The sequence below is a fragment of the Lolium perenne genome, chromosome 7 (assembly GCF_019359855.2).
Source record: "Lolium perenne isolate Kyuss_39 chromosome 7, Kyuss_2.0, whole genome shotgun sequence".
NCBI lineage: Eukaryota > Viridiplantae > Streptophyta > Magnoliopsida > Poales > Poaceae > Lolium > Lolium perenne.
Window position 1 is genome coordinate 219,462,588 of NC_067250.2, and position 72,089 is coordinate 219,534,676.

General features: G+C 46.6%; 2 long non-coding RNA genes across 8 annotated transcripts; one reads left to right on the forward strand and one right to left on the reverse strand.

Annotated features, from left to right (window-relative positions):
- The first annotated feature begins 17,905 nt into the window (after positions 1–17,905).
- On the forward strand, positions 17,906–32,568 carry LOC127321375 (uncharacterized). The gene is made up of 2 exons (XR_007864002.2): positions 17,906–18,041; positions 32,473–32,568. It is a non-coding gene; the product is annotated as an uncharacterized lncRNA (long non-coding RNA).
- On the reverse strand, positions 32,468–37,352 carry LOC127321373 (uncharacterized). Of its 7 annotated transcripts, none has more exons than XR_011748032.1 (4): positions 36,885–37,037; positions 36,500–36,766; positions 33,128–36,310; positions 32,468–32,604 (listed from the first exon to the last, which is right to left on the reverse strand). It is a non-coding gene; the product is annotated as an uncharacterized lncRNA (long non-coding RNA). The 7 variants fall into 7 exon arrangements; XR_011748031.1 differs by adding an exon at positions 37,101–37,352 and having other exon boundaries at positions 32,474–36,310; positions 36,500–36,744; positions 36,885–36,982; XR_011748029.1 differs by adding an exon at positions 37,101–37,352 and having other exon boundaries at positions 32,474–36,310; positions 36,885–36,982.
- Positions 37,353–72,089: the final 34,737 nt, after the last annotated feature.

The following is a 72,089-nucleotide window of genomic DNA, read 5'->3' on the forward strand; positions in this document are numbered from 1 at the left end:
TCGGCGTAGGGTTAGGGCTAGGGTCTAGGGTTTAGGGGAGCTACTTTTGCACAATTACACCTTGCATCACACTTTGACACATAGCATAGGCCCACATGCAAGATTTGCTGGGGTTCCGGTGCTCCGGCGGTCGTTCTCCCCCTCCTCCCCCCAAAACAGCGGAACGTGTGCCCCGACGGGTCTACCCCCATAGATTTCTCCGCGCGAGGGTGCACCAATGTACATTTTCATTCTTTTAGGTTTGTTTAGTACATATACACATGGAGAACCAAGATTGGGACCCTTTGGCACATACACCCGCAGCTCGTGCCATTATCACACGATCGACGGTGTGCCTTATCAACTGGTTAGGGGGTTCGGCGTAGGGTTAGGGCTAGGGTCTAGGGTTTAGGGTTTAGGGGAGCTACTTTTGCACCATTACACCTTGCATCACACTTTGACACATAGCATAGGCCCACATGCAAGATTTGGTGGGGGTTCCGGTGTTCCAGCGGTCGTTCTCCCCCTCCTCCCCCCAAAACAGCGGAACGCGTGCCCCGGCGGGTCTACCCCCCTAGATTTCTCCGCGCGAGGGTGCACGAATGTACATTTTCATTCTTTTAGGTTTGTTTAGGACATATACACATGGAGAACCAAGATTGGGACCCTTTGGCACATACACCCGCAGCTCGAGCCATTATCACACGATCGAGGGTGTGCCTGATCTACTGGTTAGGGTTCGGCGTAGGGTTAGGGCTAGGGTCTAGGGTTTAGGGGAGCTACTTTTGCACAATTACACCTTGCATCACACTTTGACACATAGCATAGGCCCACATGCAAGATTTGGTGGGGTTCCGGTGCTCTGGCGGTCGTTCTCCCCCTCCTCCCCCAAAACAACGGAACGTGTGCCCCGGCGGGTCTACCCCCCTAGATTTCTCCGCGCGAGGGTGCACCAATGTACCTTTTCATTCTTTTAGGTTTGTTTAGGACATATACACATGGAGAACCAAGATTGGGACCCTTTGGCACATACACCCGCAGCTCGAGCCATTATCACACGATCGAGGTTGTGCCTGATCTACTGGTTAGGGTTCGGCGTAGGGTTAGGGCTAGGGTCTAGGGTTTAGGGGAGCTACTTTTGCACCATTACACCTTGCATCACACTTTGACACATAGCATAGGCCCACATGCAAGATTTGGTGGGGTTCCAGTGTTCCGGCGGTCGTTCTCCCCCTCCTCCCCCCAAAATAGCGGAACGCGTGCCCCGGCGGGTCTACCCCCTAGATTTCTCCGCGCGAGGGTGCACCAATGTACATTTTCATACTTTTAGGTTTGTTTAGGACATATACACATGGAGAACCAAGATTGGGACCCTTTGGCACATACACCCGCAGCTCGAGCCATTATCACACGATCGACGGTGTGACTGATCTACTGGTTAGGGTTCGGCGTAGGGTTAGGGCTAGGGTCTAGGGTTTAGGATCGAGGGTGTGCTTGAATCACATTTTTTTGCATTTCCAGTGAACTCTGAAATCAAATAAATGTTGTTGTACTCCATTTCTTCAAATGGATGAATAGTAGCACCTTGTCTCCATATCCCGTTTTCTGAAATCAAAAGGACAACCGAAAGGCCCTTGACCTTACCCTTGAATTCATACGAGCCAGGTTGGAATAAACATATTTAGTGGCATAAACAAAGTTGAACGTGGTAACTTTTCATTTTGCATTTGTTATTGGGTTTGGCATCGATTGAATTGTGTGCGCTGCATGCAATTTATGACAATCAAAATGGTAAAAAAAGCCTTTGCCGTGCAAGGTCGCACGGCAAAGAGACCTGCCGCACGGCAAAGGGTCCTTTGCGCACGGCAAAGGCCTCACCGCATGGCAAAGGGCCCTTTGCGCACGGCAAAGGCTCCACCGCACGGCAAAGGCCGTTTGCCGCACGGCAAAGAGGGGCGCACGGCGACGTTGCCGATAAGGCAAAACAAGGTCACGCGCGTCCCGACCAGAACGCACATCTCCACCCCCCACCTATCGTCCTCTTCCCACTCGACCGCCGCCGCCGCCGTCCGCTGCGCGCCCCACCCACGCCTCCGCCTCGCGAGCTTCACCGCGCGCGCCCACCACCAGGCCGCCTCCGCTGTCCACCACCAGGCCGCCTCCGTGCCGCGCGCATCCGGCCCCTTCCTCACGCCTGCTGCATCCGGCCCCTCCGCCCATCCACCACCAGGCCGGCCGCCTCCATGCCATTGGCGCCGCGCGCCCGAGCTCGGTAGCCCCTGGTCCCTGCTTCCCCTGTCCCCGTCGAGCTGCCACCACCACCCGGGGCTGCCTCCCCTGCTCGTGCTGCTCGCCCCCGGCCACCACCACCCGCCACCACCCACCTCAGCTCCTACCGCCACCACCCGCTTCAGCTCCATCCGCCACCACATGTAGGTAAGAGATTAGCTAGTGTAGATTGTAATGTAGGATTTAGTGTTGATTTTAGTGTAGTATAGGATTTAGTTAATGTAATGTAGTATAAATTAGAAATAGGATTTTAGTTTAGTATGAATTAGAAATAGGATTTTAGTTTAGTATAAGGTTTTAGTGTTTAGTATAAATTAGAAATAGTAATTTAGTTTTGAAAAAGGTGTTTATGATACAGATATGTTAAAACTAGGCCCATATGGCAAAAACAAGATAATGTGCCGGAAGGAATTTTTTATGGTGAAGTAATACTGTTATACCACTATTGTAAAAAAATCTTGTTCACTTGCATGACTATTTTATTTTCTCGTTATGCAGACGATGCTTCGAGGTGGACACGAGGGGTGGCGTTGCGGGGGTGTTTGACGGGGCATTCAGGATCTTCTTCGGCGATTCTCTCAGAGGGTCGTTGGTCTTCTTCACCGGCAGTCGATCCCGCTTCGAGGGTGAGAAACCGTTCGCCTCTCTTGTACCTAGGGTTTTCTTTGTGTCTAGATCACCAAGTCTGTCGTGATACCTAGGCCTCTCTTCCCGAACGTAAGGGTTACATGGATAAATATGCATTAGTGGTCTCGCATATTATGAACCGTAACTCTTACGGCATTTATCGGGACAGCCGGCGGATGCGTAGTTGGGTACGTTCTCCCTGCTCTACCCCGATCCGAGACAGGATTTCGGTAGCTCCTCCCCGTTGTTCTCCGGATGCACACCCCTCTCGGCTTTTTGCCGAGACGTGTATCGGGAGAGCAGCGGGGAGGTGCTGCCGAAATTCTGTCTCGGATCGGGGTAGAGCTGGGAGAACGTACTCAATCTACGGATCCGGCGGCTGCTAGGAGCCCACCTAGTAGAGTTTCAGGTTGATGCACGCATAAAAAAAAAGATATGATGCATTTATTTCCTATTTGATATATAAATGCTATGTTCGTCTGTTTTGTTGCTGATTAGAGGATGGATAATCGTGGCTGGATGTACGATGGCAGAATCAGTCAGTGGAACTATACTGATGAATGGGGAGAAAACACCAAGCAGTTTGTGAATAGGGCGTTTGCCATCCCTAGCAGACCTATAAGAGTTTGGTGCCCTTGTAGTAAGTGCGCTAACCAAAAGGCACATGACAAGGACACTATGAGTATGCACCTGATCAAGTTTGGGTTCACACCGTCCTACAAGATTTGGACTTACCATGGAGAAAAGGCAAAGAAACGTGCTAGGAAGGAGGTGCAGCAGATTCAACCTAGGGGGAATATGACACTGGTTTTGATAGGTGCTTAGAAAACTTGGCTCATGGTAATGTGCCTGAAAGCTCTCATGTAGAGGTGGGGTGACACCTCAGGATCCGGAGACAAGTGAGGACCCGGAGGAAAACACAAAGGAGTATTATGAGGCTCTGTTTGCTTCGCAGAAACCCCTACATGAAAATACAGAGGTTACCCAACTAGATGCCATCGCTCGCCTTATGGCCTTGAAGTGCCATAGGAACTTGTGCAGAGATGGGTTCGATGAACTTATGGTCATCGTAGGCAGCCTTCTGCCGAAAGGGCACCTCTTGCCGCAAAACTTCTACTATTCGACCAAATTGCTCAGTAACCTTAAGATGTCATCTCAGCAGATACACGCTTGTCCAAATGGATGCATGCTATTCAGAGAGGAGCACGCTGACACAAATTATTGCATCAAATGCAATTCCTCTAGGTACTTTGAGGTAGACCGCAATGGTGATGGTCAGAAGAGGCAGACCACGATTGCCAAGAATATCCTCCGCTATCTTCCAGTTCTACCGAGGATCCAGCGGCTCTTCATGACCGAGGATACTGTCCAGATGAGGTGGGCCGTGGAAGGAAACAGATACACCGACAAGATGATACATCCGTTGGATGGTACTGCATGGAAGAACTTGTCAAGAAATTTCCACTGAAAGCAGGTGACCCGAGGAGCGTACCAGTGGCGATATCAACCGATGGGTTCAATCCATATGGTATGTCGGCTGCAGTATACAGTTGTTGGCCAGTGTTTGTTATTCCCATGAACCTCCCCCCCTGGCGTCTGCATGAGATCAGAGAACATGTTTGTGTCGATGATAATCCCAGGGCCCAAATACCCGGGTAAGAACATGAATGTGTACCTGGAACCGCTGGTGGATGACTTGGTTCGTGGCTGGGAAGGTCGCGGGATCCGAACATATGACGCATCAAAGAAGGAGTACTTAGATATGTATGTGTGGTACCACACGTCCCTGCATGACCTGCCAGCACGTGCTTTGTTCTGCGGGTGGTGTACACATGGGAAGTGGCCTTGCCCACAGTGCAGACAGGCCGTTACTTTCTTCTGGCTAAACAAGGGAGGCAAGTATTCAAGCTTTGATGAAGCTCGACAGTTCCTTGAGCGGAGGCATGCATACATGAGTGATGTAAAGAGTTTCAAGAAAGGTCGTGTTGTCCGTGGCCCGAAGCCAATTCTGAAGACCGGAACGGAAATCAAGGCCGAGTTAGATGCTCTTCAGCCTAGCCCTGATGGGAATGGTTTCTTGGGATATGGGGAGACACACCAATGGACTCACAAGCCGTGCTTATGGAAGCTCCCTTACTTTGAGTTTCTCGAGCTCCCTCATAACATTGATGTAATGCACACCGAGAAGAATATCAGTGAAGCCATTTGGAGCACGATTGTGGACACTGAGAAGACAAAGGATAACATAAAGGCTCGAATTGATCAAGAAATGTGGTGCGATAGGCCGGAGTTGAACATGCAGCCACCTAATGGTGCCAAAAAAAACTTGGACTAAGCCACACGCTCCGTTCTGCCTCACAAAGGCCCAAAAAAGGGAGGTCTTCCAATGGATGAAGGAATCCTTGTTTTTCCCCGATGGGTTCGCAGCCAACTGGATGAGGGGCCTGAACATTGAAACGCTGCGAGTACAAGGACTGAAGAGTCATGACTACCACATATGGCTTGAGCGGATAATGCCGGTGATGATTCGAGGCTATGTCCCTGAGAAGACTTGGCGAGTGCTAGCGAGGTTGAGTTTTTTCTTCCGCCAGATTTGTGCTAGGGAGTTAGACACTAAAGTGATTGAGAAGCTGGATGAAGAGGCACCCGTGTTGCTTTGCGATCTAGAGAAGATCTTTCCTCCAGGGTTCTTTAATCCGATGCAACAGATGATCCTGCACCTCGCGGAGGAGTGCTTAAAGGGGGGCCCGAATTGGGGCCGTTGGCAGTTTGGTCCCGAGAGAGAAACACAAAAGCTTCGTCAAATGACTGGCAATAAATGCAAGATCGAAGCATCCATAGCCGAGGCAGTCCTGAACGTGGAGGTGGAAAACTTCACCACTAAGCACTATGATCCCAACATTCCCACAAAGCACAACCCGGTCCTCCGTTACAATGTCGCCAACAATGAAGAAGTACCCAAGCTTAGCATCTTCGTGGGGCTTGGTTGCAAGTCAAGTGGCTCGAAGCCGTACAGAACGGACCTACATGAGCGGACCTTGATCCACTCGTATGTCTTAAACACCATGGTCGAAGTGAAGCCGTACATCGAGTAAGTGCGAACCATTTAATTATTCACAAACATTCACGGCCTTGATCCACTCGTATGTTCGTGGCTAACTCTTCCTCTTTTCATCGGTATAGGAAATTCAAGGCTATACATTGGAAGAATACCCACAGGGAGCCTACCCCGGAAGAATCCAAGCAAATTTTCGATAAGGGCGGCGGTTTCGGTTTCAGTAGCTGGTTTTGTAATTTGGTACTATTCTATCCAAATTAGCTAGCACTTCCGACATTTATCGGTCATTTCTCGTTCTAAACTTCTCGTGCTAAACTTGTAGGCAAGAACTGACAAAGAGATGAAGTCAGAGCTAAGAAAAATTGCTAGGGGCTTTGACCATTCCGTAGAAGCGTTCAACTCCTATGACGTGAACGGGTATTGCTTCCAGACCCATCAATACACAACAAGCCGGCCCAACGCGAAGACAATAAATAGTGGGGTGGTATGTCAAGGTGATGATGGGCTCCATTACTATGGAAGAGTCAAGGGTATATACGAGCTGAATTACGGGTTTCACAAAGGGCTAAATCCCGTCGTCTTCAAATGCCATTGGTTTAACCCACGTCGGGTGAGACGGGATCCTGAAATTGGGTTGGTCGAAGTTGAAAGGAACTCCATTTATAAGGGAGAGGATGTGTACATCTTGGCTACCCAGGCCTTTCAAGTATTCTATCTCCCGTACGCGTGCAAAAACCCGACAAAACGTCTACATGGATGGGATGTTGTGATGACGGTGCCTTCACGCAATAGGCCGCCCCCGCCAAAAAAGGACGATTACCGCCGCGTAGACCCCTCAGCAAGGAGTGTCGAGTTTTATCAGGAAGAAGGGCTCCCCGGCCATTTCATAATCGGCTTGCCGACTATCGATGACATGGTCGTAGACGATGAACAAGAAGACGCGGGCATGGATGGAGACAATGCAGAAGATGAAGCTGAGGATGTTTGTGCCCCGGAAGACCTGAGTTTGCTCGAGGCGTTCAAAGCAGGGATTGACCTCGATGCAGATGGACCACCTCCAGGTTTCATTGATGATTATTGGTTCGCCGAGCCTGATGACGATGAGGAGACACGCGGTCCAATCACGAATGGCGACATAGGCTACTGATCTATGTAGTAGTAATTGTGAGGCTAGCCTATTTGTAATAACTCTGTGTAACTGTGATTGTCTAGCTAGGTTATTTGTAAGAACTCCGTGCTATGTTTGAGAGAACTCTATGCTAGCTATTTGTTGCTTCCACTAATTAATGTTCATCTATTTGCATTGTTGTTGCTTTCATTAATGTTCGACTACTTATATTTCTGTTGCTTTCACTAATATTTATCTCTTTACAATATTGCGTACTAATAAACCACTCTCTTCATTTGTGTTTGCAGGTGATTGAAGCATGCCGCCAAAAAAAGGGGTGGCGGTCTTACAAAGAAGCTCATGGACTTGGTAGGTGCAGGGACTTCGAGGCGGGGCCGAGCTACTACCCCCCCCTCCTAGCCCCCCTCCCGTCGCTCCCCCAGTGCACGTGCGACCGCGTAGGAAGAATGTGACGCGGGTACTCACTCCTAGTCCCAGCCCCCCTCCCGCAGCCGATGATGATGATGAGGTGGAGGACCAGGAGCACCACGGGGGTGGGGAGGACCAGGAGGAGGAGGGGGTTGGGGAGGACCAGGAGTAGGAGGGGGTGGGGAGGACCAGGAGGAGGAGGGGGACGAGGAGGACCTCTCGGAGGATGAGGGGTTGGGGAACTTACCGTTCGATCCTGATCCAAACCTAGTTTGGAATGCGCCGCCGGATTACGAGTACGTTCCAGCTTTGGAGAGGCTGAGGCCACGTGAGAGGAGGCCATATTGGCGTGGGATAACACAGCTCCCCGCGCTGAAGCACTGGCGCTACAACCATGTTGTTCTAGTGCCCTATGGAAGGAGGTACATGTTAATTTTTGGCATTTCGTTATCGCAATTTTGTCATTATCAAAATTATTATCACATACATATTGATGTTGTCGTTTCATGGTGCAGCTCGTTCACGTATGAAGACCCGTCGCAGAAGCCGCCACGTGGGTACTCGAATATCCTTGGGGGCCTACTTAGAAGGTATTTCCCTGGGATAGTCAATCTCCCTAGTGGTGGCTGCGACGTAGCTTGGAGGTGGTGGCACTACAGCCTCGCGGAAGATGCTCTTGGCCGCGGTACCTTGGCGGACTGCGTTGTTGGCAAATTTTGGGTACGTGACTTTTGACTTCTTACCATTTATACACTCTCCTTGGTTGACAATAATTGCACTAATGCCCCTTGTTTTACCTATGTGCATGGTTGCAGAAATACTTCAAGAAGGCTGAGGGCAAGGAAAATGCGTGCGATGATGTCCTTCACTAGCTTGCAAGGAAGAGGGTGACTGGCATGCACTACGAGGCACGTGTTCAGTGCGTCCGTGACTGGCACGCCGACCGCTTCGTCCACATGACTAAGGAGGACGCTCGCGACACGCTCATGCAGCCGTGGCAGTACATGCAGGTATTTGCATTTGTGTGTTATTGATTTTTTTATCGCCATGTAGTTTATTTTACCATAATGGGTTTATGTTGTGCATGTAGAACCCTCCTCCGTACGTCGGCACAGACGACAGGTGCTTCCTTGCGATGGACATGTGGTGGACATGCCCCCAGTACCTCAAGAAGCACGAGGAGGGCAAGAAGAAGCGGGCAGAGATGCGAGGTGGATCGCATATCCAAGGCAGCATCCCCATCTCTCTTCACCTGCAGAACGAGGTGAGCAAATTAATGGTTCCTTCATTCTTTGAATTCATGTTATATATTTGCTAACTCTGCAAGGGTGTGCCACTTCACTTTATTACATGTTCTCTTTTGCAGGAAGTGATGACAGGAGCGAAGCCTAACGTCTTTGCCGTGCTAAAGAAGATGAAGCAAAGGAAGACGCCGCATCCTGAGACGGGGTCCGTGTGGGTTAACCCGCAATTCGAGACCCAGTGCACGTCGTATGTCTCCAAGTTCAAGCAGAAGTACGGCGAGGACGCCAACCCAGAGGCCGAGGACTTTGACCCTGAGGTTGCGGTGCTTGCGGGAGAAGGCTTGAAGCATGGCCGCCTATGGTTTGGTGACGGGGTTGTCAACCCAGCGATGGTTCCCTCTCTCCGCCAGATCCGTCGTGGTCGTAAGAGCGGCCAGCCTGAGGTAGAGCCCCGGCCACGGGCTTCGGATCTAGCTGTCGAGCGGTTACGGGTATGTTCTTCCTCCGGCCTCTACCTTTCCTTTACATGCACATGCTTTCCATTGAAATGTTAATGACATCGCGGCAACACATCATAGGCGGACATGGCAGAAAAGGAGCAGGCGGCCCAGGAGCACGCACGAAACATGGAGCGGCAGATTCTGGAGTATCAGCAGCAGCAGACACAGATGATGCTGCAGATGCAATGGCAGCAGCAGATGATGCAGCAGCAGCAGGCACAGATGAGCTGGCTGATGAGCCAGATGGCTCTGTCTTCTCCACCGGGGAGTATTCCTGCTCCTCCACCTTACTCCATGCCGTGGATGCCGCCACCGCCCACTCAGAGTCCGGGGACACCTCTCACCATGAACAACTTGAACATCATCCGGAGCATGAACCGCGGTGAGTCCTCTTGTGCCCAACCCGCTACTTGTACTTGTTCAAGTGTTCAATATGCAAATGCAAATGCAAATGTTCATTCCATCAACCTTATAGATTATATGTCACAAGGAAATGACGACGAGGCCGGCGGAAGCGGAGGAGGACAAGGTTGATGTCATGGTCTTCGTGCACTTTGTCGGATTGTATGCTTGTAATGGATTGTAATATTGGACATTGCACTATGGACTCTATGTAACTTGTGTGGATGCACTATGGACTCTATATAATGCATTGTATGCATGAATATGTGTGTTTGATGTATTTGTGGTGTTCCTGTAGTGTTTGGTGATGTTATGTTGAAGATTATATGTTGTATATGCTTTATTGTCAATTGCTATATTTGAAATGCAGGGAATACGCAAAAAACAGCAAAAAAAATGAAAAAAAACAAGGCCCTTTGCCGTGCGTGTGCACACGGCAAAGGAGCCACATGGCGGCAGCCTGTAGACCTGGGAGCTCATGGGGGCGTGCCTGTAGGGGGCTTTGCCGTGCGTGATAGAGCTAGGCCACACGGCAAAGGTGCGCACGGCAGTGAATGGTGGCGCATGGCAACGTCGGGCGCACGGCAAAGATTTGTGGCGCACGGCAGCCCCACTGCCGCACGGCAAAGAGATGGCGCACGGCAGAGTTGGCAGCGCACGGCAGAGATGGCAACGCACGGCAAAGGGCTTTGCCGTGCAGTCCTTGCATGCACACAGCAAAGGTGGCTTTGCCGTCGAAGACGTTGCCGTGCAAACTTTGCCGTGAGTGCACGCACGGCAAAGCCGTTGCCGTGCGTATAGGCCTCTTTGCCGTGCAAAGTGGAGCACGGCAACGTCGGGCTTTCCCGTAGTGTCAACTGTTTTAATATGAGCCAGCCACGGACACTGTACATTTAACAAACAGTTATACCACATATCCCAGCTCCAATTCGGACTCCGACACGAACTCCAGTGTGATGAATTTGCAATGGAAGACTAACCATCGTCAAGAATGCTTATCCCAATAAAGTTCACAATTGAGTCAAATTCTTGATGTTGCAAATCTAGCAAATAACAATGAACCGAATCATCATAATCCGATTTATTTTTTCCAAAAACAACTCTAATTTTGTCATTTTAAAAAACACCGCCACAATTCCGTTTTGTGAAAAACCACCCTCTTTGAGTCATATTTTTCTGAAAACACTGAACGCTCTATTTAGCCATGCTTACGACAATTCTGATAGGTAAGGCCTGCTATATGGGTAACATGGCATGATGAAAATGGTCAAAGGACACATGTTAGACATGTTTTCTATTGTGAGTATTTTTTGAAAAATTTCTTCTCTCTAAAAATAAAATAAAACTCTCACCCCCTTATCTACCGCCACCACCACCGGCAACTCTGCAAGCCGATGGTTGTTGATGCAGGCTGCCCCTCACGAATCCCCACCGCCAGCAAGACTCCCTACATGCACGATAGCTGCTTAGACATACCACCAAACCTATATTTTAAATACTATCTCTATCTAGATAGCAAGATCTAGCTTGTTAATTAAGGGTAATTAATGGAGCGTCCACCTCTCGCTCTCTCACCTCCGCTCCCTCTTCCGACTAACCCACTTGCATTAATCCCCGATGTATCAACTAGCTCTCCTTCATCTTTCCTCTCATCACCACTTGCTCGATCGTCGGCTTGGCGGATCTAGTTGTCTCTAAGTTGAGAATATTGTTCGGTGGAATTTGTGAAAAAAATCCAAATTTTTCTTAAAACTGATGATTGTGTATATGCATGTCTATCTTCTATGGTGCAGGCGATCTTAGCCGATGAGACCTAGTATGTTTTCTCACGAGCTATTTCGCCCGTGTTGTGTTTCATTTTTCAGGGAGGAGTGCCAATGTTTTGGCGGAATATTGATTAATTTCCGCTTCATCAAACTTGTGGCACTCTATATGTTTGTCGTAGGTACATTCCCGAACACTAGGGACGCTGTTACCGTCAATTTGGTTTGGCAAACGACGTGGGAACACTCCTGATCCCGCCGCCTTCTGATCAATACAAAAAGAGACAAGAGCACACAATGTTTTTTTATCCAGGTTCAAGAGCTATCACGATCTAACAACCCTACATCCTGCTACGTGGATAGATTAGCAATGAACCGGATGAACATTGGGCCGAGAAGAATGTACACTCCTTCGTGGGTGGGAACATGCTTCCATGCGCTCCTCTGTTCCTACGATATACCTTTCAACTTTGGTTTTACCCTAGTTGGATCATTCATCGAGAGATATCCGTGGTATTTCCACGTCTATTCTACAAATAAGTTGTCTATTCTACAAATAAGTCATTATTTACGTGTGATTGATCTATTGATTGTGTTTTTGTTCATCATTTGCATGGAAATTATTAATTTTGCAACGAGCTAATTAAATAAAGAACATACAATTTCTTTCCCTTGGCCCCGCTCATGTGTGGGCGCGAGCAGGTCAAACCTGACCGATGCCTCCCCTTCCCCCTCCGACGTAATTAGAGGAAGCCGCCGGGCGTGGCCCGAGCGGTGCGGGTGGAGACACCCTTCTTCTACCACCCCTCCCGGATCGAGCGGTGCTAGCGGCGACACCCTTCTTCTACCACCCCCTCCAGTTTTAGGGAGCTTGCAGGGCTATCTCCGTCGGGTTGTGCGGCTCGGGAGGCGAGGGCGGGGCTTCACGACCGAGGAGCGAAGTCACTATGGTGATGGCTTCCAGCTACGCGGCAGCTGCCCGACATAGATCTGGGCATTCGAGCACCCATCTGGGCCACACCGGGCCATCCTTCCCATGACGGCGTTGCTTCAAGGATATGGTGGTTATGGGAGATCGATGCATGAGACATATGGTGGTGATAGAGGTCGGCCTGTTGCGACATGGCGACGTGCTTTACAAGCTCGATATGGTCCCGGGCAGACCCTCTTGGAATGGTGTGCCTCCCCGGGGGTTTCATAGGTCCAATGGGCCCGGCCGGAGCCAACTGGTACTAATGTGTCCTGATGGTCCGTCCTTTGATTATTGCCTAGGTGGTGGAGGCATTTCCCTCCCGAGCGGCCGCGGTACTGCTGATCCCGATTCAAGCTTCCATTAACCTCTGTGGCGGTAGCTTTGGTGAGACAAAGATAGCGGCTTCATAAACGTAGTGGCACATGCTGGCGGGCGGCGAGTTTGGTGGTGTTGAGACTTCGACCTTGCGAGGCTCTTCAGTAATGGATCGTCCGGGCTTATGGATAGGGTTTTTAGGGAGAAATTCTTGTCGGCTCGCCCGACACCGAGTGGTGCCGCCTTCGGGTGTCACCATGCCTTCCTAGAGGGTGTCGTGGCTACCCTTTGCCCACTTCTCTTTCTGTGGCAGGGGAAACCCTAGCCTCCCTTCTTAAAATTGTTGACTTGGCGTTCCGATGCTAGGAGCGTGCATGGCGGAACTTCTTCGGAAGCGCAGCGATTGGGGTCACCTTCGCTTAGTCGATCTGTCCAGTTGTTTCTTCTTCTTTTCTTTTGGCCTTGTGTTTGTTGCTGCTAGAGCATTTATTTGTTTCGAGACTCGTTGTATCATGTGGTTGCAATATTTATAGAGCGGGACCAAAGCCTGCTTCGAGAAGACAAAGAACAAACCCATACAATTTTCTGTTTATTTTTTTGATACCAACCATGTTTGTGCTTCAATATATAATATAATGTTTCTAGTCTCTCCATAGTTTCTTAATTTGATTAGTTACTTCTTACCATAACCAAGGACCCGTACCAATATAAGTACCCTAATAGTATTTTTTCATGGAAGTTCATTTTATTTGGTTATTATTAAATTCAAAGTTTATTTATGAGATGGTAAAATAAGTTGCCCTTTTACCAGTACAATTGGAAAAATAATTCACCATTTTCCATATTTCTTCTAGCATATTAGAAAAAAAATATCATCATCGGATTAACCACAATTTACACTACTATTTTTCTCATAAATTTTCTATGAATTCATCAATGTACAAACAATTATTACCTCTGTTTCAAAATATAAGCCTTATTAGAAAGCTAATTTAGCTTTTAAAAATGCTTACATTTACAACGTATTGGTAATGGTAGCAAAGTACTTGATAAAGAAATATTTCTTTATGCCCCAGCAAGGCACCGTACTTCGCCGATGATTGTTTTGGAAAAGAAGATTCACGAAAAAGAATTTTCTGGATCTAAATTTGCAAGTCAAACACTAATAACCAAGATAAAAGAAAGGGTCTAATTATTCCTTAGTCGACTATGAACTAACTTTATTCTCACTTAGATAAAGTCATCAAAAATCTTGATTAATCCGAATCACGATGCAAATTAAATAGTGTAAAACTTGGTTGAGCACGAAGCTAGTTGGTCGTCGGTGCGACGAAGCCCCGGTGAACTTAACAAAGGAGAGAAGACAATCAAGAAGATGTTTCATGCTTGTCGTACAATTTTTTTTTGAAACGAGGTAAAAGCTCTGCCTTTCATTGATATAGGAGAAAAGAGTTGGCCCGCTTATGAGGAAAACTGGCCAAAAAACCGTTACAACACGACACCACACGCCAGCCCCGAGGCTGCGCTCCACACGGGTCGACGACTAACCAGGTAAATACCACACCTCAATGCAACATGCGGAGGAGAAATGACCGGAGCCACCACTCGAACTACCACACCGACCCCGAGGCCGCGTCCCACCTGGCCGAAGACGAACCCGCCTCCGCCGAACCGCCAAAACACTCCACAAACCCTTCTGACCAGTGGACGTCCAAAGCGAGGCCCCAAGAGGCAAAGCAACACAAGAGCGTCGCCCACGCCCAATCCCGTGAGGGATCTAGGGTTTCCCCCGGAGAGCCCGGGCGGAGATCAAGAGACACCCGCTTCGACGATGCCCTCAAGAAGGATGCGGCGCCCATGTGCGTCACCGTCGTCGGTCCTGGCCGGCCGCCAAGACAAGGCACCGTACTTCGCCGATGATTGTTTAGGAAAAGCAGATTCACCGAAAAAGAACTTTCCGGATCTAAACTTGCAAGTCAAACACTAATAACCAAGAGAAAAGAAAGGGTCTAATTATTTCTTAGTCGACTATGAACTAGCTTTATTCTCACTTAGATAAAGTCATCTAATCTTGATTAATCCAAATCAGGATGCAAATTAAATGGCGTAAAACTTGGTTAAGCACGAAGCTAATTGGTCGATCGGTGCGACCAGCCCAGGTGAACTTAACAAAGGAGAGAAGACAATCGAGAAGATGCTTCATGCTTCATGCTTCATGGTTGTCGTCGTGGATAAATGAACGAGAAGTAGCATCGATGCTAAAGTGATCACCATGCATTGACGTAAAATTGAACTAGTGTTTACAATACAAATTTGGAGACTTTGGAGATTACACGGCAAATCGCGAGGCATGGATCAACGACCTAGACGGATAGACATGTCCTCGTGGATGCTGCATGAAGCGGCCGGAATCCATGTGGCTGCACGAGCCGCCTGATGCCGCGGCACATCTTGCCCAGGAAGAAGCCGCCGCCGAGCTGTTTGGCCTTGGAGTCGTGGTGGCCGTGGCACGCTCCCACCTGGTAATGAAGCAGCCAATCCTTGCAGTCGACGTCCATGGCGAAGTTGTCGAGGTTGTGCGCGAGCACGCGGTCGCCGTGCCTGAAGAGCACCTCCACCTTGAGGCTCTTGGCGTAGATGGTGGGATCTCTGGGGCAGGTCTCCGCGGCCACCCTGGCGACGGCTCGCGTGCGGTCGGCACCTCCGTTCCAGACCTCGAAGTTGATGAACATACACCAGAAGTTGACGCCGCTGTCGTCCTCGCCGGCGTATATGCGGCTGCCCCACTCGTGGAACAGGCCCCTGGCGGCGTCGATGTTGCCTGCGCGAAGCTCCATGGCGATCCACGCTTTGTAGATGGAGGCGTAGTCGGCGACCTTGCTGCATCCCAGGGCGCTGCGCAGGAGGAGGCGCGCCTCCTTCATGACGTGACTCCGCCTTTTATTTCCCTTTCTCTCTTTTCATTTCAGGTGGAGGATCCCGTGTCCCGTTCCGTGCACTCGTGGTGTTGGTGTCGGACCCGGAAACCAATGGATCGATACAGACGTACTCCAAAGTCCTAACTCGTATTCCTATCTGGCTTTGAGTCTAAAACAAGAGCAGATTGGAGCTGCGATCAAACCGAATTGAGTTCGGCGTATATTCAAGACCCGCGTGCATTATACGCACCAAGTCCTCAACTGTTTTAATATGAGCCAGCCACGGACACTGTACATTTAACAAACAGTTGATTCTAACTCAAAGCGGATGGGACATATCCCAGCTCCAATTCGGACTCCGACACGAACTCCAGTGTGATGAATTTGCAATGGAAGACTAACCATCGTCAAGAATGCTTATCCCAATAAAGTTCACAATTGAGACAAATTCTTGATGTTGCAAATCTAGCAAATAACAATGAACCGAATCATCATAATCCGATTTTTTTTTCAAAAAACAACTCTAATTTTGTCATTTTAAAAAACACCGCCACAATTCCGTTTTGTAAAAAACCACCATCTTTGAGTCATATTTTTCTAAAAACACTGAACACTCTATTTAGCCATGCTTACGACAATTCTGATAGGTAAGGCCTGCAATATGGGTAACATGGCATGATGAAAATGGTCAAAGGACACATGTTAGACATGTTTTCTATTGTGAGTATTTTTTGAAAAATTTCTTCTCTCTAAAAATAAAATAAAACTCTCACCCCCTTATCTACCGCCACCACCACCGGCAACTCTGCAAGCCGATGGTTCTTGATGCAGGCTGCCCCTCACGAATCCCCACCGCCAGCAAGACTCCCTACATGCACGATAGCTGCTTAGACATACCACCCAACCTATATTTTAAATACTATCTCTCTAGATAGCTAGATCTAGCTTATTAATTAAGGGTAATTAATGGAGCGTCCACCTCTCGCTCTCTCACCTCCGCTCCCTCTTCCGACTAACCCCTTGCATTAATCCCCGACGTATCAACTAGCTCTCCTCCATCTTTCCTCTCATCACCACTTGCTCGATCGCCGGCTTGGCGGATCTACTTGTCTCTTAGTTGAGCATATTGTTCGGTGGAATTTGTGAAAAAAATCCAAAATTTTCTTAAAACTGATGATTGTGTATATGCATGTCTATCTTCTATGGTGCCGGCGATCTTAGCCGATGAGACCTAGTGTGTTTTCTCACGGGCTATTTCGCCCGTGTTGTGTTTCATTTTTCAGGGAGGAGTGCCAATGTTTTGGCGAAATATTGATTAATTTCCGCTTCGTCAAACTTGTGGCACTCTATATGTTAGTCGTAGGTACATTCCCGAACACTAGGGACGCTGTTACCGTCCATTTGGTTTGGCAAACGACGTGGGAACACTCCTGATCCCGCCGCCTTCTGATCAACTAGATTTTGATGTGCGCCTTGGCGCACGACCCCGTGAAGGTTGTACCTATGTTTTATTTTGTATATATTTGTAAACAATGAAAATAAGCAAGCATTAAATAAATAGTGAATAAGGGAAGAATTATGAGTTGAGGATGAGGAGCAAAAGAACACAATATCATGCAGATTAAACACAACAACAAATTAGAGAAATACACTAAATATAAGTGTCAAAAGTAAGACAATTATAGTGTACTTCCCTCATTCGTTCAATCTTGAAAGCTTAACTCTTTGCATCTCTTTATCATATATACATTCATCGTCCCATCTCTTTAGCATTTTCCGGCTTCGATGGGATCAGTTCAAAAGGCTCGAATTGCATTGTGTTTCAACTCAAAACTTACTGCGACAGGCAAGAGCAGGAGATAACACTGGGCAAGAAGCACATTCACCTCTACAGGTAAAACAAGTACTATAACTTTAAGACCCTGTTATAGTCTCAAAGTGTCAGCTTGAGTATCTACTAAGCATAAAATTCAAAAATATAAGAGAACAACAATGAGAGAAACAGAAAAGTATTCCTCAAGCCCAGAGTGCTAAAATGGAGCAATTCATTCAGCTTTCAGAAACACCACTGCTCCAAACTTCCAAATGGGATTGATCATCGCATTTGCGTGGGACTCGTAACTTTTGTCATCTATAACTAACAAATTATTGCAGCGGTTCTTCCGCTTGATCATCGAATTCATTCATGTGGTGCAGGAGATACTTTGCAGCCAGCTGCTCGTCCTTCTTGCACGCAAAGAAAACCTCTAGAACCAGGTTGTGATTCAAGCCCCACTTGTTCAAGCTGCATATAAACAACCAAGTACAATGGTATGACAAGGGCGGCTCTGTGCCTAAGTAAGTCATGCGGATCAAATTGGACATAATTTAAAGATTGGGCCGTGTCACGGAGAGAGCCATTGAGGGAGGGAGAAGAGAGAGAACCTGAGGAAATAGGTGACATAGGCATCCCCAATGGGCCTGCCGAAGATAGTACCCGGGGTTTACTGAAGGCCCACTACTCGAAGAATAAGAAGATTCGGAAGCCCAAGATATTGTTAAGGAAAGATAGAGTTGTAATAGGAAGCATTATTTGTAATCTTGCTGGATAAGTTAGAAACCTTCCCGGACTCTGTAACTTGTAACAAAACGAATCCCTCGGCTCCACCTCCTATATAAGGGGGAGTCGAGGGACGAAGAAATCATCGAATCATTGTCTCTCAAACCCTAGTTTTCATAATCGTCGAGTACTTTTCGGCTGAAACCTTCGAGATCTACTTGCCCTCTACTTCCAACTAAACCCTAGTCTACAATCCGTAGGCATTGACAAGTTAATCCCTTGTCAATTGGCGCCGTCTGTGGGGACTAGAGGCGTCAACGATCTGATCTCGATGGCACGTTCAAGATCATCGACTTCATCAACAGCAAGCAACGCGATGGATCGAGGTAAACAGATCGCAACTGGTCCTGTCGATTTTGTTCCTCACCCGCCCTCCCGTTTGGATGCATATGCGTATCTGGAGGAGCCTATGGAGATGACGTTCGGAAGATTTCACTTTCGCGTCGAGAAAGAGGGAGCGTATCGTGTCGAAATTCCGATCTCGTCGGGATTATCGGCGGTCGATTCCGATTTTTCGAACTCTACATCGTCAATCGAGTCAGGAGAGGAAGAAACTTCGTCGTCACGCTTAATCAGCACTAGGGCAAGAGAAAAGCTCGCCAAGATCTTCAGCGACATGTCGCTTGAGTCATCTGCGGACTCCTATATAAGCGATGACTCAAGCAGTGTCGACAGCTTCAACTTCATCGACAAATCCACTACAGTGGGCAAGGTCTTCGCCAATCTTCATGATGGTGTCACCAAACCCAGCATAGATCTGAATACAAAGTATCATCAGATCTATGTCATCGGAGAGCCAAGCCGTGACCAGGAGGAAACATCTGAGGCTTTCGACGATTTGGGAAATCCATATGTCGATCCCTCTGATTTGCGACGAGGCTTAGGCAACAAATATATCGGGTCACAGCCGCAAGATAGAGTTCAACTTCCACAAGCAGCATGGGATAGAGCCGCAAGAGCTATGGATGGCTCAGAACCAATGGCCACCACAGCCACGCCAGAAGAGTTACAAGCATATCAATATAGGCTCGCACGAGCTGCAAGGGAATTGGAAAAACAGACAATTGCTTTAAACAGAAGAAGGGAGGCAGCCTCTGCATCAAGTAGGCGAAGGGCAGAGCTGAGTCGACAATCTAGAACTTCGGGTGATAGCCACAGGAAAGCTCGGAATAGAGCAAGATCAAGGTTACAAAACGTACCTGAGGGAGAAAGAGAGCACTTGGTTCAAAACCTCGACATGTCTTTTATGTCGATAGACACGAGAGGGAACATCATCCCCACACTACAAGGAAAAGGCCTATTGCCGGCGCACCAAAAAAGCCTATTACCGGTGCACTTAGAGCCCGCCGGTGGGAACAGGCCGGTGATAATCGCTTATTGCCGGCGCACCAGTTGGTGCGCCGGTGGTAACTCGTGTTATCCCCGGTGCACCTGTCTTGTTCGCCGGCGGTAGGTTATACAAGAAAACAAAAAAAATCAAATCTAGATCTAGATCTAGATCTAGATCTAGATCTAGATCTAGATCTAGCTAATCAGTGGTTGTCGTCTCTGCGCCGGTGTAGGAGGTACAGGAGGTGCAGGATGATGGCGGAAGCTCCCGAGGTCATCGTGTCGGTGTAGGAGGAGGAGGAGTAGGCCGGAGGTGGAGGAGCCCGGAGTAGGTGGGGGAGCCCGGAGTTGATGGAGGTGGCCGGAGTTGGAGGAGGAGGCCGGAGGTGGTGGAGGAGGCTGGACGTGGTGGCGGAGGCCGGACGTGGTGGAGGAGGCCGGAGGTGTTGGAGGAGGCCGGAGGACGTTGTGGCCGTCGGTGGCCATCGTGGCCGTCGGTGCAGTAAAGGTCGCCGGAGTAGCTCACCGCAGTAGCTCGATGTAGTAGATGAGGAGGAGGAGGAGGAGGAAAAGAGAAGGAAAATGTGAAAGTGAGGAGCACAGGCAGGTGTGGAGTATATATATACCATAGGTTACTGCCGGCGCACCAAGTAGGGTGGTGCGCCGGGGGTATTTTTTTTCTTTTTTTCTCCCAAATCTTAAATCTGAAAAAAGTCCTGTTTCTGTTTTGAATTTGACGAATCCATTTTTTCTCCAAACGGCCGTAGGCGGTTGAATTCGAATGGGAAATTTCGAGTAGATCGATTTTGATATAAAAAAGTTTTTCATCGGAGGTCGTATGCAACCAGAAATCCCGTTTTACCGAAAGATGACGCCATTTTGCATAATACATCGAAATTCAAATTTTCAATTTTTTACTAAAACTAGATCACATATTACATGGGCATTTCAAAGGATTTTATTTTTTGAATTTTCTATCATTTTCTATTATTTTTTCGAAAACTGAAAAGGCGATTCCCGGGGGGGGGGGGGGGGGGGGTGGAGAGAAAAATTAGGCAGCTTAGCCCCGGCGCACCTCTATGGTGGTGCGCTGGTGGTAAATTATCTACCACCGGCGCACCACCATAGAGGTGCGCCGGGGGTAAGCTGCCCATAATTTTTGGTTCCGGCCAGATCTCTTCGAATTTTATCCCCGGCGCACTAATTTTTTTTGTGCGCCGGCAGTATAGGTCCATCGCCGGCGCGGCGCTTATTTGGTGCGCCGGCAACAAGTTCCACCGGCGCATGCCTATGGTGGTGCGCCGGCACCACTTGCCTCCACCTATAGGCCTTTTCCTAGTAGTGCCAAGACACCAAAAGCTGGGTATATGGCGACACAAGCTTTCATCCTTGCATCTAGGCCACCCCCAGGAGATCCAAGGGAGGCATTGTATAACATGGCAATGGCAGGAGTTGGAGCCATGGGAACGGCGTTTGCATCAACACCTCCCGAAGGAGCAGCAAGGCAAAATAGTCCACGACCTGCGACAGCAACAACAGCAGCTCCAGAAGGACCAAGTGGAGCAAGGGACACGGCAGCACAAGCAAGGATCGACAGAGCGCGACAAAGCAGAAGGGAACATCGGCATTCCCCAGAGCTAAACGACGAGGATATGTGCGGTCTGCCATGCTTCACGAGAAGAGTCCGAAAAACTCGAGTCCCTTCGGGATTCAAGTTGCCTGATAACTTCAAGAAATTCGACGGCCTTCAAGATCCAGAGGATTGGCTAGTTGATTATCTCGAGACAGTGAAGCTCACAGGAGGAACCAGAGCAACAGCTATGCAAAGCATCCAGGTGTATTTGAGTGGAGCTGCGCGATCTTGGATAAAGAAACTTCCTCCAGGATCTATCGACAGCTGGGATAGCTTCGAGGACGTGTTCGTCAAGAACTTCCGGTCCACATGCAAAAAACCTGCGTCATTAGAGGAACTGAGGGCGTGCCGACAAAAGCCAGACGAGCCAATGAGAAAGTATATCCAAAGGTGGAATATCATCAAAAACTTGGCAGAAAACATATCTGACGAGAGAGCAATAGATGCGTTTGTCGCAGGAATCAGGCGTGGAGATTTTGTCGAGGACTTGGGGAGGACCAATCCAAAGACAGTATCTGCACTAATGGAAATAGCAAACAGATGGGCAGATGGAGAAGATGCTGTTCACAACAAACGGCATAGGTCGCCAGAGGAAGACCGCGGTCGAAATTATCAACCAAGACGACGATTTCCTCGACAGTACTCGAGCTATGATGCTCCAGGACAAATCTCGGCTGGCTTCCGAGCAAGCGCCGGAGGAAACAACAGAGATGATTACCAGAGAAGCAATGAGCAACGAGGCGACAATAGAGATGACTCTCGAAATAATAGGCAAAATAGCGGGCCAAGGTTCCAGAGGCCTTTCGCGTCTCCCGAAGAGATGATGAACGGGCCGTGTCAAATGCATTTTTTCCTCGATAGCAACGGAAAGAGACAGTCAGGACATCTGCAAAAGGATTGTCGAAATTTCCAGGCAATGCTAAGGTGGGCAGGGCATGCTAATGCTCAAGCAGCACATAAAAATCCTCGAGAACCCAGGAGTGAGATTCACTTGCCACCTCCTCCCGCGATTACGGACGAAAATCGACACCAGCTCAGAATAGCGGCAGCACCTGCACCACCGCCTTATGTTGATCCTAACTCTAACGGAGCGGTCTCGATGATTCAGAAAGGAAGGCCATCCAATAGAGCTCAGAAAGTAATCTCTCGACAGGTGTTCATGGCAGAAAAAATTCCTCCACCAACAGTCGAGTATCTTAATTGGTCCGGGCAAGACATTGGCTTCACCATAGCGGATCATCCACAGCAAGTTCCTCGACCAGGGCAATCAGCATTCATACTACCGGCAGTTATCGCAGGGTTCGACGTATCTCGCGTGTTCATAGATGGCGGCAGCAGCTTAAACCTTATGTACGCAGATACATTAAGGAAGATGAACATATCCCTGGCAAACCTGAAGCCAACAGACACGAGATTCCATGGTATCACACCAGAGAAGCCAAGTTACCCGCTGGGGAAGATTAATCTCGACGTTCAGTTTGGGACCCAAGAAAATTACAGAATCGAGAGGCTGGAGTTTGAAGTCGTAGATTTCCCATCACAGTACCACGCTCTGTTGGGACGACCAGCATATGCTAGGTTTATGGCGGTACCACATTATACGTACCTGTTGTGGAGGATGCCTGGACCTAAGGGACCAATCACAGTCAAAGGAAGCTTTGCCCTAGCCGATAAGTGTGATAAGGATTTCCATCGACTGTCAGAAACTTTCGGGATGCAAGCAGAGTATATGGCGTCAAGGCTTACGACTGACTACGACGTGCTGCCATATGTGGGCAGGCCAAATAAAGAATCAACTTTCAATACTGGGAAAAATTCTAAGGAGGTGCAGATTCACCCGACAGACCCGAAAAAGACGACGTCCATCGCAAACGACATGGACCTCGCATAGGAAAGCGCGCTCGTCGAGTTCCTCCGTGAGAACTGGAAAATCTTCGCATGGTGTCCAGCTGACATGCCAGGAGTACCCAGGGAACTTGCCGAGCACCACCTAAACTTGGATCCATTGGCGAGACCAATCAATCAACCTTTGCGGCGTTTCTCGGAACCAAACCGCAAGGCTATGCTGTCAGAAATTGATCGACTAAGAGAAGCTAGTTTTATTAAGGAGCTGCACACAGAGGCCACATGGGTAGCCAATCCAGTATTGGTACCGAAGAAAAACACTAAAGTCCTTCGCATGTGCGTCGACTTTACGTGTCTCAATAAACATTGTCCAAAGGATCACTTTCCCCTCTCGAGGATCGACCAAATTATCGACTCCACGGCAGGATGTGAACGTCTTTCCTTCCTGTACGCATATTCTGGTTATAACCAGATTAGATTGAAAGAAGAAGATGAAGTCAAAATAGCGTTCATTACACCATACGGCATGTTTTGCTATAGAACAATGCCTTTTGGTCTGAAAAACGCGGGAGCAACATGCCAGAGGATGATGCAGAAGTGTTTGGCGACACAGATTGGAAAAAATGTGCAAGTATACATCGACGATGTCGTCATAACGTCAAAAAAGGGGACGACGCTGATCGAGGATCTCAAGGAAACTTTCGACAACCTCGACAAATTCTGCCTCAAGCTGAACCCGACGAAGTGTTCCTTCGGCATCCCAGCAGGAGAACTTCTTGGGTTTTTAGTTTCAGCAAAAGGGATTGAGGCAAATCCCGACAAAATACAAGCTATCGTAACAACGAGGAAGCCAACAAAGTTGAAAGAAATACAGCAACTAACTGGGCGAGTCGCAGCTTTAAGCAGATTCGTCGCCAGGCTGGGAGAAAAAGCGTTACCGTTCTACGCTTTAATAAAGCAAGGAGAGAAATTTCAGTGGCATGAAGAAGCCGATAGAGCTTTCGAGGATCTGAAACGCACAATCTCGACACCACCAATCTTGGTGGCGCCGAAAGAAAAGGAACCTCTCCTGCTTTACATCGCAGCCACACCCCAGGTGGTTAGCACGGTGCTAGTCGTCGAAAGAGAAGAAGAAGGAAAACTCCATGGAGTGCAAAGGCCGGTATATTTCATCAGTGAAGTTTTATCGCCTTCCAAACAGCGGTACCTGCAGTACCAGAAACTGGCATATGGAGTGATTACAACAGCAAGAAAGTTGCGCCATTATTTTTCGGCACACCCGATAATAGTGGTCAATGAAGCACCTCTTTCAAATATACTGAACAATCCAGAAGCTACAGGGCGTGTCTCCCTTTGGGGCATAGAACTTTCCCCTCGGGACATCACATATGAAAAAAGAAAGGCAATCAAGTCGCAAGTTTTGCCAGATTTCATCGCAGAGTGGATGGAGCTGCAAAATACAGGACCCCCAGATTTATCGAGAACTTGGACCATGAACTTCGATGGATCCAAGAGAGTAGAAGGAGCTGGCGCAGGGGTAATACTCATATCACCCGAAGGCGGCAAATTAAAGTATGTCCTACGGATGACGTTCCCAAACGCATCTAACAATGAAGCAGAATATGAGGCTCTCATACACGGGATGAAGATGGCGAAAGCTTGTGGCGCAACTCGACTAAAAATCTTTGGCGACTCATAGTTGGTAGCTCAGCAGGTTATGAACCAATGTGACGCAGTCAATGATAGCATGATAGCATATAAGGAAGTGTACAATGAGCTTGAGAAGTTATTTGATGGATGCGAAGTAAATCACATCAGTAGGCTGAGCAATGATGAAGCCGACGTTCTCGCAAACATCGGGTCGCAGTGCCTTGCGATACCACCAGGAGTGTTTTGGGAAGAAACAGCTGAGAGATCCACAAAGCCAAAGAAGGCGCAGAAGAAAACGAGGGAGGAGAAAATTTCGGTGCCTCTCAAAGAAGTTCCAGACGAAGAAGAGGACCAGGAGCTGGTGATGATGATAGAAGTTCCATGGATGCAAGCGTACATATCGTATATCCTAAGGAAAGAAATACCCGAAGATCCAGTTGAAGCAAGGCGAGTTATTCGGCGATCCAAAGCCTTCACCGTGGTCAAAGGGGAATTATAAAAGCAAAGTATTTCGGGCGTGCTGCAAAGATGCGTTACACCCGAAGAAGGAAGGAAAATCCTAAAAGACGTACACGAAGGAATATGCGGTCACCACGCAAGCAGTCGAGCTATCGCAGCCAAGGTCTTTCGGGCTGGATTTTACTGGTTGTCAACGATTGAGGACGCAAAAGAGATCGTACGAACCTGCGATGCGTGCCAAAGATTTGCCGCAAAACCCCACTCTCCGGCGGCAGAGCTGATGCCAATACCATTGTCTTGGCCGTTTGCCCAATGGGGACTCGATATGGTGGGAAAATTGCATAAAGTTTCGCCAGGAGGATACGAGTACATGTTAGTTGCTGTCGATAAATTCACCAAGTGGATAGAAGCAAAGCCGATAAATTCACCAGATGGAGAATCAGCAGTCAAATTCGTAAAGGGCATCGTTTTTCGATTTGGAGTACCTCACAGCATCGTCATAGACAATGGTAGTAACTTTACGTCCAAGGAATTCAAGGAATACTGCGCGGAAGTGGGCATCAAATTGCACTTTGCGTCAGTTGGGCACCCGCAAACCAATGGCCAAGTCGAGAAAGCCAATGGTATCATCACCAATGGTATTAAAAAGCGTCTGCTGGGACCACTTGAAAAGGCTCGACATACTTGGCCAGAAGAATTGCCAAGTGTTTTGTGGAGTATCCGAACAACACCAAATACGGCAACACAAGAAACTCCGTTCTTCCTCGTCCACGGAGCTGAGGCAGTACTGCCAATTGAGATAGAGCATGATTCTCCAAGAGTGACAGAGTATGACGAGGAAACTTCAAGAAAGGCTTTGGAGGACGACGTAGATGCACTCGACGAAGCTCGAGATGAAGTACTTTCACGAGTTACCAAGTACCAACAGGACCTCAAAAACTACCACAGTCGACGGTTGAGGCCAAGATCTTTCCAGGTTGGAGATTTGGTCCTACGGCTAAATCAAAAAAGTACTGAAAAGCTCGAGTCGCCATGGCTAGGCCCTTACATCGTCACAGAAGTAATCGAAGGAGGTGCATATAGGATCAAGGACAAGAAGACAGGGGTTCCCGAGAAAAACCCCTGGAACGTGGCGCAGCTCAGGCGTTTCTACGCTTAGAGTCGAAATATAGTCCTCCTCTGTAAAAATACAATGTACTGAAACGCCAGCGAGTTTTCAGACGCACTCTTTTCCTTTTCAGGGCACCGAGTGGGGCTGGAAAGGTTTTTAATGAGGCGGGCTCGCGGTGCTGCAATATAATAAAGATAGTGGAGATATACTTCTTATTCTTCGACACGCTCGGGGGCTAAATGCGTTCAAGTTACAAGATATACACAATATAGATGAACTCGACTTACCGAAATATTTCGCTTTGGTACAAAAATACCTCGCAAAATAGAACATCGGGGGCTAACACCCATAAACATAGTTTACTCATCAAAATTCTATTGCTTTGGTCTGGAAACCTCACAACAAAAACGTCGCCACCAAGACACTCGGGGGCTTGGCGATCAAAAATAGAAACAATATATAGTTGACAGCTTTACAATATAGATCATATTTACAAATAGACAAAGACGAACCAATAAAAAATACAGCAAAGGCAAAACCCTCAGTGGATACCTAACACATGGTCTATGGTTATTCGTTCATTGGAAGCGCGAGTACTATGCTCGGCATAGCTACCCTTCACGAAGAACTCAGCATCCATCCGAAGAAGTTCATCCATCATATCTTCGGCTACAGGAGTCACAAGATCATCAATTTTGCCCATGTTTCTTTTCCTCTTTGACATCTTGGCCAGGCACTTGGAAACAATTTGATTCATGGGCAATTTTGGATAACAAATCTTTATCATCATCATAGCAAATCTTGCGCCGGCAGAGAGTTGAGCTCGCACGAAGCCATGGATTCGAGGAGCATCTCGAAATTTTTCCATCAAATCAGGAAGAGTTTCCGGCATCTTGTTGCGCGGAAACATGGTTCCATAAACTAAAAACAAGGTCTTCGTACAGAAGTCAAGGAAATCACGGACCTGAGCCGCGCGATCTTGGAATCTGACAATTTGGCGGGTACGTTCAGGAGTAACCCAGAAGTTAGAACCATGCTGTGCAGCAAGTCTGAGTAGAACACTGGCTCGAGCTTCTACGCGTTGATCTTCGGCAGCAGTATCCAAAAATGAGCCTGCTCCAGCGGAGAAATTATTAAGGGAATAGCAAGAATTACATCAAGTATGGTTTTGCACAGGAAGCATACCTGTCATGTCCAGGCTGGCGTCATTCATTAGTTGAAGCATATAATTTTCTCGAGAAGAAGCTTCGGTAGCCTCAGCAACCGCGGCATCCTTTGCAGCAATAGCATCCTGAGCTTGTTGAAGAGCGAATTTTTCTCTCTCCGAAGATCTTCGAGACTGTTCCAGTAGCACAAGCATTTGTTTCTTCATAGATTGTAGTTGTTGGCGAAGTTCTTGCAAATCTTGCGACATATGTCTACTCGAAGAACCTTCGATGAGGTTATCATCGACAAGTGTTTTCTTCGAGAAGGAGGAAGCAGGAGAAGTGTCGGCAGGATGAGGATTGGCAGAGTAGTTATCAAATATCAACTGGAAAAGAAAATTTCAATATCAAATGATCGCGCAAAATAGAATTCCATTGACCTTCAGGAAATTTACATGGATATTACAGAAGGAGTTCTTCAAAGGCACTACTAAGATAATTGTCGCCAAAGCTAATATGGTGACAATAGCAAAAGAAACAGAAAAAATAAAGAAAGAAAAAGAAGGGGCATTCAACTAGACCTCCGGCTTCGACGAGCTAGGAGTCGAAGTTGGCTTGATTCCGAGATAGGCCAGGATTTTCTTCGTGTTGGGCTTTGCCGCCCTGATCAGCGTTCGCCACTTTGTGGTCTCCATCTCTTCTGTGTCGCCAACCTTCGTCCAGTCGATAGTTTGCTTGCTGTCAGCAACCAAGGCGACAGTGCTTTCGACAGCAATCTTCATGTTTTCTTGCCGCATCTTCTGTTCAAGATCTTCTGGTGGATTGAAGTCCTTGGCAAGAGCAAGAAAAGTCTTGGGTTCCGTTTTCTTCGGAAAGAAGTAGGGGAACAACCGTGACAATCCTGCGCCAGCCTGTTCAATGCCTTCACGAGTTTCTGTTCCATGAAACTCAAGGACAGAGAGTGCGTCGAGAAGAGGATCGTTGTCGGGATCTTCAAGCTCAAATTCTTGGTTTGTTTTACCTGTCGAAGAAAATATATGTTGGTCGACAAGCAAGTAAAGAAAAGTAAGTCTAAAGAGGACAGAATAGATCGACAAACTTACTGACAAAGCGTCGATTCTGCGAGTTCAAGCGCTTGATGATCGATTTTTCACGAGCAGCCTGTGCGGCCTTATGCTCGTTCAAAGAAGTCTCGGCATCATGAAGTCTTTTCTGCAGAACTTCGACACCAGCAGCTTCTGCCTTGGTCTTCTCAGCCTCTACTTTAGCTTTGCCAGCATCAAGTTCGGCCTTCTTGCGAGCCGCCTCACTTTGCTCTAATTTTTGAGCAAGCGTGTCGGCAAGTTTGTTGGCCTCCGCAAGTTTTTCTGCCAAAATAGATAAAAATAGTCAAAATAGCGATAAAACAGGAGTAAGAAGTCATGAACAAAGGCAAGCAAGGAGTCAATACCTTCGGTTTTGCTGGCATACTCACGGTACCCAATGAATTGGGCACCAATGCAAATAAGCTCTTTGATCATAGGATATCAAAGAAGGATAAAGAAAGAGAACGTCGGTACGGGAAAAATATGATGGCACAAAGAAGCAAACAGAGGAAATATAGACAATGACAGCAAGAAATTAAAGACTTACATCATCCAGAAGAGGACTCGAGGAGCTGCCCAATTGTAGGGCAGGCTCCGTGATTGTTTCAACCCTTGTCCTTTTTGGTGAAGGGACAAGGGGGCTTGAAGGAGGAGTAGGAGCGTCGAGGTTTTGTTGAGGAGGCGAAGATTCTTCTCCTTCAACGTGCACCTCAGAAACAACCAGAGTGTGCGACGTACTCGTTCGAGCAGTCGCATCAAAAGCTGGTACTTCTTCCTCGTCACAACTACGATTAAATGGCGGCAGCATAAAAAGCAAGATAGACAAAACTCTTCGAGTACAAAAATAAGGGGAAGTAAAAGGTGACTTACGAGCTGATGAGGGTCTCAAGGTATGGATCAAAAGCTGCCTTCCGGCGTGAAGGAGCAGCTTCTTCGGCTTTGGAGGTGCCGGAATCTTCGACTTCATTCCTCTTCCTTTTGTTCTTTGGAGAAACAGCAGGAGGAGGAGACTGTGCCGAGGTGGTACCCTCGGATTCCGCTTCCTTTTCAGAGGATCCCGCAGATTTTCGAGAACCTGCGGGATCACTATCAGGGACAGGAGCATCTTGGCTGTCTTCAACGACAACAGCTCGTTCTTCGACTTCTCCATCTTCAGGAAGGGGAGGAAGCGAGACAAGGTCTGGATGGTTCTATATGAAAACAAGGAGAAGGGTTAGCAAAAGAATTGTGCAAAGGATGATAAATGAAAATGGGCAAAGTCGACAAAGGTTACCTCGGGGAGCGCATTTGTGGCGCTGTATGGTTTTACGCGACAAGAAGAAGGGACATGATCTTTTTTGCTGAGGGAGGAGATTTTTCGGACAAGTTTCTCTAAGTCCTTGACCTCTAAATTCACCGACAACCGATCCGCATCCTTGTCGTCAGCATACTTCCAGAGAGGGTATTTGCGAGCCTGAAGGGGCTGCACTCTGATTCTAAGGAAATACGCCGTGATTTGGATACCTGACAGTTCTTTGCCGCGAGTGTTTTGCAACTCGTGGATGCGAGCCATCAGTGCCTCTGTCGATATTTTTTCTTCCTCGGTAGCCTCTGCATCCCAGGAGCGGCGGCGATAGATTTTCTCGGCACCGTCGAAAGGAGGAATGTTGTCTTCAGCACATCCATGATTCTCCTCCTGAATGTACAGCCACTTCTTGCGCCACCCTTGAACTGAGTCAGGGAATTTGACGTCGAAGTAATCGACTTCGGGGCGAACGGAGATAACAACGCCGCCTATATTATAGGCGATATTGGGAGAGCCATTGCGGCGACAAAAGAAAATGCGCTTCCATAGCGCCCAGTTAGGCTGGACGCCAAGGAAGGCCTCGCAGAGGGTGATGAAAATGGAAATGTGGAGGATAGAATTGGGCGTGAGATGGTGAAGTTGCAGACCATAAACGAAAAGCAATCCTCGAAGGAAAGGATGAATGGGGGCAGAAAGGCCGCGGATGAGATGGTCGATAAAACTTACCCGATACCCCATTGGAGGGGTTGGGTAGCTTTCTTCACTAGGGAAGCACAGCGCCTTGGGCTTCTTGCTGATCCCCAGTTTCTTCAAGAGGTTGATGTCCTGGGTGGAGATTTTGGACCTCTCCCACTCTGCGCTTCCCAGATCTACGGCAGCCATCGACGATTCCGGCGTGCTGTGTTTGATCAACCTACGCGGTGGCATTAACAATGGCGCAGGAATGCAGCTTGGAGAAGATGAGCTCAGGGAGTTGTGGGGCGCAGGAGGAAGTTTTGCAGAGGAGAGCAGGAGAACGGTGCGAGCGGAAGTGCCCGAGGAAGAAGAAGAAGGGGATCTTATATAGAGGTGCGGCGAAGCGGCGGACCGTTGGATGGAAAAACTGTGCGGCAGATGATAACCACGTGGAATAGGGGTAAAAAAGTACTTTAACCCTGGAGAAGTTACAGTACGTGCGCCAGGAAAAGCGGAGGACGTGTGTCCCCCACTTGCACGACCTGTCAAGGTAATGGGTAACTTGGGCCCGCAAGGCAGTGGAAGAGGACTTCTCGCGATTTCAGGACTTGCAATCATGGCTATCGTCAGCATTAACGTCACTTTAGCAGAAGAAAAGTTCGACTCATCAGCTTCATAAAATAAGGCGATAGGAAAAAATATTGGAGAGCCTTTGATCAAATACAAGTTTTTGATCAAATGCTTGGGGGCTACTTTGAAAAAAATGAAAAGATCAAGAAAGACAAAATAGAAATGGCGTGAGCCTATGATCAAATACAAATATTTGTTCATAGCCTCGGGGGCTACTCCCATCGGGAGCGCTGTTCGCGCACCCGAGAAATTTTAAAACTTCGAGAGAGAAAGAAAATATAGCAGCATAAGGCGTGGAGCCTACACTCAAGCACAAGTCCTTGGCTGTAGCCTCGGGGGCTACTCCCATCGGGAACGCTGTTCGCGTGCCCGATGAAATTATTAAAAAAAAAAAGAGAAGAAAAGAGAAGAAAGAAAGATGGAGAAAAAGAAGAAGAAAAAAGTGAGCATATTTCGAGTTATATGCATAACTGTACATATACTCCCATCGGGAGAGCAATATAAGTCATCCGTTGACTCAATAAAATGTGCCATTCCAACAGCCGAATAAGCACTCGACAATATATTCTCAGAACGCCAAAGTTGCGATCAATTTCTGAATGCCGCAAATTTGCGAAGGTAAGACCCCAAATCCGTTCTGTGTGGCGTGACGCCGTCTCTGACGTCGGTTTGCTACTTTTATCCGTATCAACAGATACGAAGAAAAATCCTAATGGACGCGTTAGGTACCCGATAAATATGACTGGGACTCGACAGAATGGTAAGACCTTAAGCGGCACCTGTCGAAGTTTACACCAGTATCCCGAGATCATGTCCAGGGACGTGATCTTGAAGTAGGTTTTTGCGGATTGCCACTAGAGCAGTTAACTAGTACCTGATCCGTCAGATGAACTAGCCCCAATTACCATTATCCCTGTACAATATAGAAATTCATAAGAAGAAATATAGAGAAGTTTTAAAGTTGTCGAGTAAAAATAAACAGTGGAGATTTTCCCTGACTCTACGATTCAAGCAAAATCTCGGGGGCTACTGACATAGGCATCCCCAATGGGCCTGCCGAAGATAGTACCCGGGGTTTACTGAAGGCCCACTACTCGAAGAATAAGAAGATTCGGAAGCCCAAGATATTGTTAAGGAAAGATAGAGTTGTAATAGGAAGCATTATTTGTAATCTTGCGGGATAAGTTAGAAACTTTCCCGGACTCTGTAAATTGTAACAAAACGAATCCCTCGGCTCCACCTCCTATATAAGGGGGAGTCTAGGGACGAAGAAATCATCGAATCATTGTCTCTCAAACCCTAGTTTTCATAATCGTCGAGTACTTTTCGGCTGAAACCTTCGAGATCTACTTGCCCTCTACTTCCAACTAAACCCTAGTCTACAATCCGTAGGCATTGACAAGTTAATCCCTTGTCAATAGGTCCAAGGGATTAGCACCGGGTCCTGATGGAGGGAACTACAGCTTACTGTGGAGCCTGAACTGGGTCAGTTTATTGGCCACTTGCAGAAGGTTCATGGGATGCAAAAGGGGCTCTGCTTGCTCTGGAATCCCCTATATCAAAAGAAAAAACGGTATTAGAGTAAATAACAGTGGAACCATTTTGTCTGAAAGTTATACCAGAACAAGAACTGAAGTTTGGCACATATGAACTAAAAAAGAGAGAACCCATGCAATCATTGTTTGGTAAAGTAGTGAACAACAGTATGTTTCATTAAAATAAATAAAACCCCAGAAAGATTGAAGTAATCTTAAATGATCAACAGAAGTTCAGTCAAATTTAGTCACAGAAAAAGAAGGTAAGGGATGTCCGATCATACCATCCCTATACATATTTAGGACAATGTATTGCATATGCACCTCAAGTGTAAGTATTATTATTACACTAATATCTGAGTTTGCAGAGCTGGCCCAAATGAAGTCATCCAACTTCTAGTTTGCATGACATACAACAATACTTGTATAAATTCCATTGATTTAGGCAAGGAAAACTAAGGAATAGCAAGTTGTCCATAAGCGGGAATCAGAGGAGGCGGAGGCTAAATCTGCACTTGATGGTATCAAGATTGCAACCAACCTAGGGCACACAAAAATTGTCCTGGAGCTTGACTGCTCGGCTGCGGCAAAGAATCTTCGCTAGCAAGAACCTGATAGATCAAAACACTCGAACATGTATGAGGAAGCCAAGAAGACCCTGAAGGCCTTCCAGGATCATACGATTTTCCTAGTCAAAAGAGATTCTAATAGATGTGATGATGCTCTTGCAAAGCATGCCAGGTCTTCTGGTGTCTCTTTCCTAGTCAAAAGGGAGCTTGTAACTGAACATAATTTCTCGGGTTTCCCCAGCTATTGTAAGCGCTCTTTCACTCAAAAAAAAGCAAGCTGTCCATAAGCATGCTGATGTAAGCATGCAATTAACTAATGTTATCTACATATCTGAACGAGCCACAATAAATATCTTTCCATGGAGGGTTCGCTGAAAATAAATAGAAATTTGAGAATGTGCACTTTAAACCGAAAGGAAGCTGCAGGATATAGAAAATAACATGTATTATGATAGCCAACATGTTACTTGTATACCCTTTTTTCTCAATTCAGTTCATAATTTTTGTAATGTTGTAGGCATTCCAGAAAAGAGTGAATCCATCAGGATATCCCACTCTGGTCATCAATCATATCAGTGTTTCCTTTCCTGCAAGTCCAATATCAGTAAGCTCCAGCTTCTTATGGTTCGTGGTAACTGTAATAAACAAAATTTGCCAGCACAAGTAATCTAAGATTGTGATAGTACAAAACTATCACTAACGTGACAGAACTTGTGTTACAGAATGCAACTACTACAATTAGGCAACGGAAAGTGTAAAGATTTTGCAACAGAGTTTGAAGGAGATATATTGGGAATAGAAACATGGAAAGGAAATAGAGCACATATTGTGGATATGCCCTGAATATTCAAGAACCAGATGCATTGCATGGTTATAGGGGGGATTTTCAATTGTGAAACAACTGATGGAAGTACTGAGTACATGCAGATTGCTGATTTCAACGACGATATATGCACAAATAGCATTGCAAAAGAGCAGCTCCAAGAAAACGTAGGATTCTAAAAGAAAACTTATATAAGATAAATGAGCTAACGGAATAGGAAGGTGCATAGAAGCAAATCATATTAACCATGTAATTAAGAAATGAGAAACAAAAATTGTCATATTAAGCAATGAGAAACAATAAGGTAGTGTGAAGCAACCTTTTGTCATGACAAACAAAAATTGTATAAATTTCCATGCTAAATTAAACAATGAAGTGCGCAACAGGGGGTATATAGAAACAATTAACTATCTAAAATATGTTGAAAACTATGTCTGAAAAGACCTTGTTTCAGATGCCTTCAGATGATATCAGCAAAGTGGTGTGCATGCAGAGGTGCAAAAGAAGGAATTGACCCTCATGGCAAATGAAATCAATGTACATTTTTTTGTAGAGGGAGAAGATATGGGCATGGACTAAGTTTCAGGCATTGAGGTATAAATTTCCTTATTTTTTTATTGAAATCCTGTTGTTCAAATTCTAGGCTCACCAGTGACTTTCTTCATTGCCAAATTGGAATTAATCAGACTCAGTTGCTAATTATACAAGGGAATCGGAATCCTTATGAAGCACAAAACGTGTTCTTTTATGCACTGGCTACTTTCTGATACTGAAAAGTATTGTCAAGCATATATGTCTCAAGTCAAGTAATTGGTCTTTGATCAAATGTCCGATGTGTAGAATTATGCTGAAGATCTCACAACATAATGGTTCCTCTCTTAATTTCATACTCTAATACAAAGCAAAATAAACAGAAAGGGCGCTTGCTATAGTTATTGGACGCGTTTTCGATGCTATATTTAGGTAATAAACAAAAGAGGCAACCAGCAGATCAATTAATAGGAAGTATATAACTAATTAGCTAAAATTCCAAGGAATAAAATATCTAATTATATGTCCACTAAAACCTTTGCATCATAAACAATTTTTTATCTTCATCTACTATGTACATTGCTGGCTATAATCCTAGAGGAGCTGAAATGTAACATGAATTCGAAACATGAGGGGCTAGAGAATGACCCCAACCACACCCAGAGAAATCATTTCACGGGAACAAAAGCAGGTACTGCGAAAGAAATATCATAGGTAAAGAAGAAAAAAATCAAGGAAGGGAGATACAATAAAGCACATACTTGCTGGCTTGCAGCTTATTTTGAGTCACAGCTGGAGATAGATAAATGTATGCTTTGAAATCATGCTTACACTAAACTACATGTGGACAGTGGACACTGGATACACATATGGTGGATTTCTCTCCTTCTCCGTAACCCTGACAGCAGAACAGAATAGAGCACAGTAAACAATTGAGATGTGAGGAGTAGGAGAACATGGGGTATATTAATTAACAGCAAGTGACGTCGCCCTTAGTTAGATGCTGGTGCAACAGACATGGTTATCCAAGAAAACGAATCTCGGACAAAATATAAAGGATGCACTTTAGTGTTGAAAGAGTAATCAATTTACATTCAAACTTCGACATCAACATAGCGTTTTGTTAGTCAGCATTGAGCATTAAACGACCAAAAAAGGAATGAAGAACTTGTATAGCCACAGTCTAGCGCTTAGTAATAAGAGGGAAAAAAACACTTATGCGGCAGCAAATATTCATGAATTTTGTCCTTAGATACAGACTGCGGGATTTCAGGATTTTCTACACAATATCTCGACTCGTGCAACTAATAATATATTGCCTGCAAAGCCTAGAAAGGAAGGTGCAAATGAGCACCTAACGAAGCATATCAAACTAACAAATGACGCCAAGTGAAAATCTAGTGCACCAGCCTTCACCAATGACCCTACATCAGAGGAGGCTATTAAACTCAGTTAGCAGCAGGTGCACAGTGTACTTGCATTGCCTGATCAACTAATTGCCTGAAATTAATAACAGCAGATCAATTTTAGATCTGAGGCTTCGACTTAGTCCTGTCTCCCTTCTCTCAAGTAGAGTTGACACCAAAATCTTGGCTATTTCTAAAATATATTAAAGGAGCTGACCGTGTAAATGTTAACTGCACAAGTGGACTGATAAAAATAAAAAATGAGAGCATGCATACAAGTAAAGTACTAATAGTAAAACAAATGCAACTGCCACGGCAGCGTCCAACAGATGCTCCTCTTTGAGATCCATGCATCCGCACAGTGTGGGCTTGGGTGGTATGTTCTCCATCCAATGCTAAAAATGAAACAATCATCTATTAGCCACAATAATTACTGTCTATTGTTTAACAAACCATCAAAAATCAGCCGTGTAGTTGACAAAACCCAAATTAGTAAGATGAACAAAACAGATAGCAACATTTAGGAAATCCAATTGCTAGGAAATAGTGACATAATTAACTGACCAGATCCGAATTCAGCTTACCTTGTGACATAAGTCAGACAAAAAAAAATCACTTCAGTAGAATGCATCAGGCCATCCTAAGATCTAATCTCACATCGATCAAGATGAGATGTGGGGTGTCACAGGGCACGTAGTGCAGCACCAATCACATGTTGTAATTAAGTATTGCTTCTTCTTCTCTTGTGATAGCCACCTATCTTCCGCAAAGAAGCTAGCAACAATCACTTCCGGCTCCTTCACGTCTCTGCCTACTCCATTCTCTTCTCCTTAAATAGCACACATAGTAATCTAAGGACAGATCTCAAGGAAAAATCTCAGGATCTTGAAGAAATAAACAATAGTGGAAAAAGACATGAATCACATGGGGAGAAGGAGATGATTCACGGATGGAGCATGAGGAAATTACCTAGGGTTTCGAGTTTTTTGTCACCAACAACATGGAGATGAGGGAATCCCCAACGCCACCCCATCTCTTGACGAGCTCCACCTTTTCCCCTTCCCAAGCTGTTGAGAGAGAGAGAGAGAGAGAGAGCAGCATCAGACTGTGGAGTGGAGATGCGGCAGGGGGTAGCAGCAGTAAGTGGAGGCAATGCTTGATCTAGTCCAACACCCCATTTTTTACCTTGTTTGTGTCGGCCGAACGGGAGCTAGGGCAGCCGCCGGCGAGCGTGGGTGGGTCGCGGCCGAGCGGGAGGTAGGGCAGCCGCCGCGAGCGGCCTAGGTCGATTCCGGCTCTCTCAGGACGATTCCTTCGGCGAGGATGAATCTGACGGCGACGATGTACTTCTCCCACGCTCAGCTGGGCACGGGAAAGGCCGCCTGTCGCCCGCGCCGGCGATTCCAGAGGAACGCGGTGGAGGCGCAGGATTGGGGGAGAGTCACGCGCGGGGATTGGGAGAGACCGTGGCCGGGCCGGGCGGGCTTTTTACCGACCCATGGATAAAAAGTGGGTCTGCGGGAGGGCCTCAGCGTCCTGGACCCGGCCGAGATCGCGCCACGTCAGCTCGATCGAACGGCCCAAAATCTAAGCGCCTGTGAGGCCTCCTATGGGGGCATCATATACAACTTTAGATACAAAAAGAGACAAGAGCACACAATGTTTTTTATCCAGGTTCAAGAGCTATCACGATCTAACAACCCTACATCCTGCTACGTGGATTGATTAGCAATGAACCGGATGAACATTGGGCCGAGAAGAATGTACACTCCTTCGTGGGTGGGAACAGGCTTCCATGCGCTCCTCTGCTCCTACGATATACCTTTCAACTTTGGTTTTACCCTAGTTGGACAATTCATCGAGAGATATCCGTGGTATTTCCACGTCTATTCTACAAATAAGTTGTCTATTCTACAAATAAGTCATTATTTACGTGTGATTGATCTATTGATTGTGTTTTTGTTCATCATTTGCATGGAAATTATTAATTTTGCAACGAGTTAATTAAATAAAGAACATACAATTTCTTTCCCTCGGCTCCGCTCATGTGTGGGCGCGAGCAGGTCAAACCTGACCGATGCCTCCCCTTCCCCCTCCGACGTAATTAGAGGAAGCCGCCGGGCGCGGCCCGAGCGGTGTGGGTGGAGACACCCTTCTTCTACCGCCCCTCCCGGCCCGAGCGGCGCTAGCGGCGACACCCTTCTTCTACCACCCCCTCCAGTTTTAGGGAGCTTGCAGGGCTATCTCCGTCGGGTTGTGCAGCTCGGGAGGCGAGGGCGGGGCTTCACGACCGAGGAGCGAAGTCACTATGGCGATGGCTTCCAGCTACGCGGCAGCTGCCCGACATAGATCTGGGCATTCGAGCGCCCATCTGGGCCACACCGGGCCATCCTTCCCATGACGGCGTTGCTTCAAGGATATGGTGGTTATGGGAGATCGATGCATGAGACATATGGTGGTGATAGAGGTCGGCCTGTTGCGACATGGCGACGGGGTTTACAAGCTCGATATGGTCCCGGGCAGACCCTCTTGGAATGGTGTGCCTCCCCGGGGGTTTCATAGGTCCAATGGGCCCGGCCGGAGCCAACTGGTACTAATGTGTCCTGATGGTCCGTCCTTTGATTACTGCCTAGGTGGTGGAGGCATTTCCCTCCCGAGCGGCCGCGGTACTGCTGATCCCGATTCAAGCTTCCATTAACCTCTGTCATGCTGGCCTTGTGGCGGTAGCTTTGGTGAGACAAAGATAGCGGCTTCATAAACGTAGAGGCACATGCTGGCGGGCGGCGAGTTTGGTGGTGTTGAGACTTCGACCTTGCGGGGCTCTTCAGTAGTGGATCGTCCGGGCTTATGGATAGGGTTTTTAGGGAGAAATTCTTGTCGGCTCGCCCGACACCGAGTGGTGCCGCCTTCGGGTGTCACCATGCCTTCCTAGAGGGTGTCGTGGCTACCCTTTGCCCACTTCTCTTTCTGTGGCAGGGGAAACCCTAGCCTCCCTTCTAAAAATTGTTGACTTGGCGTTCCGATGCTAGGAGCGTGCATGGCGGAACTTCTTCGGAAGCGCAGCGATTGGGGTCACCTTTGCTTAGTCGATCTGTCCAGTTGTTTCTTCTTCTTTTCTTTTGGCCTTGTGTTTGTTGCTGCTAGAGCATTTATTTGTTTCGAGACTCGTTGTATCATGTGGTTGCAATATTTATAGAGCGGGACCAAAGCCTGCTTCGAGAAGATAAAGAACAAACCCATACAATTTTTTGTTTATTTTTTTGATACCAACCATGTTTGTGCTTCAATATATAATATAATGTTTCTAGTCTCTCCATAGTTTCTTAATTTGATTAGTTACTTCTTACCATAACCAAGGACCCGTACCAATATAAGTACCCTAATAGTATTTTTTCATGGAAGTTCATTTTATTTGGTTATTATTAAATTCAAAGTTTATTTATGAGATGGTAAAATAAGTTGCCCTTTTACCAGTACAATTGGAAAAACAATTCACCATTTTCCATATTTCTTCTAGCATATTAGAAAAAAAATATCGTCATCGGATTAACCACAATTTACACTACTATTTTTCTCATAAATTTTCTATGAATTCATCAATGTACAAACAATTATTACCTCTGTTTCAAAATATAAGCCTTATTAGAAAGCTAATTTAGCTTTTAAAAATGCTTACGTTTACAACGTATTGGTAATGGTAGCAAAGTACTTCATAAAGAAATATTTCTTTTTGCCCCAGCAAGGCACCGTACTTCGCCGATGATTGTTTTGGAAAAGAAGATTCACGAAAAAGAATTTTCTGGATCTAAATTTGCAAGTCAAACACTAATTACCAAGATAAAAGAAAGGGTCTAATTATTCCTTAGTCGACTATGAACTAACTTTATTCTCACTTAGATAAAGTCATCAAAAATCTTGACTAATCCGAATCACGATGCAAATTAAATAGTGTAAAACTTGGTTGAGCACGAAGCTAGTTGGTCGTCGGTGCGACGAAGCCCCGGTGAACTTAACAAAGGAGAGAAGACAATCAAGAAGATGTTTCATGCTTGTCGTACAATTTTTTTTTGAAACGAGGTAAAAGCTCTGCCTTTCATTGATATAGGAGAAAAGAGTTGGCCCGTTTATGAGGAAAACTGGCCAAAAAACCGTTACAACACGACACCACACGCCAGCCCCGAGGCTGCGCTCCACACGGGTCGACGACTAACCAGGTAAACACCACACCTCAATGCAACATGCGGAGGCGAAAAGACCGGAGCCACCACTCGAACTACCACACCAACCCCGAGGCCGCGTCCCACCTGGCCGAAGACGAACCCGCCTCCGCCGAACCGCCAAAACACTCCACAAACCCTTCTGACCAGTGGACGTACAAAGCGAGGCCCCAAGAGGCAAAGCAACACAAGAGCGTCGCCCACGCCCAATCCCATGAGGGATCTAGGGTTTCCCCCGGAGAGCCCGGGCGGAGATCAAGAGACACCCGCTTCGACGACGCCTTCAAGAAGGATGCGGCTCCCAAGGGCGTCACCGTCGTCGGTCCTGGTTGACCGCCAAGACAAAGCTTTCGCCTTGCAAAGAGTCCCAAGAAACTCGCGCCCGCCCAAAAAAGGACGGACACAGACCACCACCTGCATCCTGCAAAGTACTTCATAAAGAAATATTTCTTTATGCCCCAGCAAGGCACCGTACTTCGCCGATGATTGTTTAGGAAAAGCAGATTCACCGAAAAAGAACTTTCCGGATCTAAACTTGCAAGTCAAACACTAATAACCAAGAGAAAAGAAAGGGTCTAATTATTTCTTAGTCGACTATGAACTAGCTTTATTCTCACTTAGATAAAGTCATCTAATCTTGATTAATCCAAATCAGGATGCAAATTAAATGGCGTAAAACTTGGTTAAGCACGAAGCTAATTGGTCGATCGGTGCGACCAGCCCAGGTGAACTTAACAAAGGAGAGAAGACAATCGAGAAGATGCTTCATGCTTCATGCTTCATGGTTGTCGTCGTGGATAAATGAACGAGAAGTAGCATCGATGCTAAAGTGATCACCATGCATTGACGTAAAATTGAACTAGTGTTTACAATACAAATTTGGAGACTTTGGAGATTACACGGCAAATCGCGAGGCATGGATCAACGACCTAGACGGATAGACATGTCCTCGTGGATGCTGCATGAAGCGGCCGGAATCCATGTGGCTGCACGAGCCGCCTGATGCCGCGGCACATCTTGCCCAGGAAGAAGCCGCCGCCGAGCTGTTTGGCCTTGGAGTCGTGGTGGCCGTGGCACGCTCCCACCTGGTAATGAAGCAGCCAATCCTTGCAGTCGACGTCCATGGCGAAGTTGTCGAGGTTGTGCGCGAGCACGCGGTCGCCGTGCCTGAAGAGCACCTCCACCTTGAGGCTCTTGGCGTAGATGGTGGGATCTCTGGGGCAGGTCTCCGCGGCCACCCTGGCGACGGCTCGCGTGCGGTCGGCACCTCCGTTCCAGACCTCGAAGTTGATGAACATACACCAGAAGTTGACGCCGCTGTCGTCCTCGCCGGCGTATATGCGGCTGCCCCACTCGTGGAACAGGCCCCTGGCGGCGTCGACGTTGCCTGCGCGAAGCTCCATGGCGATCCACGCTTTGTAGATGGAGGCGTAGTCGGCGACCTTGCTGCATCCCAGGGCGCTGCGCAGGAGGAGGCGCGCCTCCTTCATGTCGCCGTCGGTCCGCGCCTGCTCGCACCAGCGCAGAGCGTAGCCTGGGTCGGCGCAGGCGGAGTCCAGCATGTCGTAGGCGCAGCGCCGGCGATAGGCTGCAGTGATGGCGACGCCTTGCGATGAAGAACTGGGGATGGACTGGAGCAGAGCTAGGGTACAAGAAACTGGAGATGCCGAGATGGTCCTGGTTGCTACTCCCTCCGTTCCTTTTTAATTGACTCGAATTTAGTACTTGTACTAAATCCGAGTCAATTAAAAAAGAACGGGGGAGTACTTATTTGTGGAGGATCCCGTGGCCCGTTCCGTGCACTTGTGGTGTTGGCGTCGGACCCGGAAACCAACACGGATACGGACGTACTCCAAAGTCCTAACTCGTATTCCTGTCTGGCTCTGAGTCTTAAACGGGACCAGATTGGAGCTGCGATGAAACCGAATTGAGTTCGGCGTATATTCAAGACCCGCATGCATTATACGCACCAAGTCCTCAACTGTTTTAATATGAGCCAGCCACGGACAATGTCCATTTAACAAACAGTTACCACATATCCCAGCTCCAATTCGGACTCCGACACGAACTCCAGTGTGATGAATTTGCAATGGAAGACTAACCATCGTCAAGAATGCTTACCCCAATAAAGTTCACAATTGAGACAAATTCTTGATGTTGCAAATCTAGCAAATAACAATGAACCGAATCATCATAATCCGATTTTTTTCAAAAAACCACTCTAATTTTGTCATTTTAAAAAACACCACCTCAATTCCGTTTTGTAAAAAGCCACCCTCTTTGAATCATATTTTTCTAAAAACACTGAACGCTCTGTTTAGTCATGCTAACGACGATTCTTACAGACGAGGCCTGCTATTTGGGTAACATGGCATGTGTTTTATTGTAAGTATTTTTTTGAAAAATTTATTCTCTCTGAAAATAAAATAAAACTCTCACCTCCTTATCTACCGCCACCGGCAACTCTGCAAGCCAATGGTTCTCACTGCTAGCTGCCCCTCACGAATCCCCACCGCCAACAAGACTCCCTACATGCACCATAGCTCCTTAGACATACCGCCCAACTTATGTTTGTGGTAGGTACATTCCTGAACAATAGGGACGCTGTTATCATCCATTTGGTTTGGCAAACGTCACGGGAACGCTCTTGATCCCGCCGCCTTCTGATCAATACAAAAAGAGACAAGAGCACACAAAGTTTTTTTATCCAGGTTCAAGAGCTATCACGATCTAACAACCCTACATCCTGCTACGTGGATTGATTAGCAATGAACCAGATGAACATTGGGCTGAGAAGAATGTACACTCCTTCGTGGGTGGGAACATGCTTCCATGCGCTCCTCTCCTCTGCTCCTACGACATACCTTTCAACTTTGGTTTTACCCTAGTTGGACCATTCATCGAGAGATATCCGCGATATTTCCACGTCTATTTTACAAAAACGTCATCTATTCTACAAATAAGTCATTATTTACGTGTGGTTGATCTATTAATTGTGTTTTTGTTCATGAACTGCATGTAAATTATTAATTTTGAAATGAGCTAATTACATAAAGACCATGCAATTCCTTTCCCTCGACCCCGCTAATGTGTGGGCGAGCAGGCGAACCTGATCGCCACCTCCCCTCCCCCTCCGATGACGCTAGGGGAAGCCGCTCGGCGTGGCCCGAGCGGTGCTGGCGGCGGCGGCCTTATTCTACCACCCCCACCCATTTTAGGGAGCTTGTGGGGCCATCTCGGTGTGCTGCTCAGGATGCAAGGATGGGGTTTCATGGCCGTGGAGCGAAGTCACTATGGCGCTGCCTTTCGGGATTTGGGCCATTCGTGCGTCATCTGGGCCACGTCGGGCCATCCTTCCCGTAACAGCGTTGCTTCAAGGATATGGTGGTGATGGGAGATCAATGCACGAGACGGTGGTGGTGATCGACGTGGCGACGGGCTTTGCGAGCTCGATATGGTCCCGGCCTGACCCTCTGGGACTAGTGTGCCTCTGCGGGGGTTTACAAGTCCGCTGGGCCCGACCGGACTCAACTGGGACTAGTGTGTCCCGATGGAACGTCCTTCTGATTACCTCCTAGGTGGTGGAGGTAGTTCCCTCCCGCGTGGTCATGGCACTGCTTACCCCGATTCAACCATCCATCAACCTCTGTCATGCTGGCCTCGTGGTGGTAGCTTCGACAAGACGAAGATAGCGGCTTCATAAATGTAGTGGCGGGCGGCAAGTTTGGTGGTGTTCAGACTTTGACCTTGCGAGGCTCTTCAACAATGGATCGTCCGGTCTTGTGGATAAGGTTTTTATGGGAGAAATCCTTGTCGGCTCGCCCGACACCGAGTGTCACCATCCCTTCCTAGTGGGTATCGTGGCTATCATTAATCCACTTCTCTTTTTGTGGCGGGGAAACCCTAGCTTCCCTTTTTAAAAGTGTTGTTTGGTACTTGGCGTTCCGTTGCTAGGAGCGTGCATGGTGGAACTTCTTCGGAGAGCGCAGCGTTTGCAGCTCACCTTCGCTTAGTCGATACGTCTTTGTCTCCATTTGTTTCTTCTTCTTTTCTTTTGGCCTTTTGTTTGTTGTTGCTCGAACATTTATTTGTTTCGGGACTCGTTTTATCATGTGGTTGTTATATTTATAGAGCGGGACCAAAACCTGCCTAGAGAAGATAAAGAACAAACGCATACATTCTCTGATTATTGTTTTTTTTGTTACCAACCGTGTTCGGCTTCATTATATAATATAATGTTTCTTTTTTCGTTTTCTTTTTTAACTACATACATGATTCAACATAACATCAAGGTGGTTTGTATATTGCTGATATCATGCTTTCCGCATGATATAATATAATGTTTCTAGTCTCAGCATAATTTCTTACTTTCATTAGTTACTAGCAAAAGTGCCCGTGCGTTGCATCGGGAGGAAAAAACTCAAACGATCTAGTGAATCATCTGTAATGACATATCCACGTGTTGCGAAATGACAAATCGCTCTTAACGAAGCACAAGTACCTTCAAGAATGACAGGTTTTTTTGTGTATGGTGCTCGTAAGCTCGTTCTAAACGCCGATACCATTGGTAATTTGGTATGTCCAAGCCAATAAAGTCTTGCTTCGTACATGTCTTTTGTATATGTATATATCATCGTCAAGAAATCAGGTTGGACATCCACGTAGCGCAATCGTGCGTAGCAGCATACTTCTTTGGTGTAACCAAATTTTGGCTTGGCAAGATCTCGTGTAGAGACGAGGCTTGTTTGGTCTATGCTTGTGGACATCTCTTTTTCCTGCTTATAGAAAACACAAACAATCCTTCTCCTTAACACTCACACTACAACAAAATCGGAGCACTCGTGACATTGGCTTAGAGGCATTAGAAAAACATACCACATAAACTGAGTTTGTGTTTTGCAACATAACATGTGTCACACAGGTCGACAGGTCATCAGGAATGGTAAAAGTTTTAGTGGCATAGAAGATCGATCGCGCATGTAGGAGAGGACCCCCCAGCTACTCCAGCCAGACCGGCCCAAGGCCCAAGTCGTGGGCAAAACCCTAGGCGCGCTAGAGATTCCCTATCCCAGGCGCCGCCACTTTCACGAGAGTCTCTCAATATTCTTCTGCTCCTCTCACGACAGGCTCCGTCGTCTTGGCCGGCGGTCGGCCACAACCAGCTGCTCTTGCCGCCGGGCGTTATCCTACTACGGGCTAGCCGCTCTTGCACACGCTGCCAGCTAGCCGAGGTCTCCACCACCGCATCTGGCCGCCGGCGTTCGCTCCACATCTCGGGATGGCAACATCGGTGGCGCCTCTCGTCTCTGTCGTAGCTGGCTCCTGCCTGTTGTGCTCCTCTCAATCGCTCCCGCTCACATGGGCGAAGTTATTTCCTTTCTCTACTTTCTGTTCTTCTAAGGAGGCTTGTTAATATCCAGAAATCTGAGGTATATAAACTGATGTGAATTCGTATAGAAAAGCGAGGTGGTACTAATATTGCAGGGGGTGGAAGGGGCGAGCACCGTGCCTCACCAGGCCCAATGGCGACGATGCGGATCTGGGGAGCGCCGTGCCTCACCAGGCCCGATGGAGACAATGCGGATCTGGGATGTGTTCCGGATGCGGTGTGGATGGAAACAAGGTTATAACTGAACCGGTATCATGGTGGCAAGTGCAGTATTATGCGGTTTGGTGGGAGGGCAAAACGGTCCAAAAAAAAGCGTTGACGAAACTTTTTGGCAGAAACCTTAGCTCATTTATTATTAGGTATAGACTTCTTACCAAACCCAGGATTCGTACCAATATAAGTACCCTAATAATATTTTTTCATGTAAATTCAGTTTATTTGGTTATTTTTAAATTCAAAGTTCATTTTTAAGATGGTAAAATATGTTGCCCTTTTACCAGTAGAATTTGCACAATATCACCATTTTTCATATTTCTTCTAATCACTAGTGGAAAACTGCTCTTTTGCACCGGTTCAAAAGGGCCATATGCACCGGATGGCCAACCGGTGCAAACCATCCGGTGCAAAAGCCCCCCCCCCCCTTTTGCACCGGTTCTGTTACAAACCGGTGCTAAAGGGGGCACCACGTGGCCGTCTGTGGAGCGTCTGGCGGGGGACCTTTTGCACCGGTTCGTAATACGAACCGGTGCAAAAGGGTTGTGCCGCGGCAGGGTTTTGGTGCCATTCCCTGCCGCGGTAGACTCTGCCGCGGCAGAGAATTGCACTAAAACGCTGTCGCGGCAGACTCTGCCGCGGCAGGAATTTTCACTAAAATGCTGCCACGGCAGACTCTGACTCCATTCGAAGCACGTTATAATGCACACACATATATATAGGAAACCATTATATTACACACGTTCATGCATATATATATGTCTACATCAACTTTGAAAATAATTTCTAGTTATATTGGATGGCGGGCACATAGTGTTCTCCGTCTGGAGCTATGACTTGCTCAAGTAAGAACCCCGCCAGTTCTTCTTGAATTGCTCGTACACGCTCTGTTGCTAGAAGACCGTCCCGCAACCGTTCGATCTAATAATTTGAAGAAGGTACGATGGTCAGTATATGTATATGTGTGTATGTGAATGAAACACAAGGTGATAAAATAAAGCCATGAATGTTGTTTAATTACTTACATCAAGTTGTTCCAAAATGTCCCTCACATGGTGGGTATTCTGGCGGATGAACTCGCAAACGTAGAACCCGCATAAATTATTCCCGTCCTCTTGCCTCAAGCACTTTACGAGAACAAAGTTCAATCAAAATAATATATATATAATCAAGGATGATAATAATTGTATTGAAACTAGAATCAAAGAGATGCGCGGCCTAGCCATTAGTACTTACCGGTACATGTTTTATTCGAAGTTCTTTATTCTTTAAACCCGGAGCTTTGTTGGTGAACCGTTTCCAAGCCTTGTGGAGGATATCAGCCATGTCCCCCCATGCCTCAAGGGGTTTACTCTTCGAGTCCATGACTTCTACTATCCCGGTGTCGGGTTCAATGACTAGCAGGATATAGTGAAACCTGCGGACACACACACACATATATATATATATATATATATATATATATATATATATATATATATATATATAACATATCAATTACACTTAACACATGGAGTAAGCGAAAAAGATTTAATGTGTGAAGAGAGTAACACTCACGCGAAGTTGTAAGGAAATAGTATTGCCCTTTTGTATGAGTTTTTCCTTAAGACATGTACCAAGTTATTCTCCGTGTCCTTGGGAGAGTTGTCGACAGTATACCCATTCACGGTATATGGGTCAACAAACCCAAGATCATAGATTTGCCCCTTGCGGCATTCGCGAATCTTCATTCTGCATAATACAGTGAGAGTATGGTTATATGCATGCAATAATGGACGAGCCGCGGTAGAGACTTAATTACATAAATAATACTTACAGACAGTATGCACTCAGCAGAGATTTGTCGAGGGCGTCTTGGTTGAATAACTGAAATAATTCACAAAATTCGATGTTCATCACGTCAGTTTGCCCGTAGTGCTCATCTCTTATTGCCACCATGATCCAGTTCTGGCCGTCCTTACATGCATCCAAGTACCAATTATGTAGTCTTCGCAGCTGTGTTGATAGATTAGGCAACTCCGCAGCTCTGACAAGAGGTTCCCCGTATGTGTAATGGTATGCTAATTGGATATCGTCCGTGTCCATGAATTCGATGCGGCTTAAGTACTCAGGAATACTCATACCGGCCGCATCTGCCTCATCTTTGTATAGTTTTACCATCGTTGGATCAAGGCACGCTAGGACATCGGGATACACTTGGAGCGGGGGGCACGAGTTTTTTTGGGCTCCAAGCTGGGGAACTGGTTTCCCATCTACCTTACTTTTTCCCACCGCTCTCTTGCTAACACATTTGACTTGCGAATAGACCGGTCATAGTTCGATGAAAGACTTGGCTCAGGTTGATGAAGGTTCTTCAGCAGTTTCAACTTCTTTTCCAGAGATATAGCTGGCTCCGGCTCAAGCTGGGGCTTTTTCAGTTTCAACATTTGTTGCTTGTGCTGTTCAGCTACGATCTTGGCATTTTCCTCAACTGTATAGTCATAAGGTCTCTTGGGAGCAACCTTAGGCACTCTTGGGAGGGGCTCTTGTTTGTGTCTCGGTGATTTGTTACGACTCAGTTGTGTCGTAGCGGTCCGCCTAATTTTCCTCTTATACTTGGGCGGCGGAGAAGGATCACGCGGCGGCGGAGATGGCTCACGCGCCGGCGGGGAAGGCTCACGCGGCAGCGGAGATGGCTCACGCGCCGGCGGGGAAGGCTCACGCGCCAGCGGGGAAGGCTCACGCACTGGAGACGGCTGCATCGGTGGAGAATGCTGGCTCGGTGGAGACCTTGTTGGCGCCTTCCAACCCGGAATCACAATGAATTCCTTTCGCCATAGAACTGTAGTGTTCTTGGCCTCTCCCAGCTCTAGCAAATCCCCTTCACCGGCAGGGTGGTCAAGCCTCAGCGGCCCATACCCATCCATAACTTGATCCACCCCGGCAACAGCGTATCCAGGTGGAACCGGCTTGAAGTGATATCTTTGATCAGGTACTGGCGGTAAGACATAGCCGATCGCCGCCTTGAGCGTTAAGTAGCCCATCGTTTGGAAATGTAGCTCACAAGGTGTCGACTCGTGATAAAGTCCACAGGTAGAGATCGAAGGCATCTGCGGATCCACGGGGAGGGAGGAGCCATCTGCGGATCCACATCCGCATCATCACCGGGCAGCTCCGTGGAAGCCACGCTGCTCTTCCGCCGAGATCCCTGGCCGGTAGCATCGAATGCAACTTCTTCTATCCGCGGATTAGGTTGAGGTTGGGTGACCGTGGATCGAGCCTGACATTATCATCCTCACTTGCTCCTCTAGCTTAGCAACGCGTTCTTGAACCACATCCTTTTGCCTCTGACGGCTTCTATCGGGATATTTCTTTGTCTCTGCAGGAAACCCAATACACCACGGCTTGCCACCTGGTATGGTTCGTGTTCGTCCTGGGTGTTCAGGATTCCCAAGGGCGCGTGTGAGCTGGTCCTTCTCTCTTTCGGGACGGAACTTCCCCTCTTCAACTTCCTTTGCAGCATTTCTAAAGGCTTCGATGGGAAGTGGGTTTTCCCGATGTCTTTGTGTATGTATGCAAAACCCTTGTGCGTCCAACGTGCCCCCATGCGCGTAAAACCAATCCCTTGACCGCTGGTTCCATTTCCGTACCTCTGGCTGGATCCCGTTCTTAATTAGGTCATTCTCCCATTTCTCCCACTTAGGTCTGCCAGCCTTGTAGCCTCCTCGCCCCATGGTATGGAAGTACATCTTATTAGCAGCATTTTTCTTGTTGGTGTCTGACCTTGTCTTTGCCCTCTCCGATGTCTTGTACTTCACAAATGCCTCCCAGTGGTCTTTTATCTTCTCATAGGGGCCCTTGAAATCTGGAGTCTTCTTTTTCTTGACAAAGGAGTTGTCCAATTTCTTCTTGTAGTCGTTGAACTGCGTTGCCATCTTCTTAAGAGCCCACTTCTTGACTCTTCGTTGTATGCTATTCAGCTCGGGATCCTCAGGGTCTGGCCTTTTATTATCACTATCAGAGTCAGCTGGCTCCGGAAATGTGAAATTTACCATGAGTTTCCTAAACATCAGATTTTTGGATCTCGTATCGACGTAAGTAACTCCTTCGTCCGCCTTTGCAGGTTTCTTCCATTCTTGAGTGGTGATCGGGATGGTGTCCCTAACAATAACTCCGCATTGACTTACAAACTTTTTTGTGTGATGCTTGGGAGAAATCGGTTCGCCGTCTATAGCGATTTCCGTGATGATGCACCTTTCATGCTCTTCCATCTTTCTGGCCGCGCCTCGTTTAGTTCTGCCAGTACAGTGTGTTGATTGGGAGGTCTAAAAGAAGAAACAACGTTAATATATGTATATGCACATATCTGTAGGCTTGGTTAATTAATATATATACACCTCGGCGTGGTGAGCTTCTCCCTCGCAGTCGTCACCTTCTCCCTCACCGGAGCCGTCTCCACGGTGGTCTTGCTCATCTTCCTCATTGGAGCCGTCTCCTCAGGTTCTCTCGTCTCCCTCGCCGGATTGGTTTAGGTAAAGAGAGGTGATATCGTCATCATCACGGATAATCTCCTCGACGAGGTATTCTTGTTCTAGGTCTCTTTCCATAGTTTCTGCAAAGACTTAAAAGTTATTCTAATGCTATAAACACAACGAAGCTAGATTCTGCAAAGACTTACAAGTTTCTGCAAAGACTTATAAGTAATTAAGAATAATGCTCAATACATGATCAAAATATTAGAGTTATACATATATATATAGGTACTAATTAAGGATAATGCTCAATACATATATAGTTCTTAACTAAGGATCGATAATAGTGCTGAAAGCAGATAGTGCAGTTACATGCATACATAGATCGATAATACATCAATCACTACTACAACCACTCAACCGCGCAGACCGGGTCCTAGAGGGCGCCGACCGGGTCCTGAGCCGCGCTGGGTGTACCCCCAAAGCCACGGAACAACAACGGGAGCATAGCTAACATGAGATCCCTGCATAACGCTCCATCCGGTCCTATACATGTTGTCTAACGCATACATGTAACGGCGAACGTGCTGGTCCTCTGCTTCAATGCGCTGAGCTACCTCCTCCGGCGGGGCCGGCTCCCTCTGAAACGAACGTGGCCCATAAGACCTCCACCAGAGAATATCCGGGTCGACGACGGGACCCGGATTCCGCACCAAGGTGCGCGCCCCGGAAGATAACACCTCCCAGTGCCACCCCGGCGGAGCCCAGTCCCGGACTTCCCCCATCTGCTGCATCTCCTCTAAAACTGTCCTAGCTCCAGGACGCGGAGGCCGCGGCATCGTATGCAAACTAACCAATATAATATTGAATTTGAATAAAGTGCTTATGAATATGAATCAAAGTAATTAAAAAATTTCTAACACATACTAATATAGTACTGACATATTCCATCTAATTTTTTTCTTAATTTCCTAAACTAACTAAAATTAGCTAAACTAACTAAAATTAGCTAAAATAACTAAAATTAGCTAAACTAACTAAAATTAGCTAAACTAAATAAAATTTTCCTAATTTCCTAAACTAACACATCCAATTTCCTAAACTAACTAAACTAACACATACTAATTTCCTAAACTAACACATACTAACTAAAATTTTCCTAAACTAACACATACTAACTAAAATTTTCCTAATTTTCCTAACACTAAAATTTTCCTAACACTAAAATTTCCTAAAAACTAAAACAAAAAAAATGGAGGCAGGGGGCCGGTGGCGCGCGCGGCGCCTCACCTCGACTCGGCGGCCGGCATGGCGGCGCGGGCGGGGCGTCGGAGAGGAGGAGGCAGCGGGCGGAGGGCACCGGACGGCGGCGGGCGGAGGTGGCCGGGCGCGCGGCGGCGCGGGCTGCGCGCGCGGACGAGGCAGAGGAGGAGGCGCGCGCGGCGCGCGCGGCGGAGGGCGCGGGAGGAGGCGGCGGCGCGGACGGGGTCGGAGGCGAGCGGCGGCGCGGACGGCGGCGGCGCGCGCAGGCGGCGTTGGCGGCGGGGGGAAATTTTGGCAGAGTTTCCCCTGGAAACTGCTCCTCGCGCGATGGAGAAGAAGGTGGGTGTGCGCCCCGGTTTATGCGGGGACCTTTTGCACCGGTTCGTGGCTGGAACCGGTGCAAAAGGGTCTTTTGCACCGGTTCCAGCCACGAACCGGTGCAAAAGGTCCCCAGTTGGACTGAAATTTTTTGAAATTTTTGCTGCTAGTTTGTTTATCTTCCCGCCTTTTTTATATGTTTCGCGCGGGATCAAGTTCCCGCCACGACGCTGCGCGGGTTTCCGCCACGAAGCCGCGCGGGATATGTTCCCGCCACGATGCCGCGCTGGACATTTTCCCGCCACGACGCCGCGCGGGATATGTTCCCGCCACGACGCCGCGTGGGACATTTTCCCGCCACGACGCCGCGCGGGATATTTTCCCGCCACGACGCGCAGCGCGGAGATTTCCCGCCTAAACACCCTTTATAAATAGTACGCCACCGTCTCTCCCATTTCACTCATCACCAAACCCTAGCCCATTGCACAATGCCCCCAAAGCCGCACCCGCCGCTGGTGGAAGTGGACCCGCAGCTCGCGGAGATAGAGGAGTGGGAGGAGCTGCTGCGGCAAGAGGCGGCAACCAGGAGGGCAGCAGCGGATGAGGTGGACCCGCAGCTCGCAGAGATAGAGGAGTGGGAGGAGGCGGCGCTAGCGGCTACCATAGAAGCATTTGAGAGGCAGAGTCTCCAGGAGCTGCATAAGCGGCCGCATGTGACGGATCTGGATAGTGAGGAGATGCATAAGCGTCGTCGTGAGGAGGAGCTGCGGCAGGAGGCGGCAGCCAGGAGGGCAGCAGCGGATGCGCGGAAGAACTAGTAGAAGTTGTTATTTTAGTTTAAATTTAGTTAATGTTCAATTTCAATAAAGCAGTGTTGTCGTTGTTTTAGTTTAAGTTTAGTTAACGTATCTTGGTAAATTTCAATAAAGTCGTTGTCGTTTTATCCCGGTTAATGGCTGGAACCGGTGCTAAAGACGGTTGATTAGTTTATATACCCCTTTTATCCCGGTTACTGGCTGGAACCGGTGATAAAGATGGTGGATTAGTTTATATATCCTTTTATCTCGGTTCCTGGCTGGAACCGGTGCTAAAGATGGGGGGGCTAAATCTGGGGGAGGCTTATCTGTTATTTGCCTTATCTGGGGTGGTTTCATCTGGGGGAGGGGATTATCTGGAGGCACACACCGCTATATATAGCCCCCTCCGGGGAGAGTAGAGAGAACAAAGAGAGAAGATGCAACGACCAAGAAGGAAAGAGCCTCTCCGGCGAAGTTTCTCGAAGATGTCTTAGATGGCTGGCCATCTTAGACATCTTCGGAAACTTCGCCCGAGAACTCTTCCCGCAAGCTGCTAGTATACACCCAACAAACAGTAGCTCAGGGTAAGGAGGGGAGAGCATAGAGAGCTTCCAGGGAGCTGGTATATAACCCGACGACGGCGACCTCGAAGGAAAGAGCCTCTCCGGCGGAGTTTCTCGAAGATGTCTTAGATGGACGGCCGTCTTAGACATCTTCGGAAGCTCCGCCCGAGTAACTCTTCCCGCAAGTCCCGCTCAGAAGCTGCTACTATACACCCAACAACCAGTAGGTGAGGATAAATTTCCAAACATGTGTATCTAGAAAAATAATAAACTTGGATAATTGCATTTAGTTCAAACGACCAATGTTACTGATACATATCACAACAAACGCTTCACAATATGAGCTCAAGGTACGTGATAATAATTAATACATTATGATCGCTTCGACCGTAACCATGGAGTATCTTCAGCATTTAACGCGATGGTTGGATCAATGTTCACTGTGAAGGGCGGAATTTCAGCAAACTTATTATAATCTTCTGACATGTCTGTCTTGTCCTCGACTCCCACGATGGTTCTTTTCCCTGAAAGAACTATGTGACGCTTTGGCTCATCGGATGAGCTCGTTTCCTTATGTTTTCTTTTCTTCGGTCTAGAGGACATGTCCTTCACATAGAAAACATGAGCCACATCATTGGCTAGGACGAATGGTTCGTCTCTGTAACCAAGATTGTTGAGATCCACTGTTGTCATTCCGTACAGCTGGTCTACCTTTACCCTTTTCCATCCAGCTTGAACCATTTGCACCGAAATAAAGGGACCTTAAAAGAAGGTCCATAGTCAAGTTCCCATATCTCCTCTATGTAACCATAATATGTGTCCTTTTTGCCACTGCTAGTGTTTGTTGCATCAATGCGGACACCACTGTTTTGGTTGGTGCTCTTTTTATCTTGGGCGAACGTGTAGAAGGTATTTCCATTTATCTCGTACCCCTGGAAAGTCACTATAGTCGAAGATGGTGACCCAGCCAACATGTACAACTGATCTACAATATTGTTGTTATTAATGAGATGTTCTCGGAGCCAACCGCCGAATGTCTGCATATGTTTATGCGTAATCCAGTCTTTAGACTGCCCCAGATGTTCTGAGCGCACAATATTCTTGTGATCAGTGATATACGGGGCCACCAAGGTGGAACTTTGTATAACTGTGTAGTGTGCTTGAGTGAAAGAAATGCCGTCCCTACATATCATTGATTTCCTTCCTAGCGTGCCTTTTCCACTTAGTCGCCCCTCATGTCGCGATTCAGGAACACCAATCGACTTAAGGTCAGGAATGAAGTCAACACAGAACTCGATGACCTCCTCTGTTCCATAGCCCTTGGAGATGCTTCCTTCTGGCCTAGCACGGTTATGAACATATTTCTTTAAGACCCCCATGAACCTCTCGAAGGGGAACATATTGTGTAGAAAGACAGGACCGAGGATGACAATCTCTTCGACAAGGTGAACCAGGAGATGTGTCATAATATTGAAGAAAGATGGTGGAAACACCAACTCAAAGCTAACAAGACATTGCACCACATCCTTCTGTAACCTTGGAAGACTAGCTGGATCGATTACCTTCTGAGATATCGCATTAAGGAATGCACATAGCTTCACAATGGGTATTCAAACATTTTCCGGCGTAAGCCCCCTCGGTGCAACCGGAAGCAATTGCGTCATAATAATGTGGCAATCATGCGACTTCGTGTTACGGAATGTTTTCTTCTCCATATTTATAATTCCCTTTATATTGGAGGAGAAGCCAGACGGGACCTTGATACTGTAAAGGACTTCAAAAAAGATATCCTTCTCTGCTTTGGTAAGAGCGTAGCTGGCAGGACTTAAGCGACTCCCTGTATCCTTGTAATCCTGTTCTTACTTGTCTTTTGGGACTTTCATACGATACTGGTCCTCCCGTGCTTCTGGTGTATCTTTTGTCTTCCCATACACGCCTAAGAAACCTAGCAGGTTCACACAAAGATTCTTCGTCACGTGCATCACGTCGATTGAAGAGCGGACCTCTAGGACTTTCCAATAGGGTAGATCCCAAAATATAGATTTTTTCTTCCACATGGGTGCATGTCCGGTAACGTCGTCATTCGGAACAGATTGACCGCCAGGACCCTTTCCAAAGATTACTTTTAGGTCCTTGACCATATCAAGTAAAGCATCACCGGTACGGAGTTCAGGCTTCACCCGGCGATCTGCCTCACCTCCGAAATGATTGCCTTTCTTTCTGACGGGGTACCTCTTTGGAAGAAATCGACGATGCCCCAGGTACACAACCTTCTTACATTTATGCAAATAGGCACCTTCGGTCTCATCTAATAGTGCGTGCATGCATTGTATCCCTTGTTTGTCTGTCCTGAAAGGTTACTAAGAGCAGGCCAATCATTGATGGTCACGAAAAGCAACGCTCGTAGGTTAAATGACTCCTGTTTGTACTCATCCCATGCATGTACACCTGGTTTGCTCCACAACTGTAAGAGTTCTTCAAATAATGGCTGTAGGTACACATCAATGTCGTTGCCGGGTTGCTTTGGGCCTTGGATGAGCACTGGCATCATAATGAACTTCCGCTTCATGCACAACCAAGGCGGAAGGTTATAGATACATAGAGTTACAGGCCAAGTGCTATGACTGCAGCTCTGCTCCCCAAAAGGATTCATTCCATCTGTACTTAGGCCAAACCTTAAGTTCCTCACGTCATCTGCAAAATCCGGGAACTCTCTATCGATTGTCCTCCACTGCGACCCATCAGCGGGGTGTCTCAGCATCTCGTCTTTCTTACGGTCTTCTTTGTGCCATCGCAACAACCTGGCATGCTCTTTATTTCTGAACAGACGTTTCAACCGTGGTATTATAGGAGCATACCACATAACCTTGGCAGGAACCCTCTTCCTAGGGGGCTCACCCTCAACATCACCAGGGTCATCTCGCCTGATCTTATACCGAAGTGCAGTGCATACCGGACATTTTTCCAAATTTTCATACTCAGCGCGGTAGAGGATGCAGTCATTAATGCATGCATGTATCTTCAGCACCTCTAATCCTAGAGGGCAGAGAACCTTCTTTGCTTCGTACTTTCATCAGGGCAATTCGTTATGCTTGGGCAACCTCCTCTTCATTATTTTCAGGAACTTCTCAAATGGCTTGTCACATATACCAGCCTCTGCCTTCCATTGCAGCAACTCCAGGGTGGCACCGAGCTTTGTGTTGCCATCTTCGCAATTTGGGTATAACTTCTTTTTGTGATCATCTAACATGCCCTTTAACTTTCGCTTCTCGTTTTTCGTTTCGCATCTCTGTGTGCATCGGCGATGGCCCGACGAAGATCATCATCAACGGGCTCATCTCGATGCCTCTTCATCTTGATCACCTCCTCCCGCATCTTCATCTTCATCATGCCCTGTTGCGATATCACCGTAGTTAGGGTACATATCATCATCCTCTTCTTCTTCTTCGTCGTCTTCCATCATAACCCCTCTTTCTCCATGCTTGGTCCAACAATTATAGCTGGGCATGAAACCTTTCCAAAGCAGGTGTGAGTGAATGACTTGCCATTCAGGGTATTGCTTCAAGTTATGGCAATCAACATATGGACAACACATAAAACCATCCGCCTGTGGGTTTTCCTGAGCCACACGGATAAATTCTTCCAGGCCCGATCTGAACTCGGGTAGACGTCGGTCAACGTACATCCATTGCCGCCGGTTCATCTACATCAAATAATTAATTAAGTTTATCAATAAACAATTACAAAACATCATAATATTTATAAATAGTGGAAATTAGCACCGTACGAATGAAAGGGTTAAGTTGTTGCTTAAACCTTGATCGAGGAGGAAAGAAAGAGGAGAAAGCTTAAGTGTCGCTCCGGCACCTCATCTCATTTTTGTTGGGTGTAAAATCAAGCGGCATCACTCTCTCACACATTTCATCGAGCACCTTATGTGCATGCCAAAGAGAAGCAACTTAGCACTCAACACACACACACCTTCTCCTAGCAAAAATGAAGTGAGTGGGCTGTTTGGCCGGGTAGCTGAGTTGAAATAGGGCTGGGGACCTTTAGCACCGGTTCGTGTTACGAACCGGTGCAGATGGTCTATCTTTTGCACCGGTTTGTAACACGAACCGGTGCTAAAGGTTCCTCGGCTGACACGTGCCTGGCGACGAACCTTTTGCACCGGTTTGTGTTACGAACCGGTGCAAAAGATAGATCATTTGCACCGGTTCGTAACACGAACCGGTGCTAAAGGTCCCTCGACCGGCTGCTCCCACGAACCGGTGCTAATGACCCCTTTTAGCACCGGTTCGTGCCAAATCCGGTGCAAAAGACATCTGGGGCAAAAAACCAAAGCCCTTGTTTCTACTAGTGAATAAATTAGAAAAAAACATATCATCTTCGGAATAACCACAATTTACACTACTATTATTCTTATAAAATTTTCTTTGAATTAATCAATGTACTAATTAACAAAAAAATTTACCTCCATTCCGAAATATAAGCCTTATTAGAAAGCTAATTTAGCTTTTCAAAATGGTTACATTTACAATGTATTGGTGATTTTTTTTTAACAATGGGAAGGGTCTCGATGGACCCCGACTGCTGCATTTATATTATCGTCGGTGGAGTAACATTTACAAAAATGCCCTCTACACCAGAGAGAAATACTACATGGCCCTTGGACTTTGCACTGAAGACCCTACCGAGAAATACAATAAAGCAATCAAGGCCAGGCCTTCTTCATCCTGCTCCTTCTCCACCGAAAGCTTGATAGAGCAACCAACCGCGGCCAACTGCACCACCGCCGTGGACATGGCCACTTGGGATGGCCCACCGGGAGAAAACCACGTCGGCGCTAGAGGTAGAGGGCCTCAAATCTAGCACAACGGTCTGGAGGTTGAGCACGACTCACCGACTAACCAACAACGAGGGACTGAGTGGTTGTCCTACAACCATGGATCTCAGCAGCTGGATGATTTGCCATTGTTGATGAAGCGTTGATGAGGATGAACTCCCATGAATCTTTGCACCAAAAAGCAGCAGGTGATTTCCCCACCACCCGCATATTGTAGAACACGAATCGCTAGCGTGCTTGCTCCCCTCGCTACCACGGCCGGCCAGAGGAAGACACCCAGCGCCTCTGCTCCACATCAGATGATAGCGACCTGAGATGGCTTTATTGAAGGAGATGGTGGCCTTCTCTTGCATTCCCAGCTCCGGCCAGAGGAGCCTGAGAGCATCCCAGATCTGTCCTCCATTATCTAGAACTCCACTCCTAGCTACGGGCATAAATTCCAATACCGGCATGCCGCTGAAACACCTACTTACAACTACTCCGTACAACCCACCTCGACCACCCAAATCCACGCCGGACGGCATCGCCGCCGGGGGAGAAGGGGGCAGAGGCAAGGAGACCCTCCCGACTCTCAACGCTACAATAGCAGCTCAAGAGGGGGAAACAGGGGCCCACGCTGGCGCTCCACGTTCCCATCACGCTCAGTCGGCCGTGCCGTCGCGGTCACTGCCATGGTGTGCCAGCAGGGCGCGACGCCGTTACCCTGGCTGCCCCCCGTGGCGGTCATGCCGGATCGCTCCGGTGAATGGGAGGGCTAGGGGGAACGTACCGTACGCGAACGTGAATCTGGGTGATGGCACCCGTCGCAACGGCCTACGGATTCCCCCATGGCCTATCCGCTGATGGGTCACGTCAGATGGTGGCGACCGGGCGGGCCGCCGCATGGAACGGCTCCACGTACGGGCAGCTTTACACGGCAGCAGGATGTTGCATGCCACTCTAAATTATGCTGATGGTCAGGATGGTGACATGCCAGGTTGGGGACCTGTGCCGATAGTCCAGATGAAATGTCGTCGGCACCATGCGCTTGTCCGATAGTGAAGGTTGGATGTACCTTCAGCCGACTGTTAGTTAGACTTTTCCTTCAATACAATGTTTTTTTTAACAGGGTAGGGTGATACGTCTCCAACGTATCTATAATTTCTGATGTTCCATGCTTGTTTTATGACAATACCTACATGTTTTGTTCACACTTTATATCGTTTTTATGCGTTTTCCGGAACTAACCTATTGACGAGATGCCGAAGGGTCAGTTCCTGTTTTCTGCTGTTTTTGGTTTCAGAAATCCTAGTAAGGAAATATTCTCGGAATCGGACGAAATCAACGCCCAATATCTTATTTTGCCCGGAAGCTTCCAGAGCACCGAAGAAGGGCCAGAGGGGAGCCAGGGGGCCCCACCCCACAGGGCGGCGCGGCCAAGGGGGGCGCGCCCCCCTAGTGTGTGGGTCCCCCGTGGCCCCTCCGACTCCGCCTCTTCGCCTATTTAGTCGTCCCTGACCTAAATCCTCGACCCCGTTCGACGAAACCAGAGAAAACCATCCAGAGCCGCCGCCATCGCGAAACTCCAATTCGGGGGACAGAAGTCTCTGTTCCGGCACGCCGCCGGGACGGGGAATTGCCCCCGGAGTCATCTCCACCGCCGTCTCCACCGCCATCTTCACCGCCATCGCTGTCTCCATGATGAGGAGGGAGTAATTCACCCCCGGGGCTGAGGGCTCCGGTGTAGCTATGTGGTTCATCTCTCTCTCTTTGTGATCTAGTTGAATATCATCTATGTGCTACTCTAGTGATGTTATTAAAGTAGTCTATTCCACCTCCACGGTGTAATGGTGACAGTGTGTGCATCGTGTAGTACTTGGCGTAGGTTATGATTGTAATCTCTTGAAGATTATGAAGTTAACTATTGCTATGATAGTATTGATGTGATCTATGCCTCCTTCATAGTGTGATGGTGACAGTGTGCATGCTATGTTAGTTCTCGGTGTAGTTGTGTTGATCTATCTTGCACTCTAAGGTTATTTAAATATGAATATCGAATATTGTGGAGCTTGTTAACTCCGGCATTGAGGGTTCGTGTAATCCTACGCAATTAGTGTTGTTCATCATCCAACAAGAGGGTGTAGAGTGGTTCTATTATGTGATCATTGTTGAGAGTGTCCACTAGTGAAAGCAGGATCCCTAGGCCTTGTTTCCACACATCGAATCTCCGTTTGTTTACTGTTTTGTTGCATGTTTACTCGCTGCCATATTTTATTCAGATTGCTATTACCACTCATACTCATCCATATTACTTGCATCTCACTATCTCTTCGCTGAACTAGTGCACCTATACATCTGACAAGTGTATTAGGTGTGTTGGGGACACAAGAGACTTCTTGCATTGTGATTGCAGGGTTGCTTGAGAGGGATATCTTTGACCTCTTCCTCCCTGAGTTCGATAAACCTTGGGTGATCCACTTAAGGGAAACTTGTTGCTGTTCTACAAACCTCTGCTCTTGGAGGCCCAACACTGTCTACAAGAATAGAAGCACCCGTAGACATCAAGCACTTTTCTGGCGCCGTTGCCGGGGAGGAAAGGTAAAAGGTACTCACACTCTGGATCTCGGCAACTAAGCTATTTTCCGGCGCCGTTGTAAGTACTCGAAGCTATTTCCTTTAGATCCTGCAATTGCATCTTTTTGTTTCTTGTTTTACACTAGTAAGGCATAATGGAATACAACTATGAGCTTTTTAATTTATTTCCTAAGTTAAGACATGAATTGTGTGATGCGAAAATTAAAGAACCTATGGAGCCTCAATTGCATGCTAGTAGCAATGTTATTAGTATGAACGCAATCACTGCTAATGCTATGGATAAGTCTAAGCTTGGGGAAGCTAGTTTTTGTGATCTTTTTAGTTTCCCATCTTTAGGGGAGAAAATTTGTCCTGATAATGCTTTATCTCTCATATGCGATAACTCTAATGATGCTTGTGATATTTTAAATCCACCAACTGCAAGTACTGCTTTCAAGATACCCATGAAAATTATTGAACATGTTATGGATATATAACCGCTATGAAGGGGATGGAACTGTCCATCCTGGAGATCATTTACTGTTTTTGCATGAATTATGCGGGTTATTCAAGTGTGCAGGTATCTCTATGGATGAAGTGAGGAAGAAGCTATTCTCTGTTTATTTGTCCTGCAAAGCGGTGCATTGGTATAAATTGTTGAAGAATAGTCATTCTCTTGGTTGGGAGGAAATTGTATCACTCTTTTATTCTAAATTTTATCCTCCTCATGAAGTGCATATTGATAGGAATTATATTTATAACTTTTATCCTCGTGATGGAGAGAGTATTTCTCAAGCGTGGGGGAGATTGAAGTCACTAATGCTCAAATGTCCCATTCATGAGCTCCCCCGTAATGTTATTGTTAACAATTTTTATGCGAGGCTTTCAGGACAACACAAGGACTATCTGGATGCCTGTTCGGAGGGATCTTTCACAAGCAAGGAGGTTGAAGCTAGGTGGGATCTTCTTGATCGGATTGAGGAGAACGCTGAAGGATGGGAGAACAACAAAGGTGAAGAGTCAGGTATAAACTATGATTATGAATGCATTGAAGCTTTTATGGATACTGATAAATTTCGAAATATGAGTGCTACTTATGGTCTTGACTCTCAAGTTGCTGCAAATCTTTATAAAGCCTTTGCTTCTCATTTTGAATTGCCTAAGAACAATTTTGATAAGTATCATGAACCTTTTAAAGAGGCTTGCATGAAGAATGAAATTGTTGTTAATGATTGCAATAAGCATGCTCAAACTCCTAAGAATGCTATTTCCTATAAGCATGTTAATTTTTTTGGAATGCATAGACCTTGTGGAATTAATCAAATCAAAGATGAATATTGTATCCATCATATTAATGAAAAAACTAGAAAGTGGTTTAGGGCTCTAGATGATCTTGGTAAAAAAGTTTGTGCCCTCTATCCTTTTATTTGTGAAGTTTACCATAGAGTGGGTCATTTTAATTTTCAATGCTCCTCCAATGATAATTTGAACCCCATGAGTGCTACAAATTGGTATTGTGATGATGAAATTACTCCTAATCAGCATGATGCACTTACTTTATTTTTGTGGTGTGAAGAGCTCTCAAGAAAAATCTCTTTGTTACATATGAGTGATCTTGATATTGATGACGTCCTGCATGGGTGTTTTTCTTATTGCATTGATAATAGCCATACAAATACTTACATACAAAATATTTTAGAAGATGACACCTTGCCAAAATATGATAGGACCGCTGTGTGTTTTGAACTAATTAATGAAAAGGAGGAATCCTCCCAAGTTTCTTCTATTGTTTCTGAAAGTAAAACAGGTTATGTGGACAAGCCACCCTTCAAGCCTCTTCCTCCTAAAGAAGGGAACGAGGAGAAGGAAGAGAAGAAGAAGAAGAAGAAGAAGAAGAAGGGAACGAAGAAGAAGAAGAAGGAGAATAAAGAGAAAGAGGTAACGACATATCCCCGCGTGAATGAGATAACGATAGGTAACCGTAAGTATGTTGCACCTAATGACTATTATGATAATGAATCTGAATACAATGATCTTCCTATGCCCTTTACATACATTAGTGATCATGATTTGAATGAGCACACTACTTTTGATATTGCAAATCTCTGGGAAACTAATTCTGAAAATGATGATGATAATAATTGCCATAGTATCAGTGCTATCCATGCTTCCTCCCATAATGATATAGAAAGCTCTAAGCTTGGGGAAGAGGTGTTTGAAAATCCTTTTGCTACTGATCATTATGTGTTTGATACATCTCCTTCTAATAACAATGATGGTATGGTCACAGATAAACCGACTATGAAAGATAACTATTCTATTTCTTATGATGACATTGTGCCTCCGACCTTTGATGATTATTATAAAGAATGCTATGATATAGGTTATAACTATCCTTATGAAACTTGTCATAGTCATAATTGGTTTACCAAAAACAATTCCCTTAATATGCAACTTGTTTACCATGTTCAAATTCTTGATAATAATCTTGCTCCAATTACTATTAATGAGAAGAACTCTTCTTATGCCAAAATTAATGATACTTCTATGCATATGAACCATGATAAGAATGTTTTAAGTGATGGGTATATTGTGGATTTCATCAATGATGCTACTGAAAGTTATTATGAGAGAGGGAAACATGGTTATATGCATCTTAATAATATTAAGTTTCCCCTCTTTATGTTGAGAATCTTGAAGTTACTCGTGTTTTATCCTCTTATGCTTGTCACTTTGCTCTTCATGAATTCATTTGTGTACAAGATTCCTTTGCATAGGAAGTGGATTAGACTTAAATGTGTTTTGAATTTTCTTCTTGATGCTCTCTTTTGCCTCAACTCTTATTTCTTGGGAGTGCATCATTGAAATTATTGAGCCCATCTTAATGGCTATAAAGAAAGAACTTCTTGGAAGATAACCCATGTGTTTATTTTGCTACAGTAACTTTGTTTTATATTTGAGTCTTGGAAGTTGTTACTACTGTAGCAACCTCTCCTTATCTTAGTTTTGTTGCATTGTTGTGCCAAGTAAAGTCTTTGATAGTAAGGTTCATACTAGATTTGGATTACTGCGCAGAAACAGATTTCTGGCTGTCACGAATCTGGGCTGAATTCTCTGTAGGTAACTCAGAAAATTATGCCAATTTACGTGAGTGATCCTCAGATATGTACGCAACTTTCATTCAATTTGAGCAAGTCTGGTGCCTCTTTAAAATTCGTCTTTACGGACTGTTCTGTTTTGACAGATTCTGCCTTTTATTTCGCATTGCCTCTTTTGCTATGTGGGATGGATTTCTTTGTTCCATTAACTTCCAGTAGCTTTGAGCAATGTCCAGAAGTGTTAATAATGATTGTGTCACCTCCGAACATGTGAGTTTTTGATTATGCACTAACCCTCTAATGAGTTTGTTTCGAGTTTGGTGTGGAGGAAGTTTTCAAGGGTCAAGAGAGGAGGATGATACAATATGATCAAGGAGAGTGAAAGCTCTAAGATTGGGGATGCCACGGTGGTTCATCCCTGCATATTTCAAGAAGACTCAAGCATCTAAGCTTGGGGATGCCCAAGGCATCCCCTTCTACATCGCCAAATTATCAGGTTCCTCCCTTGAAACTATATTTTTATTCGGCCACATCTTATGTACTTTACTTGGAGCGTCTGTGTGTTTCTATTTTTGTTTTTGTTTGAATAAATGCTTGTGTGGGAGAGAGAAACGCTCCGCTGGTTCGTATGAACACATGTGATCTTAGCTTTTAATGTTCATGGCGAAGGTTGAAACTGATTCGTTAATTGTTGTATGGTTGGAACGGGAAATGCTACATGTAGTAATTGGTATGATGTCTTGAATAATGTGATACTTGGCAATTGTTGTGCTCATGCTTAAGCTCTTGCATCATATACTTTGCACCTATTAGTGAATAAATACATAGAGCTTGTTAAAATTTGGTTTGCATAAGTGGTCTCTCTAGAGTCTAGATATTTTCTAGTAAGGTGTTTGAACAACAAGGAAGACAATGTAGAGTCTTATAATGCTTGCAATATGTCTTTTATGTTAGTTTTGCTGTACCAGTTCATACTTGTGTTTGTTTCAAATAGCCTTGCTAGCCTAAGCCTTGTATCGAGAGGGAATACTTCTCATGCATCCAAAATCCTTGAGCCAACCATTATGCCATTTGTGTCCACCATACCTACCTACTACATGGTATTTCTCCGCCATTCAAAAGTAAATTGCTTGAGTGCTACCTTTAAACAATTCAAAATTTATCACCTCTGATTTGTGTCAATGTTTTATAGCTCATGAGGAAGTATGTGGTGTTTATCTTTCAATCTTGTTGGGCAACTTTCACCAATGGACTAGTGGCTTCATCCGCTTATCCAATAATTTTGCAAAAAGAGCTGGCAATGGGATTCTCAGTCCCAAGTTAATTAACCATCATAATGTTACAAAAATAGACACTCCTCCATGGTATGTGATTGTTGTACGGCACCCGAGGATTCGGTTAGCCAAGGCTTGAGAAAGCAAAGGTGGGGAGGAGTGTCATCATAATAAAACTAAAATAAAAAGGCACTCCTTCATGGTATGAGATTGTTGGCAGGCACCCGAGGATTTGGTTAGCCATGGTTTGTGAAAGAAAGGTTGCAAGGAGTGCCACCCAAAAATAAAAATAATTCATGGGAGCCGCTCTTTGAAGGTTTGTCTGGCAAGGGGGTTAGAGTGCCCACTACCATTCGTTGACAACAACAAACACCTCTCAAAATTCTAGTTTTATGCACTCTTTATATTTTCAAAACCAAAGCTCTAGCACAAATATAGCAATCAATGCTTCCCTCTGCGAAGGGCCTTTCTTCTACTTTTATGTTGAGTCAGTTCACCTATCTCTCTCCACCTCAAGAAGCAAACACTTGTGTGAACTATGCATTGATTCCTACATACTTGCATATTGCACTTGTTATATTACTTTACATTGACAATATACATGAGATATACATGTTACAAGTTGAAAGCAACCACTGAAACTTAATCTTCCTTTGCATTGCTTCAATGACTTTACTATGAATTTATTGCTTTATGAGTTAACCCTTATGCAAGACTTATTGATGCTTGTCTTGAAAGTACTATTCATGAAAAGTCTTTGCTATATGATTCAATTGTTTACTCATTGCATTTACATTGCTTCGAATCCCTGCATTCATCTCATATGCTTTACAATAGTATGATTAAGATTATGTTGGTAGCATGTCACTTCAGAAATTATCTTTTTATCATTTACCTACTCGAGGACGAGTAGGAACTAAGCTTGGGGATGCTGATACGTCTCCAACGTATCTATAATTTCTGATGTTCCATGCTTGTTTTATGACAATACCTACATGTTTTGTTCACACTTTATATCGTTTTTATGCATTTTCCGGAACTAACCTATTGACGAGATGCCGAAGGGCCAGTTCCTGTTTTCTGCTGTTTTTGGTTTCAGAAATCCTAGTAAGGAAATATTCTCGGAATCGGACGAAATCAACGCCCAATATCTTATTTTGCCCGGAAGCTTCCAGAGCACCGAAGAAGGGCCACAGGGGAGCTAGGGGGCCCCACCCCACAGGGCGGCGCGGCCAAGGGGGGGGCGCCCCCCTAGTGTGTGGGTCCCCCGTGGCCCCTCCGACTCGGCCTCTTCGCCTATTTCGTCGTCCCTGACCTAAATCCTCGACCCCGTTCGACGAAACCAGAGAAAACCATCCAGAGCCGCCGCCATCGCGAAACTCCAATTCGGGGGACAGAAGTCTCTGTTCCGGCACGCCGCCGGGACGGGGAATTTCCCCGGAGTCATCTCCACCACCGTCTCCACCGCCATCTTCACCGCCATCGCTGTCTCCATGATGAGGAGGGAGTAATTCACCCCCGGGGCTGAGGGCTCCGCTGTAGCTATGTGGTTCATCTCTCTCTCTTTGTGATCTAGTTGAATATCATCTATGTGCTACTCTAGTGATGTTATTAAAGTAGTCTCACTAGTGGAAAACGGGGCTATAGGCCCGGTTCATTTGGGCCTTTAGTCCCGGTTTCCAAACCGGGACCAATTAGGCGGGACTAAAGGTCCCCCCCTTTAGTCCCGGTTGTAAAACAAACCGGGACTAAAGGTCCCGCCACGTGGGCTGCTGGCGCGCGTCGAGAAAAAAACCCTTTAGTCCCGGTTTGTAACACGAACCGGGACTACAGGTTATTTCGTTATTTTTTTTATCTATTTGGTTCCCAATTATTTTTCGCTCCTCTTTTTTTTTCTATTTTTCAGAATTTCTAGTATTTCAGTTATTTAACTAGTTCAGTTTCTAACTCCACTTAATCTCTAACTACCCTTAATCTCTAGTGAAATTACTTACTCATGGTCCAACTTCCCGCTCGGTCACCCATCCTCCCACTACTCCAGCACTAGCACGCTTAACTTCCAAGTTCCTTTCCCATCCCGCTTCCAAGTGCTTCGCGCGCATGTTGTGATACTAGTATCATATCAATCCTATTAACATGTTGGTCGATGTCACACTTATTTATTATTCGAATTCCAAATAATTATTTTAATAAACAAAACTAATAACGTACATGTTGTGGTAATGGTATTATAATTATAATTTTTTAAATTTGTATTATAATTGTTTTCTTTAATTTATTATTTTTTAATATTTTTTTGCCAAACTTGAAAATTTGAAAATCTAAAAAATTGGCTAACTTTATGGTTAAGTAATAGTAATCTTTATGCATGATGTAATTATTATTTTAAAAAATTTAAAAAAATAAAATTCCGAATTTATGGCAAAAACTAAAATCTTCCTGCTTTCATATTTTCATTTGGAATTTTGAGAATCTAAAAATTTCCCAGGATTTTTTTGATATATTATACGTTTTTTTTTCGACGTCGTACGCAAAAGTTATTGCGGTTTTACCATTTTTCAAAACATTTTTGCAAAATAAGTGAAAATTCAAATTTGTTAATTTTCCCTAATAGTAGGTTGCATAACATACAAGAATCCGAAAACATTTTATTTTTTGAATTTTGTATCATTTTCTTTTCTATTTTACAGTGTTAAAAAAGGCGATCCACGGGGGGGGGGGGGGGGGTGGAGGTGCATGGGGAGGCAAAAAACCCTTTAGTCCCGGTTCGTAATACGAACCGGGACTAAAGGGTGGACCTTTAGTCCCGGTTGGTAATACGAACCGGGACTAAAGGGTTTTGCCCCATAGACCACCCTTTAGTCCCGGTTTGTATTACCAACCGGGACTAAAGGGTTTTCATGATGAACCGGGACCAATACCCCCTATTGGTCCCGGTTTGGTTCAAAACGGGGACTAAAGGGTGGGACGAAAGGCCTCTTTTCCACTAGTGTCTATTCCTCCTCCACGGCGTAATGGTGACAGTGTGTGCATCGTGTAGTACTTGGCGTAGGTTATGATTGTAATCTCTTGAAGATTATGAAGTTAACTATTGCTATGATAGTATTGATGTGATCTATGCCTCCTTCATAGTGTGATGGTGATAGTGTGCATGCTATGTTAGTTCTCGGTGTAGTTGTGTTGATCTATCTTGCACTCTAAGGTTATTTAAATATGAATATCGAATATTGTGGAGCTTGTTAACTCCGACATTGAGGGTTCGTGTAATCCTACACAATTAGTGGTGTTCATCATCCAACAAGAGGGTGTAGAGTGGTTCTATTATGTGATCATTGTTGAGAGTGTCCACTAGTGAAAGCAGGATCCCTAGGCCTTGTTTCCACACATCGAATCTCCGTTTGTTTAATGTTTTGTTGCATGTTTACTCGCTGCCATATTTTATTCAGATTGCTATTACCACTCATACTCATCCATATTACTTGCATCTCACTATTTCTTCGCCGAACTAGTGCACCTATACATCTGACAAGTGTATTAGGTGTCTTGGGGACACAAGAGACTTCTTGCATTGTGATTGCAGGGTTGCTTGAGAGGGATATCTTTGACCTCTTCCTCCCTGAGTTCGATAAACCTTGGGTGATCCACTTAAGGGAAACTTGTTGTTGTTCTACAAACCTCTGCTCTTGGAGGCCCAACACTGTCTACAAGAATAGAAGCACCCGTAGACATCATAGGGTCCAAAGACCCTTGAAGCTGCTAGTATTAAACATGCGGTGGGTATAAATAGCAGAAAAATCCCAACAGTTCAGGGGAATTCGGGATAAGGACCGAGTTATTACAGAAAACACCCCATAAGAAATATGAAAAACGCAATCAGGTCCTCATCGCTCTACACCGTGAAAGAGAATCACCTCGAGTTGCTCCGCCAAAGAACGAACACCGGCGCCGGAGACGAACCGCTTGGTCCGTCATCGTGGTGGAAGCGGTAGCTCTCCCCCTTGGACTTCTTGGTCCTTGGGAAGTCCAATCTCCAGGAGAAGGGCCACCAATCGGCCATATGATGAAGGGGCAGGGTGTTGACGCCGGCATATGTCGCTCGTTGGAGAGCTTCCCTGGATGATTGCCGCATCAGCAACAACGTCGGCAAAGAAGATGCAGCTCCAAAACACCTCTTGGACAGCAGCTGGCTCCGATAGGCGTTAGGCGGCACATCGGCAGATTCTCCTTCCTCGCCACCACGTCAGGCCAGGGAGAAGCCGAGCCGATGGCTGGCCACCACTGCTCGAATCCAGTGAAGGTAAGACCTCCTGGATGCAGAGGAACTAGCGGCGGCGTGTGTGCGCTCCTCCTCGCCTCCACGGCCGGCCAGGAGCTTTTCGACAACGTTGTTCGCCGACGGGCGCACGCTTTCCCCCTCGCCTCCAAGGCCGGCCATGAAAGGACGCCGCCCGCCGCTTCCGCACTGCAACAGGTGGTGCTCTGCCGGTTCGTTATTGAAGGAAGCGTCACCCCCTTCCATCCCTCCCCCCTCCGACCACCGGAGAAGAAGAAGAAGGAGGTAGGACCCTACAACAGGCAAGATCCAGGCGGCCAGATCTCGTCCTCCGCCTCCACTACTGGGCATGGAGCCCCCTACCGGCAAACTGCCGCTAAACCTAGCTAGACTATCTACCCCGGCACCTCCCCTCCGCCCATCTCCACCGGCGACGCCGGCGAGATGAGTTTCGGGTCGGCCCGGCACCCTTGAGGAAACCCTCTGATATTGTGGATGGGCGCGAGAGGGAAGGGGGGAAGTGAGCGGCTTCAATACAATGTTTCTGATCTTATAATATTTTCTTCCTTTGATTACTTACTTCTCACAAAAAGCAATGATCGGTACCAATATAAGTACCTTAATAGTATTTTTTTCATGGAAGTTCATTTTGTTTGGATATTTATAAATTCAAAGTTTATTTATGAGATGGTAAAATATGTTTCTCTTTTACCGGTAGAATTAGAAAAAAAACAATATCACCATTTTTCATATTTCTTTTGGCAGTAGTCACTACGGGAAAATCAGGCGCTGTCGTGCAGCGTTTTATTGCCGGGAGGCACTGCACGGCAAAGATTTCTTTGCCGTGCGGCGCGAGAGGGACGCACGGCAAAGAAATAAAGCACGGCAAAGTTTTATGGTGGCGCACGGCAAAGTATCGCCGCACGGCAAAGTTTGAAGTGCCTCACGGCAACGCGTTGGCGCACGGCAAAGCCCTCCAGAAGCGCACGGCAAAGATCCTTTGCTGTGCGTTGCATTCTTTGCCGTGCGTTGCATTCTTAGCCGTGGTGCTCCCTTTGCCGTGCGGCCAGGAATAGTGCACGGCAAAGCCTCCTTTGCCGTGCGTTGCATTCTTTGCCGTGCGCCAACAACCATTTAATTTGTTTTTCTAACTATTTTATTTCATCTAATACTTATATTTAGTTTGTTAATTAGTTTTTCTTTTTGATGACTATTTATTAGACAATGTGCAATACAAAATTACTCTCCATGTTCATCCCCCCACATATATCAGGGTTCCGGTGCTCCGGCGGCCATCCCCCTCCTTCCCCCAAAAACAGCGGGACAGCGTGTCTACCCCCGTAGATTTCTCCGCGCGAGGGTGCACAATGTACTTTTTCATTCTTTTAGGTTTGTTAGGGTTAGGTTTTAGGTCCACTTGCAAGTTTTGGTGGCATTCCGGTGCTCCGGGGGTCATTCCCCCCTAAAAACGGCTGTCTGTGGGCCTCGGATGGTCTACCCCCTAGATTTCTCCGCGCGAGGTTCCACCAATATACCTTTTCATAGGTTTATGTTTGTTTAGTCCATGGACATATGGAAAACCATGTGTGGCACCCTTTGGCACAGTCTAGCCCCCGATATACCCGCGGCGGGACACTTCACCGTACACGTCCAGGAATGTCAGACCGGTGAATCACACCAGAAGGTGAGGGATGTCAGACCGGGGATCCATGCCATGCACCATTTAGTGAATCACACCTTGCACCACACTTTGACACATATCATAGGCCCACATGCAAGATTTGGTGGGGTTCCGGTGTTCCGGCGGTCGTTCTCCCCCTCCTCCCCCCAAAACAGTGGAACGTGTGCCCCGGCGGGTCTACCCCCTAGATTTCTCAGCGCGAGGGTGCACCAATGTACTTTTTCATTCTTTTAGGTTTTTTTAGGACATATAAACATGGAGAACCAATATTGGGACCATTTGGCACATACACCCGCAGCTCGAGCCATTATCACACGATCGACGGTGTGCCTGATCTACTGGTTAGGGTTCGGCGTAGGGTTAGGGCTAGGGTCTAGGGTTTAGGAGAGCTACTTTTGCACAATTACACCTTGCACCACACTTTGACACATAGCATAGGCCCACATGCAAGATTTGGTGGGGTTCCGGGGTTCCTGCGGTCGTTCTCCCCCTCCTGCCCCCAAAACAGCGGAACGTGTGCCCCGGCGGGTCTACCCCCTAGATTTCTCCGCGCGAGGGTGCACCAATGTATATTGTCATTCTTTTAGGTTTTTTTAGTACATATACACATGGAGAAACAATATTGGGACCCTTTGGCACATACACCCGCAGCTCGAGCCATTATCACACGATCGACGGTATGCCTGATCTACTGGTTAGGGTTCGGCGTAGGGTTAGGGCTAGGGTCTAGGGTTTAGGGGAGCTACTTTTGCACAATTACACCTTGCACCACACTTTGACACATATCATAGGCCCACATGCAAGATTTGGTGGGGTTCCTGTGTTCCGGCTGTCGTTCTCCCCCTCCTCCCCCCAAAACAGCGGAACGTGTGCCCCGGCGGGTCTACCCCCTAGATTTCTCCGCGCGAGGGTGCACCAATGTACTTTTTCATTCTTTTAGGTTTGTTTAGGACATATACACATGGAGAACCAATATTGGGACCCTTTGGCACATACACCCGCAGCTCGAGCCATTATCACACGATCGACGGTGTGCCTGATCTACTGGTTAGGGTTCGGCGTAGGGTTAGGGCTAGGGTCTAGGGTTTAGGGGAGCTAATTTTTCACAATTACACCTTGCACCACACTTTGACACATAGCATAGGCCCACATGCAAGATTTGGTGGGGTTCCGGTGATCCGGCGGTCGTTCTCCCCCTCCTCCCCCCAAAACAGCGGAACGTGTGCCCCGGCGGGTCT